Genomic DNA, 72,089 nt, shown 5'->3' on the forward strand with positions numbered 1-72,089 from the left:
TTGTCGGAATAGTTTGTTTGCCAGCAAAGGGACCGCTGGCAGGTGAGAGGCCTTTGAACGTGAGATACTAGAGTTCAAGGTCTATTTGTTACTGTGGGGGTGAAAGGAAATTTGGCAGGAATCGGGACACCTGAATGACGTGAGATATTTAGACTTTGACCGGAAAAAAAGGCAGCTCAGTTCAAGTGAATCCCTGGAGGTATATAAGGGATACAGGAATTTACTGAAGAAGGAAATCAGTAGGGCAAAAAGGGGACGTGAGGGAACCTTGGCTGAGAAGATTAGGTTGAATCCAAAAAGGTACTTTAAGTATATTATAGGAAAATCAATAAATAGTAAGAAAATAGGACCCCCCAAAGACCAAATTGGACATGTATGTGTGGAACTATAAGAGATTGGTGATGTCCTGAACGAATATTTCTCCTCTGTGCTTAACATGGAGAAAAGAATGAATACTTAGGAACTTGACGAAGTTTGTGGTGATTCCTTAGGGACAGTCAATATCACACTTGACTTACTAGAGTGATTGAGTTTGGATAAATCTCACGTTCCTTACCAGATATATCCAAGAACACTGTCAGAGTCTAGAGAAGAATTTATGGGGAACCTGGCTGACAAGTTTGATCATCATTAACCACAGTTGAGATCCGGGAAGACTGGAGGTTAGCAAATATTGTGACCTTATTTAAGAAGGACTGGGGGAAAAAAGTTTTTGAATTATGGACCAGTAAGGTTAACATTTGTGGTAGGTAGGTTAATTGAGAAAATTCTGAAGGATAAGATGTACATTGATTTCAAAAGACAAGATTTGATTAGAAATATTGAGCATGGCTTTGTGCGTGGGAGATCATGCTTGACAAATTTATTAAAATTATTTGATGACATGACCAGGAAGGATGACTATGTCGGGGCGATAGATGTCAAAAAGTGTGGCGGTGGAAAATCACAGCAGGTCAGGCAGAAACAGAATCGATATTTCAGGCATAAGCCCTTCATCACGAATGTCCAAAACATCGATTATCCAATTCCTCGGATATGGCCTGACCTGTCATGCTTTTGCAGCGCCACACTTGTCGACTGTGATCTTCAGAATTTGCAGTGCTCACTTTCTCCTCGGGTAGTAGATTTAGTCTATATGGATTTCAGTTGCACCAGGACAAAATAAGGCTTTTCAGCCCCTGGAGCCTGACATACAGTTGCAGGAGGAGGCAAATCAACCCCTCGAGCTTATAACACTGGACCCAGAGTAGAGCATGCAGCATTAGTATCCTGTTATGCAGCAACAGGATCAGTTTATTCAGCAATTTCTGGTCAGTAACACAGGAAATGGAACAGACCACAAACTGACTGGACTCTGGGATATACTGGAATAACACGAGGCTATTTAGCTCCTCAAGCTTGCCCTTCTCTTCAGTAAGGTCAGGGAGGATCTGCTGTCTGTGGAAATTTCTTTCATGCAAATTCTTTGGAGCACTCGACTCTCCCAAAATCCATTGACTCGCTCCTCACCCCCTCCCAAACATTTTAGTGATGCAGCTGTCTGGGATAGAGAGGCCCCAACAGTCACTATCCTCTCAGAGAAGGAAATACTCCCCATACATATACCTTGGCCTATTGACATGAACAAAAGATATTAACACAGCGTCAGAGTGACTGGCCCTGACATTACTGAAAGATTTGACTGAGGAATTTGTCAAAGTGTTTGAACAAGATTAGTACTTAATGGAAATCTGTAGTAATCTCTCCACTGGTTGGGTCATTCAGAACACAATGTGACTGTTGGACATCAATCCTCTCAGTCCCTGGATATCTCTGTGGGCGATCAACAGGGTGGCTTCCTCGGCATGACATTTTCAGCTGATTCATGAATGTCTTACCTTCTGTCATTCGACAAGAAGTGAAGATGTTCAGTGAAGATCACATAAAGCATCAAAACCTCGACAATATTCAAGCTCATGCTGTTAACGTGCAGGTAACATTCGTGTGATCGCATTGCTGGACACTGCACATTTCCACAGTATAGAAGATGAAGTCATTCAGCATCTCAAGCTGGAATGTGAGAAAGCCATTCAGCCGGTTCACTCTCTGTTGCTTCTTACACAAGAGGAGATTTTTTTTTTAAATCTGCAAATATTGGAATTCAAAGTAGACAGGCAGGAAGCTGGAACAACAGAACAAGAGAGGCAGCTTCAGGAGGTGAGAAGTCCGGAATGAGGATGAGGGGTAAGGAGGTCTACATTTAAAGAAGCGGGGTGGGGGAGGATGAGCCAGGGTGGTGAGGTGAGGATAGGCGAACACAGGTAGAGGGCATGACCGGGTTAGTCGATAGGACGAATGAATCTAGTTGGTAGTTGGCAGAAGGGCTGATAAGAGGAATGGAAGGGAGGAGGAGGGGCTGGGAATATATTTGGAGGATTGGAAGGGCAGTTATTTGAGATTGGAGAAATTAATGTTGAGTCCCCCGGGCTATAGGCTGCCCAGGCGAAAGATGAAGTGTTGTTCGTCCATTTTGCGGTTTGTTTCATTATGGCAATGGAGGAACTCAAGGATGGCCACGTTGGAAACGGCCTGGGAGGGGGAATTGAAACAGGCAGTGACTGGTAGGTCATGTCAGGCCTTACAGGTCCAACTGAGATGCTCAGCAAAACATCCGCTTAGTTTACATTTGGTCTCCCTGATGTGGGGAAGACCACATCGGGAGCACCAGATACAGTAAACTGGGTTGGATCCCACCATCTGGCACATCTTCCACAAGGACCATTCCCTTCACTAATCTTTGGTTCGTGCCACACTCTTCACCAATTCCTCCAATCCCCACTGGCACTGCCGCTTCAAACAGAACAGGTGCATTACCCACTTGCACACCACCTCCCTCACATCCATTCAGCGCCCTAAATAGTCCTTCTGAGTGAAACAGAGGTCCACCTGCCTTTCCTCCAACCTAGTTAACTGCATCAGGTATTCCCAATGTGGTCTTCTCTACATTAAGGAGACCGAACTTAAACTTAGGGAACATTTCTCTGAACATCACAGCTGGGCACAAAGGGGCCGACCTGACATCCCAGTCACCATCCATTTCAATTCCCCTTCTCAATCCCTTTCCAATAAGATTATCCTTGGCCTCCTCTGTTGAGTCAGACCGAAAATTGGAGGGACAACACCTTATCTTCTGCCTGGGCAGCCTACTGCCTGGAGGCCTCAACATTGAGTTCTCCAATTTTTAATAAATTCCCCAGCATGCCCCTGCTCCATTTCCAGCGCCTGCCCCTCTCTTCCATTTCACCTAACGACCCTGCCTTTCAGCTACCAACCGGATTCATCCCTCCCATTCACCAAGCCGGTTGCATTCACTACTTGTGCCCACCAATCCCTATCTCATCATCCCGCTGCTCTCCCCAGCCTAACCTCCCCGTCCCTCTTTATATACAGCTCCCCCTACCCCCACCCACAGTCCTGAAGATCGGTTATACCTGAAATGTTGACTTCACAACCTTCTGATGCTGCCTGGTTTGCCGTGTTCTTCCAGCCTCCTGTTTGTTTATTATTACACAGTCAGCACAACACGCAGGTAAGCAGGAAACATTGGTTGCCCAATAATGACCCTCTTCCCTGGGACCAGAAGGAGGACATTCAGCCCCTCGAAACACTGACACATGGACAGAAGAAGCTATTCAGCCATTCCAAACTGTTATACTGCAATAGGAGGATGTCATTCATGCTGCAACACGAAAAAACAATGAAGCAGAGACTGCACAGTCAGACTACTCCATGTTGTCCCTAATAGCTCCATTGCTAATGGTACATAAGTGTTACATTAACCTGGTTTGCTGATGGTAAGGAGGCACAGCGGATGGTTTGTAACAAGTCTCAAGAAGATATGTTTCATCTCCAAGAAGACAGGCTAGTGTTCTGCATGGAGATCAAAAACTTTTGGGAATGGCTAATTCTATCAGAGTGTGGCTCATGGCAGGTTTGAAAACAATGTGATGTTCAGTTCAGGGTCGCACTCCAACTGTACATTGAGATGGTGAGAGTTTATTCAGAACCTGGAGCTCTCTCTCAACCAATTTGGGGGCTCCACAGAGATATGTAAACTATCATAGATTCATAGAATCCTTCAGCATGGAGACAGGCCCTTCAGCCTAACTGGTCTATGTCGGCCAATATGTCCATACATGCTAAAACCATTTCCTTATCCTTCTCAACGTTTCTTATCCATGTCTTTGCCCAAATATGAAAACATGCATTGCCGGAAAACACGTTATATTTCATGCCATCAATATTTTGTTTTGGTCCGTCACATAAGGTTTTATCGCAATCACTTTTTATTCTTTAGTAGCATTACAGATTAAATACTCATTTTCTTCACACCCTCCTCATGGTCCCATCACTGCAGGGATTAGGCTAGTGAAACTCCTTTACACTGTCTCATTATGACAAGGAGATCATTCCTTATAAAGGAGAGGAAATCTGTTCACAGAGCCCCAAGTACTGTCTCAATATCACTCTACAACTGCAGGAAGGTGTCAACGCTTTAATCAGTTTGCAATGAAGGACAGCACATATTTACTGTGCTGATTACTTACTGCTCCGTATGAATTTGGTTAGTGACTCATGACCGAGGACATCCAGGTCCATTTCATCAAGAGCACTTCCCATCTTCTTGCCTTCTCATAAATACAAAATTAGAAGGATGCTATGTTTTGCTAAATAATTTCTTTGCTTTGCAAACCGCGATGCTTCAAGCACAGCCACGCCAACAGCAACACCACTATTACGATTGGAGATAGTTGGAGATGTTGAGGATGTGATGGCCTAGCTGTATTATCTCTGGAAGATTAATCCAGGGACCCAGGTAATGACCGAGGGCCTAGATTTGAATTCCACCACAGCAAATGTTCGAATTTGAATTCCACAAAATATCAGGAATTAAGGGTCCAATGAAACCATTGCCAATTGGCAGAAAAAAAACTCTACCTGGTACCCTAATGCACCTCATGGAAGGTAATCTATCATCTTCATCGGGTTTACATGTAACTTGAGATCCATTGCAATGTTTTTAAATCTTAGGTGCCGTTTGAAATGGTCAAGCCATCCGCTCATTGGATCAAAGACTGTAATGTCTCAAAGAATTTACACCAGACAGAACTGAGCACTGACTACTTACAGCCCACCGACTGAAGTGGTCAGGAAGACAGCTCACCAATGCCTTCTCAAGTGCAATGAGGAAAGGAAATTTAATGTTGTCCCAGCATCCCATTAATGAAAGAAAGAAGATGATCATACTCAGGGAAGTGACAAAGGGATATTACTCACTGTACACCTTAGATGGCATGATTTTCGTTAATATGGGGACAGGAGAAAAATAAACACGATTAATCTTGATTTTTACTTCCGTCTCGGTTGATCATCAACGATCCCCTTGTTTGCCTTTTTACACTCTCTCTTTCTCGATCTATTCATCTCAGTCCTTCTTCCCTTCACAACACACATCCCTGTCACCAGCATCAAGTGCACTATTCCCCAGTCATGTTCAGTTCTGATGTATTGTCAGTGGACTCGAAATACCAATTCTGTTTTTTCTCTCTGTCCGAGGCTGACAAATCTGCTCAGTTTGTCTGGCACTTTCACGTTCTATTTCATTCTGATCTCTTGCATCATTATTTGTTGTATTTAACCTTTCGTGTTGTTATTAAATGGGATGTCGGCATCGCTGACAGGGGCAGCATTTGTTAACCTCACCAAATACCCTTTCCTGTGAGGTCATTCTTTCATGCAGTATAGAGACAAGCACATTGCTGTGAGTTTGACTTCAGTCTTAAGCCCGACCAGACAATAATGTTAAATTTCTTTACCAAATGGAATAGATAAACCTAGCGACAAGGTTTATGGTTTACATTGTTTATATTGGTTTATATTGAGGAAATTCACTTTTATTATTAATTCCTGTTATTTGAATTTCTATTCTGACATCCTCTGAGGTAGGATTTAAGCAGTGTCTTTAATATAGTAACTTGAGCCACTGAATTACATGTCCAGCAACATTACTTCTCTGACACACTGACCCTGTCATGAATTTACTTTAGAGACAATAACGAGGTTGTGATGGAAACATTTGTAACAGAAAGACTGATTAGGAGAGAGCTGGAACCATGGAGTCTGAATTTTACCGAGGCACAGATAATGGTTTATTGAGCAACCAAACTAATGTCAAGCTGGGGACTGGGGATATGATGGAGCTGGTAGTGGGTAGGTTTGGTGATGGAGAGAATACCAAGACATAAATCAAGGGTAAATTAGTACTTCGGGATTGTGGTCAGTCCTGTTCTCAGATGTTTGTGAGGGCAGGGATGTAGCCAATCCTGAAATCTGCGGTAATGAATGGATTTGCATTTGAAACTGAAGACAATATTTTTCATTGTCAGATAACAGAAATAAAATGAAGTTCACCAGGAAATAAAATGAAGGCTTATGGGATTAATATATAGATAGAGATGGAGAAACTTACCGGGAACACCAACAATAGCGAGCATGGGATAGTAGCCCACCTGAATAATCAGCAGTATGCCTAATATCCGATATGATAATATGTGCCCAAACCAGGTAAGATAGTAATGACCCCAGAATAAACTCCTGTCCATTGGTACCGCATTCCAGTCTACTGTTCTCAGATTCTGATCCATTGGTGGAACATTCCAGTCTATTGTTCTCAGATTCTGATACATTGCTGGAACTTGCCGCCTATTCTCAGATTCTGATCTCTCGTCTTCCTGTCTCTGCAGCTGCCGATCCCTGTTAATGTTGGAGAAGATGCATCTGCTGCTATAATGGGATAATGCATTGCAAGAAGCCCCTTACTAATAGAAGAGGGAAACCGTCTAGTGACACAATTAGGATCCATGGAGACTGACATCAGTCACAGTCAGTAAACTAACAGATCCAGTTAACTCCTTTCAGCATGGTACTTTCAGCTCACAATAACAACTGGATTGAATTGAATGTTGACATCGCTGGCTATTGGTCATATCTCCCATCGCCAATTTATCTCCTGAAGTTGTTATGAGGGAGAATGATGGATTTTCTTCTTACAGCAGGCTAGATGATTCAGGAGTGTTGTCCGTTTGCAGTGCTATATCCGCCTGAACCCCCCACCATGACCACCCACAAATAACACAATCTAAATGTTGTTGTTGTGCTGATATCTCCTCGACTAGGACAAGTACCAACCAACAAATTCTGAGTGGGCATATTTGCACTCCAATACGCAGGAAGTGTGGATCTGCCTGGACATTCCTCTGCTTGCACTAATGAGACAGTTTGGTATTTTCAACACAATTCAAGTCAGCTCAGTTTTATGTAATCTGACAAACACCTGAGTACATTTTATTGACTTCAAATCAGTCGGACTTAATTTCTTTGACTGCAGTCCAAAACCAAACGTGGCATGTAGTCACAAAGTCGGTCCTTTTACAACGTTACGTTGTACTTGATTGTTTCCTTAAAGAGAGCCTAAACAACCCAAAATTCCAACGTGCCAGAATTTTGAAAGATTCATTGCGTCCTTTTGTTTATACATAACAAATAATACCTCAGCCACAAGGCTTTTAAGTTTTTAAACAGAAACTTGTATAATCAAGAGGACGTGGCCAGCTCTCTAGCTGGACAGGTCGGAGCAGTTCTGGGGTGAGTTGAGTCAGGGTCACCGTTGGAATTGGATGCACTTCCACTTCTTCTGCCCTTCTGACATTATAACCTGTTAGCCTTTTTGTCAGTTTTCTTCTTTGTGCAAAGTTATTCGTTTACTGGGATTGTTGCAAGTATTTTGGAACAGCATCCTGAAGACGGGGTAACCTGTCAGCTTTCGATAGGAAAACATATTCAGGTATTCTATTTTCTGTTCCTTGTGTTTCATTCTATAATTTGTTAAATAAAGTATGTTTGTTCCCAACTCAGCATTCTGACTAGTTAATACATTCTGGGAATATCCACGATATAATAACCTTCAACAGATTGCAAAGTTATGGTAAATGTTTTGAGAAGTCGGGCCTGCTCCGTTACAGATTTGGTGCCCTGTGTGGGATTTCGGCGGTGAGTGGAAAGTATTAGTCTGTTTAATTTCGTGTGTTGATTTGGTGTGGAAATAGGACTTGAATAGCAATGGCTCTTGATGTCACCAAGGATGTTTTGGAGGTGGAAGAATTGACCTTGGGAGGTTTTACAAAATGCACATAAGTTCAAGCTGTGGGAATTAATAGACGAGCTGGAGTTGAAGCTACCTCCTAATATGAGGAAAGATGAGATGATTGCAGCAGTAGCCCAGCATTCAAATTTGCTGGAAACTCCATCAGGATCTCTGGAGATGACTAAACTTCAATCGCAAATGAAGCAGTTTGAGTTAGAAGCAGAAATAAAGCAGTTTGAGTTACGACTAGAATCAGAAGAGGAAGAATGAGAACGAATAGGTTTAGCAGAGGAAAGAGAAAAAAAATAACAAATAGCTTTCGCGGAAAGAAAGAAAAGGAGAGAGCGTTTGAGCTTCAGAGATGGGCAGTTAGAATGGAAAGTCATCTTAAAAGGATGGAGATGAAGGCTGAAGGTGAGCTTAGTAAGGATCAGAATGAGGATGAGCAAACGCATGGTAGTCAAAAGCCTGGTGAGAAACATTTTAAGTATATTCACGCCTTGCATAAAGTGATGAAAAGAATGTGGACATCGTTTTCATTTAATTTCAAAAAATGGCTAAAAAAGTTGGAGTGGCCAGTGGCCATGTGGGTATTGTTGATCCAAACCAAACTTTGTAGGTAGAGCTCGTGAGGTATTCACAACACTATCAGAGGAGAGATCTGGGGAGTATGAGGAGGTAAAGAAAGGAGGCATATGACGTTGTGCCAGAATCCTACAGACAACGTTTCAGAAATCTATTGAGTTTGAAAGGATGAAACAAAGTAATTTTGTTGGATGGATAAGAGCTTTAAAAAGTGAGCAAACCTACGACGTTCTTCGAGAGACAATTAATTTGGATGAGTTCAAATATTTGTAGCTCAGCTAAATTAATTGAGTTAGAGCAGAAAGATAAAAGCTTAAAGCAATTATATCAAAAAACATATACGTTAGGAATTTTGAATGGATCCCTGAGTGTTATTATCCTTAAAATGATGTCCAATTGAGGAAATGGAGACTATCACATATTCAAGTAGATGATAATTGGGCAGAAGTTCATCAAATCGTATTGCCCATGGGATACAGAAAGGATATGATGCGAATGGTGCATAAGCTATCACCTAGAAGGCATTTAGTAGTGAGGAAAACACAGGCTTAAATATAGAGACATTTTTATTGGCCTGGACTGCAACAGGATGTAATTGAATTTTGGTGGATGTGTCATACATGTCAGACATTTGGAAAAACACAAGCGATAATAAAACCTGCACATTTCTTAACAATGCCTGCATTTGAGGTGCCGTTTACAAAGTCTTAATTGATTGGCCAGCTCCCCAAACTCAAATCAAAAAATTGGCAACAGCATTTGATAACAATACTGGATGTATCGACTAGATTTCCAGAGGGTATTCCAAGATGCAATTTCACAGCTAAAAGAATTGCAGAGGAATTACTCTTTTTTAAAAAAAATAGATAAGGACTACCAATAGAGATGCAGTGAGATCAAGGTTCAAACTTCACATGCACATTATTCACTATAATGTCTTTGGAATGAAGGAATTCAAATCTAATCCGTACCATGCAAAATTGCAGTGAGCGCCAAAAAGGTGACATTAAATGTTAACGACCATGTTGAGGGCTTATGCTCAGGAATATCCAGATGATTAGCGCAAGGGAATTCCATTTGTGCTTTTTGCAATCAGGGGATGCATTAAATTAACAGAGCAAATTCAATCCATTTGTATTAGTTTTTGGGCATTAAGTGGGAGGACCATTAAAATCGATTAAGTAGAAAATAGTAAATCAGCATTTAAAGGTCACACTTTAAGGAATGATTAATAGCGCTGGGGAATTGGCTAGACAGCATTTAAAAGTATTGCAGCATGTAATAAAGCAGAAAGTGGCAGGAAATCAAACATATGCAATGTTGCTATCGGGGATAAGGCATTACTGTTACTTCCAGCGATAGGTGAATCTTGAAAAGCAAGGTTTAGTGGATCTTATGAAATGCAAAGGATATTGAGTGAGGGTAATTACTTCATAAGAACTCCAGACAGAAAAAAATCTCAAAGCGTTTGTCATGTGAATACGCTCAAAAGGTATTTTGATAGGGAACAAAGCAAGAGGAGAAGCTTTTACTGATTGTGTCACAGAAGGAAGAACCAAGTTCAGAGGCTTCTCAATCGGACATTCCTCAAATTAAAGTGGACAATGAGATAGTTGTCTAAAATTGAGATACATTATTGAGTTACCTTACTGACAAAAACTGAAATGACCAGAAAGAGTTATTATTATCACATGGGGAGATATGCAGTAATTAACTTGGAAGTACTAACCCAACTGTGCATAATGTAGCTATAGGAGTTGCTGTTATGATTAAGCTACATCCTTGCAGGCATAATCCTCTAAAGTTGGCACAGACGTAGAAAGAGATTGAATGCATGTTCTGAGATGACATAATCAACATGCGTTACAGTTACTGGAACTCACCCATAGTCATGGTACCAAAACCAAATGGCACCCAACGGTTATGTGGACTACCATAAAGTCACAGTGTTGAAAATTTGGGACAAGCAACTTACATTTGGTGTGAAACATGTGCCAGCCACGTTTCAGGGACTTACCAATAAGTTGCCAGATATCCAACGTGTGATGTACATTGATGACTTAGTAGTTTTTAGTCATTCATGGAAAGAACACTTACAGCATTTATCAGACTTTCTCTATCGACTTCAGAAAGCAGGCTTGGTGGTGAACCTAGCGAAAAGTGAAGTTGCCAAAGCAAAAGTCACCTTCCTGGGCCATGCTATTAGAAATAGATAAAGGGTGACATGGGATGTAAAAGTGAAGGTAATTGGGAAATTTCCCATACCGTTGACAAAATGAGCAGCATTATGCTTCCTGGAATTGTATGGATTTTATCGAAGGGTTGTGCCTCATTTTCGCATGATAACAGTTCCACTTGTTAAAGAAAGGCAAGAAAACTGAGTGGACAGAGGACGGTCAGAAGGCAGTGGTCAGAAGGCATTTGACAACATGAAATATGTGTTACACATTGCCCCACTATCAGTCACATCTGATTAGTCAAAACCATTCAAGGTGGCTTTAAATGTGAGTGATCTGCGTATCGGTGCTGGACTACTGCAGCAAGACGGCAAGAAGACAGAAAGGCCTATTGGATATTTCGCCAACAAGTTGAACGTTCATTATTCAACAGTTGAGAAAGAGACTGTGAGCTTTGTGTTGGCACTACAACATTTCAGTGTTTATTTTACCAACAACACATCTGAGGTAACCATGTACACTGACCATAAACCATTGAAGATTTTGGAATAACTTATGAACAAAAATGCGAGACTGTTTAGCTGGAGCCTGTAATTACAGTTCTTCAATTTGAAAATTGTGCACGTGGCAGGACTTGAAAACATGATTGCCAATGAATTTTCCAGACTTGAATGACAGACGAAGACATTCAGTGATGGAAGTACCACACACTGAGTCCGGATGTTGTTGTGCATATTTACATGTTCATAGTAAATGAATGTACATGCGTATTTTAGTGTACTAACCACTACTTTTGGGGGGTTAGAAAACTGAAGCCATCTTTGGATATTGATGATTCAGTTTTATATCAAGGGCGTTGTCACAAAGCTGGTCCCTTAAAAGGTTATGTTGTCCTTGAATTGTTTTCAGAGATTTTCTAAACGATCCAAGGTTCCAACTTGTCCAAATTTTGAATGATTCAGTGTAGTCCTTTGGTTTTTACCTGACAGATAATGCATCGGGATGAAGGCTTTCAGGTCTTTTTAAAAAACTGGTATAATCAAGGGGACCTGGCCAGCTCTCCAGCTGCACAGGTCAGTTCAGTTCGTGGATTAGTTGAGTCAGGGTTATTGTTGAAACTGGACGCCCTCCCCCTCCTTCAGCCCTCTGATTTCGTAACCTGTAAGTTTATTGTGTGTAAGTTTTACTCTTTCTGCTCAGGGTTTTGTTTATTGAGATTGTTGCAAGTAATTTGGAACAACATCATTAAGTTGTGATAGTCTGTCCGGTCGGGATAGGATGAATTATTCAGGTATTGGATTTTCGATTCGTTGTGTATCATTCCTTACCTTTGTATATAAATTCTGTTTGTTTAAAAGTTGGCAGTCGGCCCAGCTGATTCACTCTGGGAATATCCACTATACACTTAACTTCAACTAATAGCAACATTACGGTCTGGGCTGCATGCTTAAAAATGTTTTGAGGAGTCGGGCCTGGTCCATAACAATGTACAATAACATTGTTCATTCAAAGTTGTGAATTGAGATTCAAAATGGCGGCGACTCAGCAAGTGTGAGTCTGTAGTACTCTGCCCAACATGCAGGCAAACTTGGGTACCCGCCTCCACCACGTCCTTTAAACCTTAAAATCACTTTTACCCAGCATATTTAGTCATTTTCCACCAAGCTTGAACAGTTTTTTGCTGTGCTTAAAATGACTAAAGGAAAAAATGCCCCTCCCACACCCTCTTTCGCAGCAGGGGAGACGTCCGCGGCCGCCTCGAGGGCCGTTCCTGCAGAGACGAGCCTGGTCGACGTGATGAACAATCTGCAAGAGAGGATCAATACCTTCATCGAAGAATCCAGGAGCAGGTGGGAGTCTTTCTCAGCACAACGGAGAAATTGAAAAGCTGGAACATCGTGTTGGAGGGGCGGAGCTAAAGGCCGTGACCTCGGAGACTGCGGCTGAATCGGCCGTGGGCCGGGTCCGCGTTCTCGAACAGCGAATTTGGACCTTGGAGGAGCACATCGACAGCTCGACAATCGGGGACATCGAAAATATATCCGGTTGCTGGGCCTTCCTGAACAGAAAGAGGAAGGCCAAAAGGCAGTTTTTGAGCAATGAATCCCTGAAATATTACAGCTGGAGTCTGGACCAGGCCAGGCGAGGATAGAGTAGGCCCACCGGATTGCTATACGCAGGCCCGGGTCGGACCAGCACCCCCGCCCGGTCCTGTTCCGCCTCCAATGCTAGAGAGAGAAGCAGATGCTCCTGGAAACCTCTAGAATCTTGGGGAAGGATCCCCAGGCCATGGTGTACAAGGGCTCTAGGATTATTCTATTTCAGGATTTTTCTCCGGCTGTCGTCCGTAACAGCAGGGCAATTGATGAGGTGAAGAAACGTCTGAGAGACTTAAACATCCAATATTCCTTGTGTTACACAGCAAAACAGTGCCGTGAAGGATCCGTTTATAACTTTGGATCACCGGAGAAAGGTAAAGAACGGGTTGACTCTCTTAACTAGACTGTAGAAATTAAATTGTATAGCTGATGATGCTATTTTCCGTCACCGCCCCCCTCCACCCCGGTTTATCTTTTCTTTCCCTTTTCATCCCCTTTATTGTTTAATATCGCCTCCAGGGGGTAGGGCGTGGGGCGTATTTATTATCCCCTATGTGATTTTCTTATTTTTTACAGGCCGGGCCGGGGGTGGGTTAGTTGATTCATGGGGGGGGGGGGGGGGGGTTGCTCTGTCCTTCCTCATTTCTTTTTAGAGCAGGATTTTTTTCTCCTTCTATAATTGTACTTAATCATTTATTACTTGCTGGGATTGTAACTATATAGTTTTATATGTTTATACTTTGTATCATCTTTACTAAACGTATTCCAGTGTTGGTGGGCGTGGGGGTGGGGAACTCATTTTTAACTTTGGTTTTATGGTACAGGTGAATTTATTTATGCTATTATGTGGTGACTGGGTGGAGGGCGGGGCGCTAGTTAGGAGAGGATACGATGGGTTTATTGACAGGTAGTGATGTCCCCTGGGACAAGGGGGAAAATCTCCTTTTAAAGGTGTTTTTTGTTTTTCTTATTTAGAAATAGTTTTTAACGAAATTGTCGATAATGTGTTAAACATTTTCTACTTGTGTAAATTTTCTAGGGTCTGAGCTCGGGGTGTTTTGGGTGGGGTTCTTCCTCCCGGGGTCTCGGTCTTCCCTGGACGATCATGGTTAGTCCTTCGATTAGCTGTTGCACCTGGAACGTCAAGGGGAGTAATTGACCAATCAAATGGTAGAAAATGCTATCAAACGTCAAAAATGAAAGGGCTGATATAGCTCTCTTACAGGAGACACACTTACTGGATAAAAAAACACTTAAAATTACAACAAGGAGGATTTGATCAGGCCTTCTTTTTATCTTTTAGTTCCAAAAGTAGGGGAGTAGTCATTCTCATTCGGGAGTACCTTCCTTTCAAAATCATAAGTCAGATAAAAGATGTTTCTGGACGGTATATCGGGATAAAAGCCCACATAAATGTAGAGGAGTGTGGAATTTTGAATCGTTTTTGTTCCCTGGCACACCCGTTCAAATTTATAATGGAAGCATTCTCCAAACTGATGGCTTTTGGGGCTCATCACACAATTATAGGAGGAGATTATAATTGTACTATGGACCCAGAGATAGACAGAATGCCCAGGAGTACTGTGGGTATATCTCTTAGATCCAGACAATTGGCAGATTTGAAGAAGGAGCTAGGGTTAGTAGATGTGTGTTGGTGATTTCATCCGCAGGGCAGAGATTTTACTTTCTACTCTAACCCACATAAGTGTCATACTAGAATTGATATGTTTTTTGCTCCCTCGACCTTTTTGAACTCCATATTTTCCTGCAAAATAGGTAATATAATAATCTCTGATCATGCTGCAGTATATATGGAAGTAACACTAGGGACGATGAGACAAGGCCCCGACATTGGCATATGGATTCCTTCTTAATGAAGAATAGTAAATGCGTAAAATATTCTCTCAAGAATTCAAAACCTTTTCGCAAATTAACTCAGGCAAGGCCAGTAACCCGTCTATGATGTGGGAGACCACTAAATCTTATGCGCGAGGTCTCATCATACTCGGTGACCCAGAAAAAAAATGGGTGATCAACAGTGTGTACTGGAGGCTCGTATGAAGGCAGCTGAGACAGCATAGCTGATAGGCCCTCTGTTGCTAAATTACAAAGAATTACAGCCCTTAGAGCAGCTCTGAATACTGCAAAGTGGCAAACATTATTTGCAAAACAAAGACTTTATGAATACAGTGATAAGCCTGGTAGATAACTAGCATACCTTGCAAGGATAAAAAAGGCACCGCAAGCTATCATGTCCATTAGGGAAAGTTCCGGTAGTTTGCCTCATGACCGGAAAAGGATCACTACAGCCTTCAGAAGGTTTTATTCTAATCTGTATACATCACAGGGTTGTGAAGACAGTGCTAAGAAGATGGAGTTCTTTCTTAAAAGCCTGGCCTTTCCAGACTTAATCCCAAAAGAGGTGTCGGTCCTGAATGCACCCCTGACAACCGAGGAAGTACTTAATGAAATCAGGCAGCTTTTGAGCGGTAAAGCACTTGGCCCAGATGGATTCCAGGCTGAATTCTACAAAGCGTTTGTAGGGGTACTTGCTGGTCCACTTATAGACATATATAATTATTCATATAGTCAGGGCTGCCTCCCACATTCGATGAGAGAAGCAAATATTTCTCTCATCCTTAAAAAAGGAAAGGCCCCAGAAGATTGCACATCATACAGACCAATATCTTTGCTAAATGTAGATTTTAAAATTCTTTCTAAAACATTAGCATTAAGGCTGGAGAGGGTTTTCCCACACATCATAAAAGAGGATCAGACGGGATTCATTAAGGGCCATAGATCATTTAATAATATTAGAAGGGTTTTAAATGTAATCCAAATCTGTCATCAGGAAAGAAAACCAGGAATAGTAGTCACTTTAGATGCGGAGAAGGCATTCGATTGGGTTGAACGGTCATACCTGATTTACACACTGGAAAAGTTCGGTGTCAGAGAGGTATTCACCAAATTGGTCTCAATATTGTACAACGACCCCAAAGCAGCAGTGATTACTAATGGATTATGCTCAGATAACTTCAGTGTGGGTAGCAGCTCTCGTCAGGGATGTCCTCTCCCACCGTTATTATTCACGGTAATAATTGAACCACTAGCAGAAGCTATACGGGCTGATTTTAATATAATGGCTCTGAGGGTTGTTTCCGGTAAAGATAAAATTACCATTAACGCAGACGATGTTCTTCTTTTTCTTAGTAATCCGTTCATATCCTTGCCCCACCTGATCCAAGTAATTAATCTATTCAGTGTGTTCTCAGGTTACACAATCAATTTCGTAAAATTGGAGGCCATGCCAATGGATGGTTTTGCTATTATGTGCAATTTATCGGACGGATCTTGCTTTCCCTTTCGGTGGTCTCTGGAGAGTTTTTTTATATTTAGGGATTTTTATCATCCCAGTATTTGGTTAGCTGTGCAAAGCCAACTTTGTGCACCTATTAGTGAGGATAAGGCAGGACCTTCAACTTTCGGGGATGTCCCGATATTTTGGTTTGGCAGAATAGCTCTAATTAAAATGAATAATTTGACTCTATACCCTATGTGAATGATCCCTGTGATGTTGCCCAGGCATTGTGTCAACTATACGGTTGGATTGGTTCTTCCATTTGGAATCATAGACGGCCCCTTATTATAATAAAGAAGCTGCAGCTTCCACAAGCAAGAGGAGGACTGGATTTTCCAGACTTTAAGAAATATCAGCTGAGTTCTCTGTTAAGCTACATAGCCGAGTGGGTCTGGCTGGACAATCTGGCTGGACATTGCGGCTTCTCAAGCAAAGTATCCCCTCATTAATCTCTTATTTTTAGATAAGATGAAAGTCATCATGGACCATTTATAAAAACCCTAAATATAATTAACGCTTGGAAAATAATGTGGCATGACGAAGGTAATTCACAAAAAAAACCTCACCATATAATCCTATAGTGGGAGCATGGGATTTTCAACCGGGGTACAGAGACGCTTCATTTAAAATCTGGAGGTCCAGGGGTATTTCTTGTTTAGGGGATCTGTTCGATGGGGAGGTTATGATGTCACTTGAACAGCTGCAGTAGAAATTTGGACTGCCTTGGAAGATATTTTTCGATATTTCCAAATTCGAGATTATACACAGAAGAAGACCACATTATTGGATAGGTCTTATAAATCGGATAGGGAAAGAAGAGTGGCCAATGGGTCCACCCTCGGTCAGCACTCTTTATCACTCATTACAGAACGAAGTATCAAAAGACGTGGAAAAATTGTTTAAAACATGGAATCAGGAATTTGTATTGGAAATCCCTTTAGAAATATGGGATCGACATCTGAAAAAATGTCAGAAAGCTCTCCATTTGTAATAGAACCCAAGTTATTCAACTAAAGGTACGCCATAGGACTCATATAGCACCGGAACGACTGATAGAATTTAGGGCAGGAACATCTCCAATGTGTCCTCAATGTAAAATAGAAGTGGGCACTCTCACACAATGCTTATGGTCATATCATTGGTTACGTAAATACTGGACCAGAGTAGCAAATGCGCTGACAGAAATCTTGGGAGCGGAAATTGAAGTAGATCTAGTATCGCCTTTCCTGGGCTTTTCGAACCTGCCCTCCCTGGATGTGCACGGGAGAAAATTATTTTCCATTCTCTCCTTTTGTGCAAGGAAAGAATTCTTAGTAAATTGGGTAGCTGAATGCCCTCCAGGACCTTCTATTTAGCACAGGTTCAACATGGAATGCATTCCCCTTGACTTACTTATGAATATGGTGCACCAAAAAAAATAAATTATTCTATAAAATATGGCAACCCTTCCTGACCAAACAGATACAGATATTTCGTCAATATTATCAGGGGCATTTATCTACGTGAGGTAGTGGTTCTGGATGGTCCTGGGGGGCCCGGGAGAGGAATACCGTCTGAATACCGGTTTTATTATGACTTGATGTTAATTCCTTCTGAGCATGTACTTCATTATTAAATTACTATGTTGTCTTTTCTTGGGGTAATCTAAGATATTCTATTATATGCTTTGGTTATTTGTAGGTTAGATTAGTTCTTAGTTGAGTGTTTTTTTCTGCTTTTTTATGTGTTTGTTCTGTTTTGGTAATTATGTATTTAATATTTAATGGTATATTAGTATTTATATTTGTTTGTGTTTTTTTGTAAGTTTGTAAAAATGTTTTAAAAATGTCTTTTTCTTCAATAAAAATATCTATAAAAAAGTCATGGATTTATGATTCAGTGACGGAATGAAAAAGATAATGGCTATGAAACAGAAAGGACTTGGGCCAGTGACTGAGGAGATCTGAGGGAAGTACAGTAATATCTCACAGTCCCGAGTATTCAACCATCACTCCTTCTGACAAATGGAATGAAATGTAATTCAGAGCAAGAGAACAGATGACGTTTTGTACATGGAATGCTGAACGACAATGTGAATAGATCAGGATAATTTTAAATGTGATAAGCAGAATTATATTTTTTATATAAACTGTTTAATCACATTTAATACAGATTTTAATATTGTTTATAACTGGACGGGATATTCAGAAATGAAAAAAAGACACAAATAACAGTGTGTGGGGTAATAGGGAGTTACAACAGAGTAAGAGTTAGAATACAGCTCATACTGTGCTGATACAGAGATGATGGGTTGCATGGCAACCATATTGGCTGAAATTATTCAGAGAAACATATTGAAAATGTTCAGAAACTGAGGAAACAATTTTGGTCATAAAACGCACAGACACTGTCATAATTAATAAACTTTTCCTATTTTTTCTTCAAGTGTAGCTGTATTTCAAAGGCCTTTTATATCAAAATAACTTTGATGAGATCCACGCATTTTTTTTCAGAACTTAAAAAAGGAACCAAATCCAGTGTAATACAAGTGTCACTGGCACAAGCAATGGGAACAGGAATGGAGCATATTTTGCAAATATAACCGGGTTCAACATCTAGACCAATCAAACAATAAAGCAAAATATAGAGGTAGTGGAAATCTGAAATGCAAATGCAAAATGATGGAGAAATGCAACAGATGACGCAGGATCTGGGCAGAGGCACAGATTTAACATATCGAATCTGATAGGAACCTGTTCTGAACAAGTCATATTAGACTCAAAAAAGGTTAATTCCATTTTTCTCTGCCCCGATACTGCCAGAACTGTGGGTTTCTCTCCAGAACTTTCAATTGGTGCAATGTCAGGAAACAGAGTAATAGTGGGCGGTAGCGTTTTGGACTGGAGGCTTGTGTCCAGCAGTATTCCGCAAAGGTTGATTCTAGGTTTTCATTGTTTGTCATTTATGTAAATGTTTTGCATGAGAATATGGAAGGCGTTGTTAGTAAGTTTGCGGATGACACCATAACCGGTGGCACAGTGGACAGTGAAGAAGGTTTTCTACAATTACAAAACGATCTTGATCAAATGGGGCAATAGGCTGACAAACACGAGATAGAGTTCAATCTGGATGAATGCGAGGTGCAGACAATAGTGTGTGTTTGCTGCTGTCTGATGCACCAAGAATGGGATGCTTTTATTCCCCATCTCCTGGGTTCAACACATCGATATCATTCATGATATTTGAGCGGCCTTACCGCACACAATTTCTTTGGATTATCCTTAAACTTTTTGGCTCATGTTATCTCATATCTCCTTTTTGCTTTCCTGATTTCTCTCGAAGTAATGCCCCACACTCTTTATATTGATTAACTTTATTCAATTGAATGAAGTATTTATATCTAAAGTAACATTTTCTTTGATTCTTCAATGAAACCTCAATAACTGTAGTTTTCCATTGTTCCTTAACGTTACTTAACCTTTCCATTGTTCCTTAACTCTAACAGGAACATAATGCCTCTCAACTCTCGTCGTCACACTGTTGAACGCCTCACAATTGTCAGACCTCGTTTTACTTGTCAATAGTCTACTCCAATCAAACTTGGAAAGTCATTGTCCCATGCCATTAAAATTTATGATTCACCAATTTAAAAAAAAATCATGAAAAGCTTATTCTTTTCCGTAACCATTATGGAACTAATAGAGTTGTGTCTGAAATACCCAAAATATTCGCTCACATTTACTTCAGTCACTTGCCCTGCCTATTGCACAAAAGTTGGTCTGGTTTTGCTCCTTCTCTATTAGGATCATCTACATATTGATGAAGAAAGTTTTCGTGAACACATTGGACAAATTATTCACCATCCAACCCTTTAACACTGTGGTAGTCTCAGTCAGTTTTTCAAAAATTAAAATCCCCGTTATTATAACCTTATTAAGCTTGCATATATACGAAATTTCCCTGCATGTTTGTTTCTCATTTTCTTTCTTACTGTTGGAGACCGTACAGTACAATATCATCAACGTGCTCTTTCCTTTCTTACTTTTAATTTCTACGAATATATTTTCGCTGGACAATTTGTCACATATGAGAATGTTGTGCAATCTCTTCAAAGTGATATTTAATTTCTTATCGAAAATACTACCCACTTATTTTAACTGGATGATTTTTCAGAAATATCTTCCCCAGTTACAGCAATAATTTACTATTTAATCAAAAATGGCAGGCCTCCTCCTCCCCGCCTTCTGCATGACTTTTTCCATCTTTTGTATGATAATTAACACCTGAAACGTTGAATTGCCAGTCTTGATCAACTCTCAGGCGAAAGTGAGGACGGTAGATGCTGGAGATTAGAGTCGAGAGTGCAGTGTTGGAAAAGCAACGCAGGTCAAGCAGCATCCGAGCAGCAAGAAAATCGACGTTTTTGGCAAAAGTCCTTCATCAGCCCATTCCTGATGAGGGGCTTTTGCTCGAAACGTCAATTTTCCTGCTCCTCACATGCTGTCTGACCTGCCGTGCTTTCCCAGCACTACACTCTCGACTTGAACATCTCTCAACCAACTTTCCGTAATAAATATGATGTCCCAGTCCCATATTCTTAAATATGCCCTGAGTTCATCAGCCTTCCCTGTGAGACCCCTTACATTGGAATAAATGAAATTTAATGCTTCAGAATTACGATTTACTTTTGACTCTCTCGTCTTTCTTTTATAATTGACATGCTCTCCTCACATTCATAAAAATCCCCATCCATCCTACCATTTCTAATGCTGCTTGGAATATCTCCCTTGCCGTCTCTATCAATATAAATTCTCCACACATCGAACGAGCAAATCGCCCTGCTAAGATATTGGTTGCTTTCCAGTTTAGATTAGACCAATCCTTTCTGATTAGGTCTTTTCTATTATAAAATAGATTCCAATCTCCCAAAAGTCTAAATCCTTCAACGGCACAGTAGCTCTTCAGCCGTCGATTTTTCTCCTTCAACCTTTTGCACCCTCTCGGTTCAGCTTGGCATTGGGAATAAACCAGAAATTACTACTTCTAAGGTTTTAATTCTAACCTTCGACCTCACCTCTTAAATTTACTCTGTACTGCTTTAATCTTTCCCTAAAAATATAATCCCTACAAATATGTACAATAACTTTTGACTGCTCAATCTCCCCTTTAACAATGTTCTTGAAATGGTTCGAGGCGTTCTTAATCCTAGCACAGGGAAAGCAACAACCCATCCTAAATCTATGGTCACTGCCACAGAATCTCCTGTTGATGCCCCTGACAGAAGAGTCCACTGTAGCAATAATACTACTAAATCTTCTCAAACGCTGCCGAACATGAGAATCATTCCAAGTGTCCAATTTTGATTGCTCTGCCATTTTCCTCAGAGAGACAATCCCCCTCAGCAGTTCTAAAAACTGAAATTCATTTTGATAGAGTAATAGCTACCGGAGAGGTTGCAGAGAAGGTGCACGTGGATGTTGCCCGGTATGGAAGGTGTTATTTGTGAAGAGAGGTTGAGTAGGTTAGATTTGTTTTCAGTAGAAAAAAGGAGATTGAGGGGGGTCCTGATTGAGTTTTACAAAATCATGAAGGATATCGACAGGATAGATGGAGATAAGCATTTTTCTCTGGTGAAGGCTTCAATAACGAGAGGTCACGCTTTCAAGATGAGAGGAGAAAAGTTTAAGAGGGATAACACACGGCAGTTGCTTCACACAGAGGGTGGTGGGTGTCTGGAACCCGTTGCCAACAGAGGTGGTCGGGGCAAGCTCGGTAGATAATTTTAAGATGCATCTGGACAGATGCATGAGTAGGTCGGGAGCAGAGAGATACAGATGCTTAGTAATTGGTTTAGACAGTACGCTTGGATCGGTTCAGGCTTGGAGGGCCGAAGGCCCTGTTCCTGATCTGTAAAATTTCTTTGTTCTTTGTTCTTTCTAAATATTGGTCTTTGGATCATAGTTGGGAAAATGTATCTGTGTTTCAGCACCTTGGCGAGTTGAATGGGATAGCAGTTTATTATTTCAATGAAAGACTGCGAATCTGAAGCATGAGAAACTGGTAAACCTGGATAACAAAACAACTTCTGCACCAGCATCACATTTTGGGGAAGCAATATAAATCCTGAAATGTTTAAAAACCAAATGCATTTTGAAACAGGAAAGTTTTTCTACAGTTTACAGATTGATGATGAGACCACTTTCAGAGTTTTTAAATTGTCATGATTCCTTCCCTCAGCATGGTCATTAAACTGGCTCTACCTGTTTATTCGACTAACCTTTACTTTCTGCTCAATTTCTGACCGGCTGCATTGGTTCCCAGCCTCCCATATCATCAGTTTAATTCTGCACGATCATACCTCCCTTGCAGGATGTTGGGGCCCCTCCAGTTAAAGTGCACACTTTCCTTTTTCTACAGTTGCCACGTGGACTGGACGCGATTCGAATCATTAAAAACTCAGAAACAATCCTCCCAAACTAGCTCTTTGCCACATATTCAACTGCACTATCTTCCTCTTCTTTGCCTCACTTTCAGGTGGCACAGGGAGTAAACCCAAGATGACAACCCTGGAGATCCTGCTTTTAAACTTACTCCAAACTCCCTGAACTTTCTTTGCAGGACCTTTCAACCTTTCACTCTTCTTACCGATATCATTGATATCAATGTGAACCACGACAGCTGGCTGTTTACCCTCCCACTTCAATATACCCTGAGCATGCTCAGAGACATTCTTGATCCAGGCACCGACTGCCCTTTTTACGAAGAAATCATACAATTGTAGAATCCCTACAGTGGGGAAACAGGCCATTTCACACAGCACGTCCACGCTGACCTACCAAGAAGTAATCCACCCTGACCCATTCCCCTACTCTATTACTCTGCATTTAACCCTGAATAATGCATCTAACCGACAACTATGAGCAAAAAAATAATCAACCCCGACCCATTCCGCTACACTTTGTTGAATCCGCTTTCTCACAACAGATATACCAGATGTAACCCCCTTTACAAGTTGATTAGGGGGTTAGATAGGGTTGACAGTGTGAACCTTTTCCCGCGTATGGAGTCGGGTATTACAAGGGGGCATAGCTTTAAATTAAGGGGGGGTAGATATAGGACTGAAGTTAGGGGTCGGTTCTTCACTCAGCGAGTCGTAAGTTCATGGAATGCCTTGCCAGTGGTGGACTCTCCCTCTTTATGGGCATTTAAGCGGGCATTGGATAGGTATATGGAGGATAGTGGGTTAGTATAGGTTAGGTGGACTTGGATCGGCGCAACATCGAGGGCCAAAGGGCCTGTACTGCGCTGTATTCTTCTATGTTCTATGTTCTAACTACAGAACATTCCAAGCAACGTCTGGTTTTATCGCCGATGATAAGGGCATATTGATAAAAACGAATTGAAAAAAAAACAGCTGAATTTCAACTTTAGGGAGAAAATTTAATATTTGGTCGTTCAATAATGCCAGTAAATTTTCATTAAAGTAATGCTGTTCAGTCCAAGAACATCACTTGGTCACTTTCCCAATTCATGAATAAAGGAGATTTTTACATCACTTTTGATGTCAGAAAGCTTGAAAATGTTGCACGTTTACTCCATCATATGGGAATGTGATTGCATCACATTCTTTCATCTCACTCACAATGCATTACTTTGTTGAAGAATACCAGTAACATTTTAAGTAATTGGAATGATAACTGGAAAGATATATTTACGTAAAGGAAGAATGAGAGGAAATGGGTCTTTTTTTGGAACTAAGACTATTATGTGAACTTACTAAGTTGATCAAATTTATGGAAAGCTATGCAGGGCAGATAAAGGATATTGTTATGAACGTGTAGACGTCTATGTTACCTTTAAGAGAGACTGGAAGCTGGCACAAAGTGTTCTGAAAGAAGTTAAAATGTAACATTTGACCGTGAAATCAACAGTGAGGCTGAGTTGTCACGGAAAAAAACCCAATTCAAATTCGACCAGTCCGTTTAACATATGCCCCAACATACTGAAATCAAATTGTTTGAAGTATAATGTATTTGATGACATCAAAATCAATGAAATGATCCGAAGTTTTGAGGTATAAAACCGGACATTTGAATATTTAGTGGGACAACTGCCAAGGACATCCACAAAAATTGACTGGAGCTGAAGAGCTTCCTGAAGGAACCTGTCTATAAGAAGTTTGCACAGCAGAACATCGAAGCTGAAAGAGCGTAACATCTACAGAGCAAAATCTACAAAGGAGAATGGACAAAGCTGACTGGTTTTGAAACACGATTATATTTTTTGTAAACCTTAATCGGAGTTTTTTGTTTCACCAGACCAGTATTGTAGAATGGGAGGTAAAAGATACGTTTAATCGAAGGGATTTCTAAATAGTTGTTTGTTTTATTATTCTCTGTCGTTCTTAAATAACAAAGTTGTTAATTTTACTTTAAACAGTGACTCTGTAAATGGATCTTTGCCACTCGAAACTTATGAGGTTACAGCATGAGGTGAACTTGTGCTGTGTGGCTGTTTTAAATCAGGAGAGGTGTTAACCCTGTGTTGTTACAGTTTGGGGCTATCGTTCGCGATTTGAATAGGGTGAGACAAATCCAAACTGAGATCTTGGTAGATTTGAATAGATTTGAGGTATGAAAAAAGCACAGCATAATTAAACATTTGCACGATAGTTTCTGAGATCTTTAAATAAAATATCATGGAAACAAATAGTTTAATTTCGATAACTTGTGATTGGTTAAATTAAAGGTGAGAGAAATAGCTCTAAAAATTTTGAGAGGTTTGAAGATGATCCTCAAATTTGCCAAGAAAGTTTAGAAAGAAAGATAAAGGCCAAACTTGTAGATTTAGCGAAGAGCATAGTTTTGTGTTTAACCAAAAAAAAAGTAAAGCTGAAATTGTCAGGGAATTACTCAAACACGAAGGTGTATCAGAGAAACCGACAAGTGCAGTACAGTGAAAATATACTTAAATTACAATTGAGGAAAATTGAGTTTAAAGATAAACAAAGGGAGAGAGAAAGAGAGAGAGAAGACACAGAAAGCAAGACAGAAGAGAGAGAGAGAAAAAAGGGAAAGAGAAGGTTCGCAGCTGAGCAAAAAGAGAGAGAATTTGAAATTGAGATGTTGCGATTTAGTCAGCGAAGTCACGTTAACAGGGAAGATTAAAAGGGAAGATAGTGATACATACAACTATGTTAGAACTCTGGCACATTTTGATGAGAAAAATGTTGAAGCAGTAGAGCTGAAAGGCGGCACGGTCGCACAGTGGTTAGCAATGCTTCCTCACAGCGCCAGAGACCTGCGTTCAATTCCTGCCTCCGGCGACTGACTGTGTCGAGTTTGGACATTCTTCCCCGTGTCTGCGTGGGTTTCCTCCGGGTGCTCCGGTTTCTTCCCGCAGTTCAAAGATGAACAATCCCGGTGAATTTCACATGCTAAATTGCCCGTAGTGTTAGGTGAAGGGATAAATGTAGGGGAATGGGTCTGGGTGGGTTGTGCATCGGTGTGGTCTTGTTGTGCCGAAGGGCCCGTTTCCGCACTGTAAGTAATTTAATGTATTCCTATTTCATTGAAAACTTGGCTAGGCAGATAGAATGGTCCAAGGATTTATGGAGAATGCTAGCGCGGAATAAACTGGTAGGTAGGGTGATTGAAGTATATTCACCACTGTCAGATGAGGAGTTTGAGATTCTGAAGATGTCAAAAAAGCTATTTGACGTGCTCACAAATTGGTACCAGAAATATATAGACAGCAGTACAGAAACATAAAGGATGAACCAGGTCAGGCTTATGTTGTGTTTGAAATAACTAAACATAGGCATTTTGATAGATGGATTGTTGCTTTAAAGATAGATACCACATATGAGGCTCTAATGGAGATTATTCTGCTGAAGGACTTGAAGAACTCACTTCCAGAGATGATAAGAATTCATGTGGAGGAACAGAAAGTGCAGGAATTGAGAAGGGCAGGAGAATTAGCAGATGAATACATATTGCTGCATAAGACAAGCTTCCAGCCAGAATTTCGTCCTGTGAGGGATATAATTTTGCGAGAAGGAAAGATGCTACAGCATAAAAGAAAGAGTAGAGAATAAGAGTTTACTGCAGAAGATGCCCAAGAGAACTGAAAGGAGGAAGGGCCTCAGGTATTTTTACTGTCATAGAATGGGACACAGAACATTTCAGTGGCGGTGGTTTCAAAAGGGCACTGGTAAAAGGTATTTTCACTGCCATAAACTGGGATACGTAAGGTCACAGTGCTGGTCATTAAGAAAGGCATTGTGGGCGAAGATATGGTAAAATAAGTTAATCCAGTGGCATTCGTGAAAGTATTAAAGGAAACCTCAACAAGAACCGAAGAGCTGCAGGAAAGTGCACAGCCTCGGCAGGGGCTGGGTATGGAGTTAGTATCTGATCTCTATAAAGAATTCGCCGCTGTGAGTAAAGTTTACTCAGAAACAACAAGGGGAGGGAGAAGAAGTTATCATTTTGAGAGATACAGGATCTAACCAGCTTCTAATAGTAAGAGATGAGCATATTTGCAGTCTTTCTGAAAGGTTACCCGAGAGTGTCGTAATTTGTGAGATAGTTAGACAGAAATTTAGCCTTCCTCTACATTAGATCAGATTGGAGTGCCTACTCAGGTCTGGGGAAGTAACCGTGGGACTGACTAACAGAGCGTCAGTTCCATGAATCCAGTTTGTTCTTGAGAATGGTTTAGCAGGGTCCAAGTTGGGAGCAATACCCCTAGTTGTGGAGAGTCCCAAATAAGACCAAGAAACGGAGGAGTTAAAACAGAAAAATATTGGTATTTTACCAGACTGTACAGTAACCAGATCCTACGATCATAAGTCACAGCAGGAAGTACAAACTAAAGATAACGATGAAGGAGTTCAGGTTCAGTGAGCTGACATCCTGTTTGACGTAATGGTGCAGGGAAATCATGAACAAAGAGAGGGTCAGACTATTTAGTCCTGAAAGGCATAAGGATCTGCAACAGACAGGCAAGATGATAAAAGATATATATGTGGATGCGTAATCCGAGAGTGAAGCAGAGATGTTCCTGAGGGTTATTACCAGAAATATAGCATCTTAAGACGGAAGTGGAATCTACGGCAGGTGAGTGCAGAGGAGTAATGTGCTGAAGTGCACCAGATTATGTTGTCGGTGGCATAGTGACAGAAAGTGTTACGGGTAGCACGTGAACTCTCAGTGGGAGGTCACTGAGTAGTATGAAAGATTCAAGATAAGGGGCAAATACATGTTTATTGACCTGAAATGCACACAGATGTGGTTAACTTTTGGCATACGTGTCATACATGCCAAATAGTAGGTAGGCCACAGGCAGTAATGAAACTAGCACCTTTGTTGCCAATTCCCACATTCGAAGATCCCCCTTTTGGGTTATAACTGAGTGTGTACGTCTCCTTCTGAAAAGTAGAGGAGAGAAAGAATTGGAAAAACATGTGTTAGTTACTGCCCCACAGAGTGAGGAATCAAATACAAACGTTGTGAATTTTGACGTGCCTCAAAATGTTAAAAAAGTAGAAGTCCTTGAGCAGTGGGATAGGTTAGTAAATTACCTGTCTCAGGAGCACTGAACGCTGTTGAAATGTTTGTTATTGCAGTATGAGTGCATATGTAAGAACAATATGGGGGGGACTAATGCTATTTACATGAAGTAGACTTGGGAATAATGTCCCGATAAAACAACATCCATATCGTCTTAATCCTCTCAAAGCCAGACCGGCCCAGAAGGAGGTGGAGGTCATGCTCAATGAGGTCATCATCAAACCAAGCCAGAATGAGTGGAGCTCGCCGATCATCTTAGTTCCCAAACCGGATGGGACTCAATGATTTTGGCTGGATTATTGGAAGGTCAACACTATTACAAAATCAGACTTATATCCAATACTGACTTTGGATGACTGTATCGAGAAAGTTGGACAAGTCAGTTACATCACCAAGTTGGAGTTAATGCGTAGTTTCTGGCAGGTACCTTTATCAGAGATGGTGAAAGGCATTTCTGAATTTTAACGCCAAATGGACCGTATCCAACCCATTCCTAAGGCTCATGGTCAGAATTGTGGACTGATTAATAAACTCTGCAGTCTGTTTGGATGATGTAGTGATCTTCTGGAAAGATCATTGGTAAAGTTGGAAGAGCCTTTTGAACGAATACAAGAAACAAACCTGAAGATAAAATTAAGCAAAACTAAATTCGCGAAAGCAGACGTAATGTCCTTGGACAAAATATTAGTCATGGAAGGTTGACCCCATGGAACGCAAAGTCAAAAGGTTCCGAGGAATTTCCACGACCAGCCTCGAAGAGAAAGGTGCTTCGCTCCTTCGGAGTCAGAGTATCCTATCAGAAGTTTGTTCCAAACGTCAGCAGTGTAGTGGCACCATTAATCGACTTCCTGAAGAAGAACACAAAGTTTTGTTTGACAGAACAATGCCAGGAGGCATTCGACCATTAAAAATAAATATTGGCCACCAAACCAGTTTCAGCTACACCAAACGCTTCAACACCTTTCAAAGTTGCCGTCGACGCGAGTGACATAGGAGTTGGAGCTGTACTGCAACAGGACAATGAGATGGGATCGTAGTTTTCAAAGAAACTCAACATCCACCAGAGAAAATAGTCCACGATTGAGAAAGAACTATTGCGTTTGGAACGAGAGTTATAACATTTTACTCATAGACAGTGTTTTGGAGACGGTTGTGAATCCGGATCTCAATCTGCTTACATTCTTTGAAATCTTTAACGACTATTTCATTGGAGTCTTTTGTTGCAGACTTTTAATTAAAAAATCGTACATGTAGCGTGTCATAAGAATGTAATCGCAAATGCGTTCTCACAGATTCAACTGATACAATTTCGACGAGATTTGTATTTATCCAATGTTAAATATAGGTAAATGGGAGGAAGTTAAAGTGAACTTAGATTTAACTTACCTGTATGTTATGGTGATGTGTTTAAAAATAGAAAATCAAATAATGAGACCGTGTTTTCATTATGATGATTCTTTTTTGAGAGAGAAGGTGTTATGGATGTGTAAAGCATACTGTACGTTTAAGAGAGTTGAAGGATTTACAAGAACAGCGAGTTCTAGAAAATTTACGAAGTAACATTTGGTCCAGAAGCTGGCAGTACCTGGGTTGCCATGAGACAAAAAATAAAATCAAATTTGATCAATCCGTTTAAATTATGTCCCAAGAAGCTAAACTACAATCGATTTTACATTTGGCAATATTATTTTAAAAAATGAAATTACCGATGCTTTGGGGTAGAAAGCTGAAAACAAAATGACCAGCTGGCGGAGAACTGCCACGCCACCAACATCTGCAGACTGCCCGGAGAATAGCTCTCCTAAATATACCTTTAATTATCATTGACCTGTGAAACAGAAACTCTATGGAGAAGAAACGAAGACAGAGAAAGTTACAAATGGAAGATTCGACAACTGGCTGGTTCTGGTGTATCTTAATTGTGGGGTGTATCGGGCCAGTATTGTAGAAGAGAAAGTAAAAGATAGGTCAGAGAAAGGGAGAATAATTAATTGTTAGTTAATTATTCTCTGTTAGACTTTTTTAAAAAGTTGTTAATTTTTACCTTAAATAGTGACCTTTAGCATGGTTATTGGCCGTCCGAATTTTTACAGATTACAGCACTGGTTCAATCTTTTCTGTGTTGCAAAGTTTAAATTAGCGCGGGGTGGGGGGGAGAGGTGGTTTCCCCCGTGTTGTAACACATTAACTCGGACGTATCTGCACAGATGCTGTCAGACCTGCAGAGCTTTTCCAGCACATTTCTGTCTAAGTTTCTGGTTTACGAAATCTGCAGTTTTCTTGACTTTCTTATGTGTATCATTGACAGCCACGGTTGAGGTCCTGGAGGACAGGAAGACAACTAATGTTGCTACATTATTTGCAATTTGGCTGCAAGAAAAACCCAGGGAACTACAGACCAGTGAGCTTGATGTCAAGGGTGGATAAGTGTTTGTAGTAGCTTCTGAGAGGCAGGATTTACATGCATTTGGAAAGGCAAGGACTGATTAGGGATATTCAGCATGGCTTTATGTCTGGGAATCCATGTCTCACAAACTAGATTGCAATTTTTGAAGAGGTGATTGGGAAGATAGATGAAGGTAAAGAAGTATACGTTATCTACGTGGACAACGTGGCCTTAGTGAGGCCCAACAAGTTTCCACATGGTAGCCTGGTTAATAAGGTTAGATCACAGGAGATCAGGGAGAGCGATCCAATTAGATACAAAACTGGCTTGACCGTAGAAGACAGAGGGTGCTCAGAGAGATTTTCTGTTCCAATTGGAGGCCTTTGTCCAGCGTTGTGCCACAAGGACCAGGCTGCTGTTGTTCATTGTTTTTGTAAATGGTTTGGATGAGAACATTGGAACCGTGGATAGTAATTTGGAGATGAAACCCCCAAAATTGGAGTTTTGCTGGACAGTGAAGAAGGCTATCTTAGAGAACAAAGATATCTTAATCTACTTTACAAATGGGCTGAGGGTTGGCTGATGAATCTTCATGCAGATAAATGCGAGATGTTGCATTTTGTTAGGCAAACGAGGGTAAGATTTATTCAGAAAATGGTAGCGCACTGGGGAGTGTTGCCAAAGAGAGAGATCCAGGGTCCAGGTACATAGTTCTGTGAAAGTGGAGTCGCAGATTGACAGGGCAATAAATAAGGCGTAAGGCAATCTGTCTTCCATCGGTCAGAGCATTGATTGTAGGAATTGGCACATCATTTTGTGGCTCGACAAGAGAATGTTAAGGCCACATTTGAAGCAATTCTTCTCACCTTGCTGTAGGAAGGATATTATAAACTATGAAGGGGACAAAAGTATTTAAAATGATGTGACGGAGGTGGGAGATTTTGAGATGTAAGGATAGGCTGGGATTTTGTTCCTTTTGCGTTGGAGGCTGAGCGTTGACCTTTATTACATCATGAGAGGCATGGATAGGATGAATAGCCAACATCATTTCCTCCGGGTGGGTGTATCTAGAACCTGAAAGGATTGGTTTAAGGTGAGAGAGAAGACATTTAAAATAGATCTAAGGGACAGTTGTTTCTCACAGAGGGTGGTGTGTATATGTAGCGATCTGTCAGAGGAAGTGGCATGGGGAATACAATTACAACATTTGAAAGACAATTGGATGTGTACATGAATAGGAAAGGTTTGGAGTGGTGTGTGCCAAAAGAAGAAAAAATAGTAATCATTCAGTTTAGGAGACCAGGCGAGCATGGACGAGTTGGGCAAAAAGGTCTGTTTGCATATTATATGATTCTAAGAGTCTATGACTCTTTCACCCCCCTTTCATCACTTGTCCTCAATTGCATTCAATTCATTTCCATGTCAAAACACATCTGCAAATACTTGAAATGATCTAACTCTCCAAACTTTCTTAAATAGAGATTTCATGACATTGATGTGGTTCTGCAGACCACAGTAGCAGCAGAAGCAGAATTGAATTCAAACTCAATCTGTAACGTTTTTCCTGGGATAATCCCTCAGTCTACTATTCCAATCAAGTTGATCTGTGGTTCAGTGATGTATAGGTGAACGTGCCAGTGTCCCAATTGTGTGTACCTAAACCTGATGACAATCTGTTAAAGCTACCATGATTGACTGCTTGCATTTCAAACAGCAGAACTAACATCTGATAGAGAGGAAGTAATGATCCCAACACCAACAAAAAAACAGTACTGTCACTTCCAGCCATAAATGGTGATAGACGGTTAAACAATTTCATGGAGGAGAGGGCTCCACTATTATCCCAATCCTAAATAATGGAACAGTCCTGTACATCAGTGTAAAAGATAAGGATGTAGTTTTGGCAAGATACTCCGCCAGACATGTTGAGTGGATGATCCACCTCACCCTCGCCATGATGCCCATAGAATAACAGATGCCCACCTTCAATCAAATTGAGTTGCTGCAAGTGACATGAAGAAACAAGTAAAGACAATAGATACGACAAAGGCAATGGGCCCTGACACCATCCCTGCAGCAGTGCTGAAGACTTGTGCTGCACAACAAGCCGTGTCTCTGGGGAAGCTGTTCATTCCAGCTCCAACTCTGACATCTTCTTGGCAATGTGGAAAATTGCTCAGCTATGTCCAGTCCCCTAAGAGGAGAATAATTACAATCTGACCATTCACCACCCCCTCATTCCCATCACGATTGTTAAACTGATAGAAGTTATTTTTGACAGATCTGTCAAACAGCACAGAAATAACCAGCTCAGTGTGGTTTCCAATAGGTCCCTACGTGGAGTTGATGCTGTTGTGGAAATGTCACTGGATTACTCATCCAGACCAGGCTAATACTCTGGCAGTTAATGGAAATTAATAACATTTAATAAAATATCGAGATCGAAAATCCGGTATCAGTAACTGTGATGCTGAAATCAATGTCGATTGCAAACTCCAATTTGCTTCATCAATGTACTTTCAGGAAGTGAATTCTGGCCTGGTGAATTCCATGCATTCCTGGTCGCACCGAAAAGATACTCTAGACAAACAAGCATGTGATAAACCTTTCAATGGTCTCTAAAACGGTAAAGCAAGACACGAAATTGCATCAAATTACTCCGAGGTTTGGAAGGATAAAACTGTCAGAACTTCCCGCACCAGACTCAGTATCAGAAAAGGGAACGGGAACAGTCCTGTTGACCTTGCAGAGGCCTCCTTCCTCACATCTGAGAGATTGTGACAGCTGCACTCCTTTACTATACTGGTGTGTCGTCCATATGGTGCAGGTGATTTATCCAAATGCAGGCCAATTCGTTTTCTAACAAGTTCTTCTTGGTGATGACCACCATACTTAGCTCTGCCCTCTCACTCTCTTCAATTTTTGGGAAATTACTCGTGTCTTCCACCATTAACATTGATGCAAAGTTACTCATTCATTTCTTTGTTTTCCACTACTGTCTCTCCAGCATCATTTTCCACTGGTCCATATGTACCTATGCCTCTCTTTTGCATTTTATATATCTAAGGAACCTCTTACAGTCTCCATTCTATTACTGGTTAGCTTACATCCGTATTTAATCTTCTCTGTCCTTTTTGTTTGCTATCTGTTAGTCTTTGTAAGTTTCCCAATTCTCCAGTTTCACATTGCCCCTCACCACATTATACGCTTGCTGATTTGCTTGTATGCAATCCCTGACTTGCCCCGTCAGCCCTGGCTATCTCATCCTCCCTGTACCATGCCTCTATTCCTCGGCCAGAATCTCTGCTGTGTCTCCTGAACTAATCTTGGAATCTGCTGCCATTGCTGATCCCCGTCTTTCATGCTTGACCCTCTCCCAGTCAATTCTACCCAGCTTCTCACTTATGCCTCTGTAGTTGCCTTTATTCAGCTGAAATACTGTTATCTCTGATTCTATCTTCTCTCTCAAATTGCAGAATAAATTCAATCATGTTCTGATCATTGCTTCCGAAGTTTACCTTCCCCCTAAGCTCCCTTATCTAGCCTGCGTCATTAAATCCAATATCATCTGTTCGCGAGTGGGCTCCACCAGAAGTTGCTCCAAAAAGCTATCTCATAAACATTCTTAAAATTCCTTTTCTTGCGAACATCTACCAATCTGATGTTCCCAGTTCCCCTGCATACTGAAATCATTCATGATTACTGTACTTTGCCTTTCCTACACATCTGTTCTATCTCCTGGTGTATCTTGTGCCTCAGCTCCTGGCTTCTCTTTGGAGCCCTGTACAAGACTTCACCTGTGGTTGTCTTACCTTTGTGGTTCCTCAAGTCTGCCCACGCAGATTCTACGCCATCTGACCTTGCTTCTTTTCTTACTATTCATTTAATTTCATTTCTTACTAATAATGCAAATCCACTCCCTCTGCCCACCTGCCTATCTTTTCGATAGGATAAAAATCATTAAATATTCAGATCCCCTTGCAGCCATATCTCCGTGATGCCAATCGCCTCATACCTGCCAATTTCATTCTGCGCCACAAGATCATTTACCTTATTCCTTATACAGCATGCATTCAGTTATCACCCCTTCAGTCCTGCATTAACCGTCCCTCTTCTCATTGTCATTCATTTGTGCAGTGCGCTTGAAGTTTGATATGTTAAACATTTCCAGATGCTCTATCCTATTTATGCCTGGAGATTTTAATAATCTCTCCTGAGTTCTGTACTCTTACCTCCTCTTTTAATTCGGCTTTTCTAATTAAACCCTATAACTGCACCCCCACCCCGCGCGCACACACACACACACACACACACACACACACACACACACACACACACACACACACACACACACACACACACACACACACACACACACACACACACACACACACACACACACACACACACACACACACACACACACACACACACACACACACACACACACACACACTCCTAATCAGTTTAAAGCTCTGTCTCCAGCCCTGGTTCGGATTCACTCGGATTCTGGTCCCAGCGCGGTTCAGATAAAGACTGTCCCATCGGAGCAGGTCCTCTCCCTCCATCTACTCCCTCCATCTGTGCCTTCCCCTACCATACTTACCCTTATGACCCTTTTACTTGGGGTTTGTTCCTGTGTTTCTGTAAAAGTGGGAAACGGATGTTTATACCTACTGTTCGTACAGGCGTATCTAGCTTAACTTTCTCCCCTCACAGCATCTTATCTATTCGCCTGTAATATCTACCATTGCTTTGCAGTCACGTTTCATTCTTGCATACAAGTTTAGCTAATACAAAAACAATTATGTATTTCCTCCACATTGTTTCCATTCTTGTTGACTCAGCTCTTCGCTGAAACAATTAAACTCTGGTGTGAGTTCATTTACTATGTATGTGTAATTATAATTGCAGAAGTAACACTACTTTACCTATATCCCACAAAAGCTGGTCAGAAACGTTTTAGGTATATTCACGAAAAAGCACCACTGGAGACAGAGCAGGATACACAAAATATAGGATATAAATGGTATATTCATGGAAAACTTTTTCATTTCACTTGAAAAACTAGCTAAACAATTGCAGTAGCAAGTGAGTATGTGGCTTGTGGTGATCCAAACAGAACTTGTGGGGAGAGCAAGTGAGGTATTCGCAACACTATTCGAGGAGAGAACTGGGGAGTATGACCAGGGGAAAAAGTGCATATGAGCTTGTGCCAGAAGCCTACAGAAACGTTTCAGAAATCCAAGGCCGAATCTGGTCAAACCCATATTGAGTTTGATAGGATCAAAAAAGTAATTTTGATAGATTGATAAGAGCTTTAAAAAGAGAGCAAAGTTATGATGCACTTCGAGAGACAATTAATTTGAAGGAGTTCAAAACTTCACTGCCTGATATTTTGCAAACTCATTTGGAAGAGCAGAGAGTTAAAATGGCAAGGCTTATGAATGTGAGTATATCTAGTGATTAATCTTTCTAAAACTTGGTTTAGCTTCCAGAATCAATTTCAGTCCTTGAGAAATAGAAATTGGGGCAAAGAGAAATCTTCACGTGGAAAGGGAAAGGTAGATCTCGGTGAAGGTCATAATGATAACTTATCACAGGGAAAAAAGGAAATACTTGAAGGAGACAAAGATATTTCAAAGCTGTGATATTTTCACTGCAACAAATTAGATCATATGAAATCACTGTGTTGGTAGATTCAGGAAAAAAAACACAGATGCAGGAAAAGAGGATAAGCCTAGGAGTTTTGTTGGATTGGTAAGAGAATGCACAGTGGAAGCTAGAAAGCTGCATCAGAGTGTACAAGCTGATTGGAGGTTTGTTAAGTTGGAAATGCCGGATCTGCTTTGAAAATATACCTGCAAAGGGAAAGTTTATTCACATAGGGCAGGTAAAGAGGATGTAATATTAAGAGACACAGTATCCTCTCAGACTGTGATGATGAAGGAGATATGTACACCTGAAGAACTATTTCAAGAAAAAGGTACTACTAAAGGGAATTTACCGTGAGACAAAAAATGCAAAATTATGTAAAGCGAAGATAGAGTGCCCAGAAAGGTGTGGACAAATTGTGGTAGGAAAATTGGACAATCTCTCAGTTCCAGGAATACAATTTGTTCTTGCGAAAAATATAGCTGATTCACTCGTACGAATGCTGCCTACTCTGGTTGAAAAACCAATGGAGACGCAGGCAACTGAATCAATGCAGGAGTCTTATCGTGGAAGCTTTCCTGATTGTCGGATAACAAGGGCCCAATGACACCAGGTCAAACAGGAGAAATCAAAAATGTAAAGATAAGGAAGCTTAAGTGGCATTAACAGAGATTTATTCCATCAGAGAGTTGAGAAAAAACAGGAGCAAATAGATGATCATGCAAATGTTTTTAGTTTAGCTAAGCTAATTAATTAAAGTGGAAAGATAAAATCTTCAAGCAGTTGTATCATACGTTAGGAATTTTTTGCATGTATCCTCGATTGTTATTACATTAAAAATGATGTGTGAATGAGGAAATGGAGACGATCACATATTCAAGGAGATGATAATTGGGCAAAGTTTCATCAAATCGTATTGCCCATGGGGTACAGAAAGGAGGTGATGTGGATGGGATATGAGCTACCATCTAGAGGTCACTCAGGAGTGAGGAAAACACAGGCTGAAATACAGAAACATTTTTTCTGGCCTGGACTGCAACAGAATGTAATTGAATTTTGCCAGACGTGTCATACATGTCAGGTAATTGTAAAACACAAGCGATAATTAAACCTGCACCTTTCTTAACTATTCCAGCATTTGAGGAACCTTTTACAAGAATCTTAATAGATGACTAGGTCCCCGACCTCAAACAAAAAAGAAGTGGGCACCAGTATTTGTTAACAATAATGGATGCATCAACTAGATTTCCAGAAGCCATCCCGAGATGCAATATCACAGCTGTAAGAATTGCAGAAGAATTAATCTTTTCAAAGAAATACAGACTACCAATAGAGATACAGTGAGATCAAGGTTCAAACTTCACATCCAAATTACTCACTATATTGTCATAGGAATAAAGCAATTCAAATCGACTGCGTACCATCCAAAACTGCAGGGATCGCTAGAAAGGTGACATTAAACATTAAAGACCATGTTGAGGGTTTATGGTCAGGGTTATCCTGATGATTAGGGTAATAGAATCCCATTTGTGCTTTATGTGATCACGGATGCACCAAATTAACCCAGAGCAAATTCAATCCATTTCGAGTTAGTTTCTGGGCATTAACTGAGAGGACCGTTATAATTGAATAATGAGAAAATAGTAAATCAGAATGCAAAGGCCACACATTTGGACTAGGTCTGAAATTTTAGAGAACGATTAATAGCGCTGGGGAGTTGGCTGGACAGCATTTAAAAGTAACGCAGCTTGCAATAAAACAGGGAGCAGACAGGAAATCAAAATTTTGCAATTTTGAAATCGGGTTAAGGTTTTACTGTTACTTCCAGGGATAGGTGAACCTTGAAAAGTAAGGTTTAGTGGAGCTTACCAAATACAAAGAATATTGAGTGAGAGCAACTACTTGATAAGGACTCCAGACAGAAAGAAATCTCACAGTGTATGTCATGTGAATAAGCTCAAAATGTACTTTGACGGGGAAGGATTGCAAGAGGACAAGGTGTTAATGATTATGGCAAAGAAGGAAGAACCAAGTTCAGAGGATTATGAATCGGATATTCCTCAAATTAAAGTGGACAATGAGGTTCTTGTCTAAAATTGGGATAAATTATTGAGTTAACTTCCTGAGAAAAATTGAAATGACCAAAAAGAGATATTACTATCACATGGGGATATATGCAGATATTAACTTAGAATACTAACCTAATTGTGCACAATGTAGCTACAGTGGATGCAGTGACGTTTAAGTAAAATTCTTAGAGGGATAATTCTCTAAAGTAGGCACAGGTTCAGAAGGCGATTACCGCAATTTATCTGAAAATTGTTTGGAGACATTTAAGGACAGAAATGCTGAACTGTTAACCTGGAGCCTGTTGTAACAGCCATTCAATTAGAAAATTGTGACGGGAAAGGTCTTGAAAACATGATGGCCAATGCATTGTTGAGACTTGAGTGACAAATGCAAGCACAAAATAATGGGAGTACCACACACTGAATCCGGATGTTGCTGTGCACATTCGCATGTTTGTAGTAAACGAATGAACAAGCGCATTTTAAAGTACAAACCACTACTTTTGGGAGTTTTAAAAACAGAAGCCATCCTTCGATATTGATGATTCAATTATATATCTGAGGAGCTGTCACACAGACGGTCTCTTTACAATATTATGTTGTCTTTGAATTGTTTTCAGAGAGGTTATAAACGATCAAAGGTTCCAAAATGTCTCAATTTTGAATACTTCATTGGGGTCCTTTGTTTTTCACCTACCAGGTAATGCCTCGGAAAGAAGGTTTTCAAGTTTTTTTAAAAAAATTGGTGTAATCAAGAGGATGTGGCCAGCTCTCCGGTTGCACGGGTCAGTTCAGTTCGAGAGTTAGTTGAGTCAGGGTCACTGTTGAAACTGGACGCTCACCCCCTCTTTCAGCCCTCTGACTTCGTATACTATAAGCTTCTTTTGTGTGTATTGTTTACTCTTTGTGGTCAGAGGTTTGTTTATTGGGATTGTTGTAAGTAATTTGGATCAGCATCATTAATTGGAGATTGCCTGTCGGTTTTGGATAGGATGAATTATTCAGGTACAATATTTTCAGTTCGTTGCGTTCCATTCCTTGTTTTTGTAAATAAATTCTATTTATTTAAAAGTCGGCAGTCGGACCAGCTAACTCACTCTGGGAATATCCACTATACACTTAACTTCAACAAATGGCAACATTATGGTCTGAGCAACGTGCTTAAGAATGTTTTGAGGGGTCGGGCCTGGTGCTTAACAATGTACAATAACCTTGATAATTAACAGTCATCAATGAATGAGTCAGTGACAGAATGAACATGATAATGGCTATTAGACAGAAAGGGCTGCGGCCAGTGACTGAGGAGACCTGAGGGGAGTACCGTAATATCTCCCAGTCACGAGTATTCAGCAATCACTGTTTCTGACAAATGGAATGAAATGCAATGCGGAGCAAGATAACAGATGAACTTTGTTACATGAAATGCTGAACAACAATGTGAATAGAACAGGATAATTTTAAATGTGATGTACAAAATTATATCTTACATACAGACTGTTTAATCAAAGGTTATACGGATTGTTAAGATTGTTAATATCTGTACGGGATATTCAGAAATAAAAACAGACACTGATAACAAAATGTGTTGGGTTACTGTGAGTTACAACAGAGTATCAATGAGGATATCGAGCTGGTACAGAGATGATGGGCTGCATGGCATCCATCTTTGCTGAAATTATTCAGAGAAATGTATTCAAAATGTTCAGAGACTGAGGAGACAAGTTTAGACATAAAACGCACAGACAATGTCATAATTAATAAACTATTCCTATTTTTACATCATGTGTAGCTGTCTCTAAAAGGACCTTTACATCAAAATTACTTTGATGAGATTTATTTTCAGAACTTAAAAAAGAAACAGACTATAGTGTAATACATGTGTCACTGGCACAAGTGATGGGAACAGGATTGGAGAATATTGTCCAAATATAACCGGGGTCATCAGCCACACCAACCAAGATAAAGAAAAATATCAGAGATAGTGGAATCTGAAATACAAATGCAAAATGATGGAGAAATGCAACAGATGACGCAGGATCTGGGCAGAGAAACAGAGTTAACATATCAAGTCTTTGATGAACCTGTTCTGAACAAGTTATGTTGGACTCAAAAAGAGTTAATTCCATTTTTTCTCTGCTCCGATACTGCCTGAACTGCTGGGTTTCTCTCCAGCACTTTCAATTGTTGCAATGGCAGGAGATAGAGAGTAATGGTGGTCACTTGCTTTTTGGACTGGCTACTTGTGCCCAGCAGTGTTCCACAGAAGTTGGTTCTTGGTTTTCATTGTTTATCATTTATGTAAATAATTTGCGTGAGAATATCGAAGGCATGGTTCGTACGTTTGCGGATGACACCAAAACTGGTGATATAGTGGACAGTGAAGAAGGGTTTCTACGAAGACAAAAAGATTTTGATGAAATGGGTCAATAGACTGACAAATAGCTGATAGAGCTCCAGCTGGATGAATGTGAAGTGCAGTCAAGAGTGTGTGTTTGCTGCTGTCTGATGCACCAAGAATGGGATGATTTTAATCCCCATTTCCTGGGTTCAAAACATCGATATCCTTCATGATCTTTGAGAGGCCTTACCGTCTTGCTGTTAATGTAGTTGCACAATGTCTTTAGATTATCCTTAACCTTATCTGCACAAGCTATCTCATATCTCTTTCTTGCTTTCCTGATTTCTCTCGAAATAATGTCCCACACTCTTTATATTCACGAAGAGATTAAATTGAATAAAGTTGTCCATATCTAAAGCAAAGTTTTCTTTGATTCTTGAATAAAAGCTCAATAACTGTACTTGATCGTTGCTCCTTATAATTACGAGCCTTGCCCTTCACTTTTAACTGGAACATAACGCCTCTCAACTGCCGTCGTCAGACTATTGAACGCTTCCTTCTTGTCATACAGCGTTTTACCTGCTAACAGTCTACTCCAATCAAACTTGATAGGTCCTGTCTCATGCCATTAACATTTATGGTACTCCAATTAAAAAAAATACAATGAAAGCCTTATTCGTTTCCATAATCATTATGAAACGAATAGAGTTATGATTACAATACCCAAAATATTCCCTCGTTTACTTCAGTCACTTGCCCTGTGTCTTGCACAAAAGAAGGCATGGTTTTGCTCCTTCTCCTCATCTGCATATTGATGAAGTATGTCTTCTTGAAAATGTTTGACAAATTCTTCACCATCCAACCCTTCTTTACATTGAAATAAATGCAATTTCATGCTTCAGAATTACAATATACTCTTGACTCTCTCGTTTTTTTTTTTCTAATTAACATGCTCTCCGCATATTCATAAACTTTTCCAAACATCCTACCATTTGTACTGCTACTTGGAATATCCCCCTTGCCGTCTCTATCAATATAACGTCTCCCGACATAGAATGAGCAAATCTCCCTGCAAAGATATCCGTCGCTTTACAGTTTAGATTAGACCAATTCATTCTGAACAGGTCATTTCTTTCTAAAATAGACTCAAATTTCCCCAAAATCTAAATCCCTCAACAACACAGTAGCTTTTCAGCCGTTAAGTTTTATCCTTTAACCTTTTGTTCCTTCCCAGCTGAGTTTGGCATTGAGAGTAAAGCAGGAAGTATTGCTTTAAAGGTTTTTTTGAATACTCACACTCACCTCTTGAGTATACCCTGTACTGCTTTAACCTTTGCCTAAAAAATGTCATTCCTGCCAATATCTTCAATAACGTTTGGCTACTCAATCTCACCTTTAACAACGTGCTTGAAATGTTTCGAGACGTTCTTAATCCTAGCGCAGGGAAAGCAACAAACCCTCCTCAATTAACGGTCACTGCCACAGAATCTCCTGTTGATGCCCCAGTAGAAAAGTCTACTGAAGCAACAATTCTACTAAATCTTCTCAAACGCTGATAAACATAAGAATTATTCCAAGTGTACAACAATTCCATTTTCCTCAGAAAGACAAGCCCCTTCTTCTGTTCGAAAAGCTGAAAATCATTTTGATGGAGGAATTGCCACTGGAGAATTTTGAACTCCTTTCTTATCTTTCCGGACAGCCACACATCTAAATGACGGATCTGCTGTATATATTTTTTTCTAAATCTTCCAGCCATCCTCTCTGTCCCTTATATGTCACCTTAATAATGTTATGCCGAAAAGCTGGACTTTTTTATGACACCTTCTGTTAACTTTCAATACCTACAGACAATAATATTAAAATTGATAAATATATGCATATACGTATCAAACATAAAAAAGTTAAACAAAATCAAACATTTAGTTAATTAAATGAATAAAAATATTCCTCTTCAATAAATTCCGAGTAGAAAATAGTCTTCTCTGGAGCTGGAAATATGTAGGAATTTCCGGAAGGAAGGCATAACTCCTTATTTTTTTAAAAAAAGAAACAGATTTATTTTAGAATACAAAAAAAAGTTCACAGTGTAAGGTCCTGTAAGAACATTTTTTGAAACTGTTTTTACAATATGAAGAAAACTGGGCGTATGTTTTAATAAAGTGTTTCCAATTCAAGGAGGACTTGCCGATATGATTTGAACTCATGCTGTGAGTGTATATGTAGAATTTGTTTGAATCTCATCACTCCAGCTCTTTCAAACAAAATAATGAATTTGTGTCTGTCGTAGACGGAAAGTTTCTTCAGCTCTGCCTATTGCAGGGAATGAAGATTATCCAGGACCACGTAGAACACAAATGATGCAGTGAAAGCCACCAAAAACCTAATTCCATGCTAATTACATACAAGCTGAAGTAATAAAACATACAGAGGCGCATAGTATAAAAGGAGAATTCAGCTCCATGTCCAAAATAAAAGTTGTGGCTCTCTCGTAAAATAAAACCCAACTGCATCATGCTACAAATTCACCAATATAGGAAAAGCAAGAGAATGGAATTCTCAATGTTTTCCCTGTGAACAACATCAGCAGAACAGGATAAAATCAAGGCTTAGTTGTGAACTTCATAAACGATGATGATGAGAATGGGAGGGATAGATTTTGTGGGAATGATAAATAACGTTGTGAATGAAACAAAGAAGAGCTGGGGGTTTACAGTGATCAAAAAGGGTTCAGAGGTGCTCCTGATGGAGGTGTTTAACAGCATGGGGGTGGGTGGGGGGTATGCACAGGGTGAACTGTTATTCCCCTTACTCCAAGGTTCAATAATAAAGTGAAAGTGGTCTTACAATTAATCTGTAAACTGTACAAAAACTTTCCTATTTCTAAATGTATTTGGTTTTAAAATTTTCACGATTTATATTGGCTCCTGAAAAATGTGATGCTGAAGCAGAGGTTTTGTTTTGTGATCCAGGTTCCCTGTTCATCGTGCCTCAGTTTCGCAATCTGTTCATTGAAATAATACACTGTTTTATCATTCAACTTGCCAATGTGGTCAAACACAGACACATTTTCCCAACTATGATCCATAAATCAATATTCGCCCGTTCCCTTGACATGCCTAGACCTTTTTAAAGACGTATCGCCGCTTCACATTTACCTTTTCTAATCTTTTCATATTTGCATTCTCCCACAAAACATTCAAAACATTTCCCATAACATATAGATTGTGGACACTTTCGAACAGAATTGATAATGTAATATTTTTACTCAATATTTAAACTATAAAGATGCAACAATGCTGACGTGTTTTGTTGTCCCCTCACCCAGTTCCAGCCTGCAGTTGCAGCAAATATTCATTACATCTCAAAAGAATTGCCAAGTCTTTACTTTTGATCTAAATGGTAATTCGTCCCTTTATTATGAAATGGGCATATTAATTACGGACTGTCTGTCTGACTGCAACATTTTGATGTGGTTTACTCCAGGCAGTTAAACACCAGGAGGTAAGAACAGGGATAGGCCAGCTGGTTGCCAGGCCTGCTGTCATAATCAACAAGGCCTGACTGCGGTATTTTCTCCACATTGATGTCATGTTCCCGACACAACGTGCATCTCCCTCAACAAAACCCCTCAACCCCTGTTACCCCAGCCACCAACGGTGAATAAAATCCAAAGAACTGTAGGTAGACCAATAGAAATAGGAGTGGAAGTAGGAAATTCAAAGGTGCAGTTATCCACATTAAACACCGTCTGCCAGCTATAGCAATCTGCCCCATTTTCTCAGCCGATCAATATTTAGCTGTAAAATCTTTAGCTCCTCATTACAGCCTGTTTGAAAACCTAGTAGAATAAAATCAGTGAATTTAGTTACTACACTCTGTGTCTCCTTCCGGGTCATTCGGGCAGATTGTAAACAATTGAAGTTTCAAAACTGAACCCTCACTAGCTTCTGTTCGCCAGAGAAAGACAATTTGTCCAGATGCTCTGCTTTCTGTTAGTCAACCAATCCTCCATCCAATTCAATACTCTACCCTTCACCCCTCGGATCGAACCTGCCAGATCAGTCCTTTACGCAGCACCTTGAGAAATGCCTTCCCATTAACCAGCTTGTTGGTTGCATTTTCAAAGAACCCCAGCAGGTATGTCAAGCACAACCTGCACACCATGAAACCGTGCTGACATGGTGAATTCATTTTTGTTTTTCCAAGTGTTATTTGCAACTTTATGTTTGACTGAATAAATTTCCCCACTACAGAAGTTAAACTCACTGGTCTATAGTTTGTGAAGTTTTGCCTATCTCCTGTTTTGAGTACGTGTACCACATCATTACTTTATACCGTTCCAGAATCCATGGATTTTTTGAATATCCTAACTAACGCATCCACTATCTCTGCTGTTAACTCCTATAATACGATAGACTGCAGGCCGAGGTTCTGACCTGCCTATAATCCCATCAATGTATTTAATATCTTCTTCATCGTCATCGTACTTCCATCGTGATCCTTTGCAGTTGCTTTAAATTTTGGGAAGAAATTATCTTGCACTGTGAAAATAGGAAGTTGTTGGTTTTACCTCTGCCAATTCTGAGTGTCCCATTATTACCTCGCCATTTTCATCCTCTCAAAGGTCAACATTTACTTTCAGCATTTTTTTTACTTTTTGTCTACTCGGAGAAGTGTTCTTTATTATTTCTTAAGTTTTCTACTCATTTTCCTTCGTAGCCATTTTGATTTTGTTTTTATTAACCGTTTGCTGACAAGTAAATTATTTTTCTTTAATTCATTAAAGGAGGAGGATGTCGCTGGTTAGACAGCACTCATTGTCTGTCCCTAATTGCCAAGAGGGAAATTAAGCGTCAACCACATTTGTATGGGTTTGAAGTCACATATAGGTCAGACCAGGTAAGGATGGTGGTTTCCATCCCTAAAGAACATTCTTGAAACATAAGAGTGTTTCCAACAACGAGCAATGGATTCATGATCATCAATAGACTCTTAATTGCAGATTCATACTGGATTTAAATTCCATCATCTGCCATGAAGGCATTTGAACCCAAGACCTCAGAGCATTATCTGGATTAGCAGTCAGCGAAAATACCACCAGGCAAGAACCTTCATTTATTGTTGACTTCCTTGTTAAGACATGGATCGCATTTACAATTCCTCTTTATACTTAAGATTACATTTTATTTGAGCGGTTTTAACTACCTCCCTAAGTAGTTGCCACTGTTCTTCAAATGTCCTGCACTTTAATATTTTTGACATGTCCAACCAGGCAAAGCCCTTCCTCAGGCAATATAATTATCATTGTCCAACACTAAACCTCTCCTTTTTGGCTCTGTCTTCACTGTTACAGTCTGAATGTGGAACTCCAACATGTTGTGGTCACTCTTTCTAAGATGATACTGTAGTACAATATGATTGATCACTCCTTCCTCATTACATAATACTAAAGCCAGTTCTCTGTTTAGTTCCATTTCATGCTAATCAAAGAAATAATCCGTCATATATTCGACGAATCGTTCTTTGAGGCTCCCCTTATCAAATCGATTAATCCAGTCAATTTGCATGCTCAAATTCTCATAATCACTCTTGTGCCTTTGTCTCAAGCCATCTTTATTTCCTGGGTCATGCTATTCCCTACTTTGAAAGTAAGTTGTCGGGGTGGGCGGTGGGGTGGGGGGGGGGTAGTTTGTGAGCTGGAAATAGTCCTTCAATGTGTTTTATTTCAAACCAGACGGATTCATCAGTTTTGTCCCACGTGCTAATATCATTTCTTAATACCGCATTGACATAATCCTTAACCAATACAGGCAATCCACCTGATGTTCCTTCTTGTCTGAATACTGAGCACTCTTGGACATTTAACACTTCAGTCCTGACTTCCCTGTAACTACGTTTCAGTCATGCCCACAATGCCATACCTAATTAACCCTGGTTGTGCTGTCAGCTCATTCATTTTATTCCAACTATTGCACACATTTAGTTAAAAAAGCTTTTACATAAGTTCTATTGACTTCTCTTTCTCTTTTAAAACTTGTTGCACAGGCTCTCCATCCTTATTTATTGATCCCCGATAATAGTGAGCCTATCATATACTCCAACTTTCAAATAACATTTTAAAATTGTTGTGATTAGTTCCCTCAGCTTGGTCATTAAAATGGCTCTGCATGTTTATTTGAGAAACCTTTACTTCCTGCTCATTTCCTGACCTGCTGCTGTGGTTCCCGTACTCCTGTATCATGAGCTTAAATCTGCACGATCACACTTCCTTTCCCGGATGTTAGGGATCCTCCAGTTAAAGTGCACACTTTCCTTTTTGTGCAGTTCCCACCTGCCCTGAACACGATCCGAATCATTCAAAAATCAGAAAACCTCCTACCAAACTAGCTCTTTGCCACATATTCAACTCGACTACCTTCCTCTTCCTTGTTCTCACTTCCAGATGCCTGGGGTGTAATCCCAAGAATACAACTCAGGAAATCTTGTTTTTAAAGTCACCCCTTACTCCCTGACCTTTCTTAGTAGGGCCTTTCAACCCTACACTCTTCTTACTAATGCCATTGGTATCAATGTGAACCGCGACCGCTGGTTGTTTACCCACTCACTTCAATATGTCCTGCGCATGCTCGGAGACATTCATGATCCGGGCACTGACCTGCCTTTTTATGAAGAAAATCATAGAAGCATCGAATCCCTACGGTGGGGAAACAGGCCATTTCAAACAGCACGTTCACGCTGACCCTTTGAAGAGTAACCCATTCCGACCCGTTCCCCTACTCTGTTACTCTACATTTACTCCTGACTAATGCACCTAAGCGGCACAGCGCTGAACACTATTGGCAAAACACAAACAACCCAGACCATTCCCTTACATTATGTTGAATTTGCATTCTCACAAAAGATAATGACAGAACTACTGAGCATTTCCAGCATCTTCTCGTTTTGACACCGATGTTGATTGCATATTGATAAAAACGTATGCATCACACAATTGAAAAAAAAAGCGGAATTTGCACTCTCAAGAGAAAACTAAATATTTGGTCTTTCAATGATCCCAGTAAAGGTTCATTTCATTTCTGCTTTTCGGTCCATGAACATCATTTGTTCACTTTCCCAATCCATGAATAAAGGAGGTTTTTACATCTTGTTTGATATCAGAAAGCTTGCAAACTTTCACATTTACTCTTTCATATGGGAATGTGATAACATCTCATTCTTTCATCTCAGTCTAATTACAGCGATTTATTCACAAAACGCACACACACGTACACATATATACACACATATATATACACACACACACGCACATGCATACACACATAGACGCACAGATACACACACATGCAAGCACACACACCTACACACGCACATACACACAATGTAATTCTTTGTCGAAGAATACCAGTAACATTGTAAGTAATTGGAATGGTAACTAGAAAGAAGGATTTAGGTAAATGAAGGATGCGAAAAAATGGGTCTTTTGAACAGAATAGACTATTATGTGAACTTTCTAAGTTTCCAAAATTTATGGAAAGCAATGCAGGGCAGATAAAAGTTATTGTTATGAAGGTGTAGAGATATATGTGACACTTAAGAAAGACTGAAGCTCGCACATAGTGTTCTGAAAGAAGTAGAAGTTAAATGTAACATTTTACTGTGAAATCAATAGCTGAGATGCCACGAAACGAAAACTAATTCCAATTCGGCCAGTTTAAAATTTTCCCCAACACACTGAAATCAAATTGAGTTTGAAATACTTGATAGCATCAAAATCAATGAAATAGTCCGATATTTAGAGGTATAAAACTGGACATTTTGAACATTTGGGGGAGAACTACCAAGGACATCCAGAAAGATAGACTGCGAGCTGAAGGACTTTCTGAAAGGTGCCTGTCTATAAGAGGTTTGCACAGCAGAACATCGAAGCCACCCGAGAGAAAACTCTACAGAGGAATGTCTACAAAGGAGAATCGACAAATCTGACTGGTTTTGAAACGTGTTAATTTTGTGTATAACTTAATCTTTTTTTTTGTTTTATCAGATCAGTATTGTAGACTGGAGGTCAAAGATACGTTTAACCTAAGGGAGTTCTAAATAGTTGTTTGTTTTATTATTCTCTGTTGGACTTAAATAACAAAATTGTTAATTTTACTTTAAATTTTGACCTCTGTAAATGGCTCTTTGCCTCTCGAAATTTAACAGATTATGGCATGCGGTGAACTATTTCTGTGTGGCTGGATTAAATTAGGAGAGGGGTTAACCCTGTGTCGTAACAGCTTGGGGGCTTTCATCCAAGAAATGAACAGGTTTAGACAGATCCAGTCGGAGATTTGGGCAGATTTGAATAGATTTGAGGGATGAAAAGAAAACAAAATATATTCAAACATTTGTACGTTCGTGTCCGAGATCTTCAAATAAAACATCAGTGAGACAACTTGTTTAATTTCGATGACTTGTGTTTATTTAAATTAAAAGTGAGAGAAATGGCTGCTAAAATGTTAAGAGGGGTTTGAAGATGAGTCTCAAATTTGCCACGAAATCTTAGAAGGAAAGATAAAGTGCAAACGTTTAGAATTAGTGAAGAAGTTGGATTTGGATTTAACCAAGGACAAAAGTAATGCTGAAATTGTCCGGGAATTTCTCAAACATTAAGGTGTGTCAGAAACACAGACAAATGCAGTAGAGTGAGAAAACAATTTAAATTCCAATTGAGGAAAATGCAATTTAAATAGAAACAAAGGGAGAGAAAAACAGAGACATCGAAGAAACAGAAAGCAAGACAGAAGAGAGAGAGAGAAAAAAGAGGGAAGGAGAAGATTCTTAGCGGACCAAAAGAGAGAGAATTTGGAACGTGAGAAGTAGGGATTTAGTCAGCATAAGTCACATTACAAAGATGGAGATTAAAAGAAAATGTTGTGTTATATGCAACTGTGTAAATACTGTGCAATATTTTAATGAGAAAGATGTTGAAGCCTTCTTTATCTCATTTGAAAAATTGGCTACGCATTTGGAGTCGTCTAAGGATTTAACCCTCCAACCACAAGGGATGAACTCGGATTTCACCAGTTTCCTCATTTCCCCTCCCCCCACCCTGTCTCAGTCAAATCCATCAAATTCAGCACCGCCTTCCTAACCTGAGATCTTCTTCCCGACCTCTCCGCCCCCACCCCAGTCTGACCTATCACCCTCACCTTGACCTCTTTCCACCTATCACATTTCCTATCACGCCCCTCTCCCAAGTCCCTCCTCCCTACCTTTTATCTTAGCCTGATGGGCAAACTTTCCCCATTCCTGAAGAAGGGCTTATGCCCGAAACGTCGATTCTCCTGTTCCCTAAATGCTGCCTGACCTGCTGCGCTTTTCCAGCAACACATTTCCAGCTCTGATCGCCAGCATCTGCAGACCTCACTTTCTCCTTAAGGATTTATGGGTCATACTAGTTCGGACTAAACAGGTAGGGCGAGTAAGGTATTTTCTCCGCTGTCAGATGAGTGGTCAAGAGATTCTCAAGACGTCAAACTAGCTATTTTAAGTGTTCACGAATTGGTACCAGAATCATATAGACAGCAGGACATAAACATAAAGAAGTAATCAGGTCAGACTTATGTGGAGTTTGAAATAATTAAACATAGGCATTTTAATAGATGGATTTTTGCTTTAAAAATAGATATGACCTATGAGGCTCTAATGGATATTATTCTGCTGAAGTAATTGAAAAACCCATTTCCAGAGATGTTAAGAATTCACATGGAGGAACAGAAAGTTCAGAAATTTAGAAGGGCAGGAGAAATAGCAGATGAATACATGTTGCTGCATAAGTCAAGCTCAACCAGAATTTCGTCCTGTGAAGAATCGAATTTGGGAGATATGGAGATGCTACACTGTAAAAGAAACAGTAGAGAATAAGAGTTTACCACAGGTTAAAGAAGATGCAAAAGAGGATATAAAGGCGATGAAAGGCCTCAGGTGCCTTCACTATAATAGAGTGGGACACAGAAAACTACAGTGCCCGTGGTTTCAGAAGGGCATTGGAAAAATATGTTTTCACTGCCATAAGGAGGGATATGTATGGTCAGAGTGCTGATCGTTAAGAAAGGGACTGTGTGAAAATATGTGGTAAAAGAATGTAAGCCAGTGGCATTAGTGAAAGTCTCATAGGAAACCCCAACAAGAACTGAAGAGCTGCAGGAAAGTGCACAGCCTCGGCAGTGGCTGGGTTTGTAGTTAGTACCTGATCTCTATAAAGAATTCGCCTCTGTGAGTAAAGTTAACTCAGAAACAACAGGGCGAGAAGGAGAATAAGTTATAATTTTGAGCGATACAGGATATAAACTGTTTCTAATAGTAAGAGATGAGCAAATTTGCAGTAGTTCTGATCTGTTACCCGGGAGTGTCATAACTTGTGAGATAGTTGGACAGAAATTTAGCTTTCCTCTCCATAAGATCAGGTTGGAGTGCCTACTCAAGTCTGGGAAAGTGACCGTGGGAGTGATTGACAGAGTGTGAGTTCCAGGAATCCAATTTGTTCTCGAGAATGATTTCGCAGGGTCCAAGTTGGGAGCGATACCCCTAGTTGTGGTGAAGCCGAAGAAGACCAAGAAACTGAGGAGTTAAAGCATAAATATACTGGTATTTTCCCAAACTGTACAGTAACCAAATCCCACTATCATAAGTCACAGCACGAAGCACAAACTAAAGACAAGATGAAGGAGTTAACCTTCTTTTAGCTGACATCCTGTTTGACGTAATGGTGCAGGGAACTCATGAACAAACGAGGGTCAGACAAAGTTGTTTAGTCTTGAGAGGCCAAGGGATTTGAAACAGACAGGCAAGATAATAAAAGATATATATGTGGATGAGTACTCTGAACGTGAGGAAGAGATGTTCCTGAGGATTATTATCAGTAAAATAGAATCCTGAGACGGAAATGGAGACTACAGCAGGTTAGTGCAGTGGAGTAGTGTGCTGAAATGCACCAAAATATGTTGCCGGACACATAGAGATAGGAAGTGTTATGGGTAACACGTGAACGACATGTGGGAGGTCACCGAAGGGTATGAAAGACTCAGACTAAGGGACAAAAACATTTTTATTGACCTGGAATGCACGAAGATATGTTTAACTTCTGGCATACGTGTCATACATGCCAAATAGTAGGTAGGCCACAGGCAGTAATGAAACTAGCGCCTCTGCCGCCAATTCCCACATTCAGAATTCCCTTCATGCTTATAAATGAGTGTTCCCTTCGGAAAAGTAGAGTAGAGAAAGAAATGGAGAAACAGGTGCGAGTTTCTGCCGCACAGAGTGAGGAAACAATTCCAAATGTTGTGGATTTTGATGTGTCATAAGATATGTTAAAAATGTAGAAGACCTTTGAGCAGTGGGATAGGATCGTAAACAATCTGCCTCAGGAGCATAGAACGCAGTTGAAAAGTTTGTTATTGCAATATGAGGGCATATGTAAGTATCATATGGGGAGAACTAATGCTACTGTACTTGAAGTAGACGTATGGAATACTATTCCGATAAATCAACACTCCTATCGGCTTAATCCTCTCAAAGCCAGACAGGTCCAGAAGGAGGTGGAGGCCATAGTCAATGAGGACATTATTGAACCAAGCCAAAACGGGTGGAGCTCGCCGATCACCTTCGTTCCCAAACCGGATGGGACTCAATGATGTTGGTTGGATTATTGGAAGGTCAACACTATTACAAAATCAGACTTACATCCAATACCGACATTGGAGGACTGTATCGAGAAAGTTGGAGAAGTCAGTTACATCACAAAGTTGGACTTAATGCGTGGTATCTGGCAGGTCCCTTTATCAGAGACGGTAAACTAAATTTGTGAATTGTAACGTCAAATGGACTGTATCAATTCAAAGTGATGCCCTTTGGAATGAAGAACACACCCAACACATTCCAAAGACCCATGAACAGAGTGGCACCATTAACCGTCTTGCTGAAGAAGAACGCAAAGTTTTAGTTGACAAAACAATGCCAGGAGGCATTCGGCTATTAAAAGAAATATTGACAACCAAACCAGTTTTAGATACACCAAACGTTTCAAAACTCTTCAAAGTTGCCATCGACGCTAGTGACATAGGTGTTGGAGCTGTATTGCTACAGGACGATAAGATGGGATTGTACTCTTCAAAGAAACTCAACATAAACCAGAGAAAATATTCCACGACTGAGAAAGAACTATTGAGTTTGGTACTAGCCTTATAACATTTTAATGTGTACTCACAAACAGCGTGTTGGAGACGGTTGTGTACACGGATCCCAATCTCCTTACATTCTTTTTAACGCTTTAAAGACTATTTCATTGGAGGCTTATGTTACAGACTTTTAATTTTAAAATTGGACATGTAGCATGCCCGTAAGAATGCAATCGCAGATACGTTCTCACAGACTGAACTGATAAAGTTTAGATGAGATTTGTATTTATCCAATGTTAAATATAGGTATATGGGAAGAAGTTAAGGTGAACTTAAATTTAAGTTATCTGTATGTTATTGTAATGTGTTTAAATAATAGAAAAACAAATGAGACCGTCTTTTAATTATGATGGTTCTTTTTTGAGAGAGAAGGTGTTATGAACGTGTAAAGAGTACTATACCTTTAAGAGAGTTGAAGGATTTACAAACACAGTGAGTTCTGGAAAATTTAAAATGTAACATGTAGTCCAGCAGCTGGAAGAACCTGGGTTGCTATGAGACAAAAAATCAAATCAAATGTGATCAATCCGTTTACGTTATGTCGCAAGAAACTAAACTACAATCGAGTTTAAATTTGGCATTTGACCATATTATTAAAAAATGAAATGACCCGATGATTTGGGTTATAAAGCTGAAAATACAATCAGTTGGGGGAGAACTGCCCCGCCACCAATATCTGCAGACTGCCCGGAGAATAGCTCTCCTAAATATATCTTTATTTATCAATGACCTGTGAAACAGAAACTCTAACGAGAAAAAAAAGAGAGGAAGATACAAAGAGAAGATTTGACAGCTGGCTGGTTCTGAAATTTGAATGTTTTGGTATATCTTATTTGGGGGTGGGGTGTGGGGGGAAGTTTATCGGACCAGTATTGTAGAAGGGAAAGTAAAAGATAGGTCAGAAAAAATGAGTTGCAAATAGTTGTTAGTTAATTATTCTCTGTTAGACTTTCTTTAAAAAGTTGTTAATTTTCCTTTAAATAGTGACCTATAGGATGGTTATTGGTATTCCGAATATTTACAGGTTACAGCACGGGTTAAATCATTTCTGTGTTGCATGTTTACATTAACGCGGTGTGGGGTTGGGTTTTCCTCCGCGTTGTAACACAGTAACTGGGATTTCTCTGCACAGATGCTGCCAGACCTGCAGAGGTTTTCCAGCAAATTACTGTCTTAGTTTCTGGTTTACGAAATCTGCCGTCTCTTGACTTTCTTATGTGTATCAATTGACAGCCACGGTTGAAGTCCTGGAGGACAGGAAGACAGCTGATGTTGTTACATTATTTGTAATTTGGCTGAAAGGAAACCCAGGGAACTACAGACCAGTCAGTTTGATGTCAAGGGTGGATAAGTGTTTGTAGGAGATTCTGAGAGGCAGGATTTACATGCATTTGGAAAGGCAAGGACTGATTAGGGATATTCAGCATAGCTTTATGTCTGGGAATCCATGTCTCACAAACTAGATTGCGGTTTTTGAAGAGGTGATCGGGAAGATAGATGAAGGTAAAGCAAGCATACGTTGTCTACGTGGACCTTAGTGAGGCCCAACAAGGTTCCACATGGTAGTCCGCTTAATAAAGTTAGATCACAGGAGATGAGGGGGACCTATCCAATTAGATGGAAAACTGGCTTGACCGTAGGAGACAGAATGTGCTGGGAGAGATTTGCTGTTCCTATTGGAGCCTGTGTCCAGCGTTATGCCACAAGGACCAGGCTGCTGTTGTTCATTGTTTTTGTAAATGGTTTGCATGTGAAGATTGGAACCATGGATAGTAATTTGGAGATGAAACCCCCAAAATTGGAGTTTTGGTGGACAGTGAAGAAGGCTATCTTAGAGAACAAGGATATCTTGATCTCCTTGACAAGTGGGCTGAGGATTGGCTGATGGAGCTTCATGCATTTTGTTGCATTTTGTTAGACAAACGAGTGTAGGATTTATTCAGAAAATGGTAGCGCGCTGGGGAGTGTTGTCAAACAGAGAGATCCAGGGTCCAGGTACATAGTTCCGTGAAAGTGGAGTCGCAGATTGACAGGGCAGTGAATAAGGCATAAGGCAATCTGTCTTTCATCAGTCAGAGCATTGATTATAGGAATTGGCACATCATGTTGCGGCTCTACAAGAGAATGGTAAGACTACATTTGAAGCGCTGAGTGCAGTTCTAGTCGCCCTTCTATTGGAAGGATGTTATAAACTGGGAAGGGGACAAAAGTATTTAAAATGATGTGACGGAGATGGGAAATTTTGAGATATAAAGATAGGCTGGGATTTTGTTCCTTTTGCGTTGGATACTTGGAGGTGACCTTTATTACATCATGAGAGGCATGTATAGGATAAATAGACAAGATCATTTCCTCCGGGTGGGTGTGTCCAGAACCAGAGAGGATAGGTTTAAGGTGAGAAGGAAGACATTTAAAAGAGATCTAAGGGACAGTTGTTTCTCACAGAGTGTGTATATGAAGCGAGCTGTCAGAGGAAGTGGCATTGGGGAGTACAATTACAACATTTGAAAGACAATTGGATGTGTGAATGAATAGGAAAGGTTTGGAGGGTTCTGTGCCAAAAGAAGAAATGCAGTAATCATTCAGTTTAGGAAACCAGGTGAGCATGGAAGATTTGGGCCAAAAGGTCTGTTTGCATATTTTACGATTCTAAGAGTTAATGACTCTTTCACTCCTTCATCCCAATCCTTCATTGCACTCAATTCATTTCCAAGTCAAAACACATCTGCAAATACGTTAAATGATCTAACTCTCCAAACTTTCTTAAATAGAGAATTCCTGACATTGATGTGGTTCTGTAGACCACAGCAACAGCAGAAGCAGAATTAAATTCAACCACAATCTGTAACATTTTTTACAGGGCTAATCACACAGACTACCATTCCAACCAAGTTGATCTATGGTTCAGTGATGTATAGGTGAACGTGCCAGTGTCCCAATCGTGTGTACCTAAACCTGTTAAAGCTACCATAATTGACTGCTTGCATTTCCAAAAGCAGAACTAACATCTGATAGAGAGGGTGTAATGATCTCAACACTAACAAACCAACAGTACTGTCATTTCCAGCCATAAATGGTGATAGACAGTTTAACAATTTCATGAAGGAGAGGGCTCCACTATTATCCCAATAATAAATAATGGAACAGTCCAGAACATCAGTGTAAAAGATAAGAATGTAGTTTTGGCAAGATACTCCGCCAGACATGTTGAGTGGATGATCTACCTCACCCTCGCCACGATGCCCTTAGAATCACAGATGCCCATCTACAATCAATTTGATTTGCTGCAAGTGACATGAAGAAACAGGTGAACACAGTAGATACGACAAAGGCAATGGACCCTGACACCATTCCTGCAGTAGGGCTGAAGACTTGTGCTGCACAACAAGTCGTGTCCGTGGGAAAGCTGTTTCATTCCAGCTCCAACTCTGACATCCTCTTGGCAATATGGAAAATTACTCAGCTACGTCCAGTCCCCTAAGAGGAGAATAGTTACAATCTGACCATTTACCACCCCCTCAATCCCATTACGATTGTTAAACTGATGGAAGTTCTTTTGGACAGATCTGTCAAACAGCACAGAAATAACCGGCTCAGTGTGGTTTCCAACATGGTCCCTACATGGTCCCTACATGGAGTTGGTGCTGTTGTGGAAATGTCACTGGATTACTCATCCAGACCAGGCTAATACTCTGGCAGCTAATGGAAATTAATATCAATTAATAAAATATCGAGATCTAACATCTAGTATCAGTAACTGTGATGCTGAAATCAATGTCGATTGCAAACTCCAATTTGCTTCATCAATGTACTTTCAAGAAGCGAATTCTGGCCTGGTGAATTCCATGCAATCCTGGTCGGGCCTAAAAGATACTCTAGACACACAAGCATGTGATAAACCTTTCAATGGTCTCTAAAACGGTAAAGCAAGACACGAAATTGTATCAAATTACTCCGAGGTTTGGAAGGATAAAACTGTCAGAACTTCCAGCACCAGCCTCTGTATCGGAAAAGGGAATGGGAAAAACAGTCTTGTTGACCCTGCAGAGGCCTCCTTCCTAACATCTGAGAGCTTGTGACAGCCATACTCCAGATGCCTCTCGATCCCTTTTCTGTTGAGAAATTCTTATTTCTATATTTAGTGCCTTGTGTTCCACAGCTTGTGTGGGAGAGAAATCCCCAGAGTTACCAGTCACTGAGTGCAGACATTTATTCTCATCTCAATGCAGAGTGGACTGTCTGTATCTAATACTGTGGCCCATTGTTTTAGATGTCTGAGCCAGGGGAATTAACATCCCTGCTTCTAATCTGTCTCACCCTGTCAGAGTTGTATATATTTCACTGAGCTCTCCATTCATTTTCCTAAACATCATGGAATACAGGCCCAGTCGCCCCAAACTCTGCTCTCACAACAAAGCTGTCATCCCAGAGGTCAGCCTGGTCATCCTTCACTGCACTCCCTCAATGTCAGGTTTGTCCCTTATAAGGTAAGTAGACCAAAATTACGCACAATACAGCACAATGTTCAAGACCGGCTCTCACCAAGACCCTGTACAGTTGCAGTTAGACACCCTTACTCCTGTCACTCAATCCCCTAGAAATAAGCTCAACACACCATTTATCTTCCTGCCTGCTTTCTGCTCATGCAATATTGCTTTCAGTGACTGGTGTACAAGGAGATACAGATCCTTTTCAATGTTCCTGCTCCCCACTTGCTGTGTCTATGTACACTGGTCAGGATGCCAATGCCATTCCCAGTACTGGCTTCTGGTTTCAAAACTCACTGCCCTGCATGGACACGGAAGGCTGCGCAGCAGGAAAAAAAGAAAGAACATAAATCCCTTTAAAGATTAACATGTTTCATCCAATTCCTTTTCAAATGATAGGTTGCTGTACTATTGTCCCCATCAAAGTGCACACCATCACATCCACCCCCATTGATCTTCATCTGCCACCTATTTGCCCATTCACTCCACTTGTCTCAATCACTTTGGATCTTTTTTTAATCCTCCTCGCCCATTGACAATCCGACATCATTTAGTGCTGTCAGCAGACTGAGAAATATTGCATTTGGTTCCCTCAACTAAATGTTTGACATGCATTGAGAATACCTGGGGCCCAATCACTGATCCCTGCGACATGCCATGATCCTTCCACTTCAAAACATATTGCTTTATGCCTGCTCACTGTTTCCTGTCAGTTCTCCTATTCTAAAATCATGTTCATATTTTAGTCCCAATCCCGTAATATTTGACTTTGCACACTAGGCCATAGTCTTTATCAAGATCTTTCTGAAAATCTAAATGCATTGCATCCATTTCTTCTCTGTATGTATCGACCAGTCAGTTTCTCAAATATGATTCCCATTTCATGTTGACCCATTGCATAAGAACGGACAAACTAGGAGCAGGGGTAGGCCATCTGGCTCTTCAAGCTTGCGCCACCATTCAATAAGATAATGGCTAATCATTTCATAGCCTCGGCTCCACTTACCCCCTCCCCACTCACCATAACTCTTAATTTCTTTACTGGTCAAACATTATCTATCTGAGTTCAAACACCTTCAATGACAAAGCCTCAACTATTTCACTGGGAGAAGTATTCCACAGATTTACAACCTTCTTGGTCAAGAAGTTCCTTCTCGATTCAATCCTAATTCTGCTCCATCTAATTTTGAGGCTTTGCCCTCTTGTCCTCGTTTCATGTACTACTGGAAACGCCCTTTATATTTCTATCTTATCTACTCCCTTCATAATTATATATGTTTCTATCAGTTCCTCCCTCATTCTTTCAATTTCCAATCAATATATAATTCCAGTCTACTCAGTCTCTCCTCATAACCACCCCCCTCACCTCCGGAACCAAACTAGCGAGCATCCTCTGCATCCATTGTAGTGCCAGAATTTCGTTTCTAAATTAGGAAAAACAAAGTCATACGTACTGAAGCTGTGGTCTCCCCAATATGCTGTAGAGCTGCAACATAACCTCCCTGCTTTTACACGCAATTCCTTTCGCAATGAAAGACAAAATTCCATTTGCCTTTTTAATTACCTGTTGCCCCCGCAGACCAACTTCTGTGATTCATGCACAAGGAAAGCCAGGCCCCTCTGCACAAGAGCATGCTGCATTGTTTTGACAATGCAAATAAGAGTCATCTTTACTATTTATCCGAACAAAATGGATGATTTCACATTTATTATAATTGTACTCCATCTGCCAGACCTTGGCCCATTCACTTCAACTCTTTATGTCCCTTTATAAAGTATAATAGTCCTCTGCACACTTATCTCTGCCACTCATTTTAGCATCATCTTCAATCTTTGAGACACTACATGTGGTCCCCTACTCCAAATCATCTATGTAAGCTGTGAATAACTGCGGTCCCAGCACCGATCCGTGAGGCACTCCATTGGTCACTGATCAGCAACCAGAAAAACAATCATGTATTCCCACTCGTTGCTTCATGTTAGTTAACCAATCCTCTGTCCACACAGAGGATTACGTTACCCGTAATGCCACACATTACACAGCAGTCTTTTTGGTGTCACTGTATCTTTTTTTTTACTTACGGTGTGGAAACAGGCCCTTTGGCCCGACAAGTCCACACCATCCCGCGGAAGCGCAACCCACCCAGACCCATTCTCCTACATTTTACCCCTTCATCTAACACTAAGGGCAAATTAGCATGGCCAATTCACCTAACCTGCACGTGTTTGGACTGTGGGAGGAAACCGGAGCACCCGGAGGAAACCCACGCAGACACGGGGAGAATGTTCATAGTCAGTCGCATGAGACGGGAATTGAACCTGGGAATCTGGCACTGTGAGGCAACAATGCTAAAAACTGTGCCACCGTGCCGCCCACAAAATGTCTTTTCGAAATCTCAGTACACCACATCTACTGTGTCCCCGCAGTTGTAATGTCTTCTTAGAATTCCAGGAGATTAGTTATACGTGGCCTGCCTTTCAAGAACCAACACTGTGTCTGCCCAACGGGACAATTTCTATCAAGATGCATTGCCATTTATTCCTTGATTACAGGTTGAAATATTTTCCCCACTACAGATGTTAGACTAACCGCTCTATAATTCCCCAACCTTTGTCTATCTCCCTTTTTAAACAGTGGTGTCTAATCTCCTGTTTTCCAATTTGCTGGAATTGGATCAAAGTCCAGTGAATTTGCTATTTCTCTCATCACCTCTGTTAGTACCTTGGGATACATTCCATCAGGGCCAGGAGACTTATCTACCTTTGCCCAATACTACCTCTCTCTCTTGGAAACGGTTGTTTCCAGGTCCTCACCTTCCTTCCTCGTTTTAACAATTACTGGCATGTGATTAGTGTCCTTCACTGTGTAGACCGACTAAATATCTCTTCATTTCCTCGTCTATTTCCTCATATCCATTACTGGATCCCCCTTCGCACCCTCTAAAGGACCATTGCTTATCTTAGTTTTTTTTTCGTTTTGTATATTTGTATCATATTTTGCTATCTGTCTTTATATTCTGTGGTAGTTTCCTCTCATAAACTATCTTATGTATCTTGATGCCTTTTTTTGTTGCTTTATTTTGCCATTTAAAGTTTTCCCAATCTTCTACTTTCCCACTGGTCTTTGCCATTATTTATGCCATTTATTTTAATTTGATAGCCTCCCTTATTTCCTGAGACGTTCACGGCAGAATACCCTTTTCCTACAGTCCTTCCATTTCACTGTTATATGCTGTTGCTGAGCATGTTGAAAATTGCTTCGAAAGCCATCCACTGTTCTCCATTGGTTCCACCATAAAGTCTTTGCTGCCAGCCTTCTTTAGCCAACTCCTCTCTCATTCCATTGTCATCTTCTTTGTTTAAGCACAGGGTCCTGATATAGGATTTTACGTTCTCACCTTCCATCTGCATTCTAAATTCAGCCATACTTTCAGTCCCAATTATTTCTCCCAAAACATTGTTTTACTAATTTCATTCTTTTTTCTCACGAGAGTTAGGCTTACCAGTCTTGCTGGGAAGATTTCATTTATTTGGTTTGTTCCCTTCTGTGAAGACAGAACTGGCAGTGTGGAGGAACAGCGGAATCTTGGTGTGCAGGTACATAGATCCCTTAAAATTGCCACCCAATTGGACAGGTTTGTATAGAATTCATATGGTGTTTTGACTTTCATTAACAGGGGGATTGAGTTTAAGAGCCGTGAGATCTTGTTGCAGCTCTATAAAACTTTGGTTAGACCGCACTTGGAATACTGTGTCCAGTTCTGGTCGCCCTATTATAGGAAATATATGCTTTGGAGAGGGTTCAGAGTAGATTTACCAGGATGCCGCGTGGAATGGAGGACTTATCCTACGAAGAGAGATTGACTGAGCTCGGACTTCTTTCATTGGAAAAAAGAAGGAAGAGAGGGGCCCTAATTGAGGTGTCCAAGATAATGGGAGGCATAGATAGAGTTGATAGCCAGAGACTTTTTCCCAAGGAAGAAATTGTTAACGTGAGGGGTCATAGGTTTGAGCTGTTTGGCAGAAAGTATAGAGGGGATGTCAGAAGCGAGATTTTTACGCAGAGTTGTGGGAGCATGGAATGCGTTGCCAGCAGCGGTTATGGAAGCGAAGTAATTGGGGATATTTAAGAGACTGCTGGACATGCATATGGTGACAGAAATTTGAGGGTTCGTACATTAGGTTTACCTTACATGAGGATCAATGGTTGGCACAACATCATGTGCTGAAGGGCCTGTTCTGTGCTGTACTGTTCTATGTTCTATGAAGTAGTTGCTTAATAGTTCTGCCATTCTCTATTCTCATTCTCATTCTCTGGATTGAGAGTGTAACGAAGCTGCACTTGTTTTCTCTTATCTTTTCCATTGACATTATAACTCTTATTAATGTTGTCTTCAGAAACCCAGCAATTCATGTCCACACCATGTAATCAGTAGCAGAGACCCCGTCAGAATATACAATACAATCTACATTAGTTCCACTCTCCGACACCAGGCCCGTAACCGGGAATGTTATGACACTTTAAGAGCTCGCCTAAGTAGGTTTTTACCAGTTATTAGGTTACCATGATAACTCCACTCTCAGGAAGTACATTCCAGACCCTAACACCTTCTGGATGAAGAACAATCCGCAAATTCTTCTACATCTCAAAACCTTCGCTTTAAAAGTGTGCTCCCTTGATCTTGGCCCTCTGATTAAAAGGAACAGCTGCTGTCTGTCCACCCGGTCCATGCTCCTCATAATCTTATCCTTCTGAATCACATTCCGCTCAGAATTCTCAGCTCCAAAGTAAACAACCCGAGTTTATCCAGCCTCTCTCCATAGGAGATAAGCTCCATCCCAAGGAACATCCTGGTGAATAACCTCTGCACCCCCTCCAGTGCAATCACATCCTTCCTGTCATGTGACTCCCAGAACTACACACAGCATTCCATCCTGGCCTAACCAAAGTCTTGTATAACTCTTGTAATCTATGTCTCGATGTGTAAAGGTTGTATTTACTATTCCAAACGCCTTGTTTACTCCACTATTACACTGTCCAGTCCCATTCAGTGATGTGTGGAGAAGTACGCTCTGAGCTTCCTAGTGTGCTGACATTCATTGAGTAATCCTCTGTCTAGTTCATTCTTCCAAAGTGCACCACCTCATATTTATCAGGGTTACAGTCCATCTGCCATTGATCTGCTTATCTGACCATTCCAGCTTTATCTTCCAGTAACATAAGACCTACCCACTCACTGCCAACCACCGGGCCAATCTTTGTGATAAACACAACCTCACATACCACACTCCCCACATCCTCTACTTTCATATCTGCATTATTTATGTGTATCACAAATAATAAGGGTCACACCATTGACCCGTATACTCCAACACTGGACACTGATATCGATTCACACTGTTTCCAGAACCGCCCTCTTTCATAAAGAAAATGTGAATATCACTTACCAAGTTACCCTTGATACCATGAGATTTTACTTTATTTATCAGCCTCCCATCTGGGGCTTTGTTAAAGGCCTTGCTGAAAATAAAAACACATGAACAACCTCCTCAAAAAAATATCAATAAAATTCATTCGGCATGACGCCCTCTCTAAATGAAGATCCATTTTCTCCCACCCTATTTTCCCCAACAGTTTTACCGACACTGATCTGATACTCACTGATCAATAGTTCCCTTGTCTACCTGCACCAACTCTTCCTGTAAAAGGTGTTCTGCATTCCTCATGGCCCCTCCCCTGTGACCAGAACTTACTTCAACATTTGGGTCAGGACCTTGCTCCGACAGCAGCTTGTGATATAACACAACCAGACCTGTGGACTTGCCCAATTTTACACCAGCCAAAACTAGCAATCCTTGCTCTAATTTCATATCAATCTGCTCACGAGTTTCCCAGTCCATCTTCTTGAACCATGTCTCCTCCTTTTCCTGAGTAAAACAGATGTGAATCTCTCATGTCACAATCTATTAATGTCTTCCAGCTTCACACATTGATTATCCTTTTGGTTTCTAATAGGCCCTAATTATTCCCTGGTTATTCTGTTCTACTTGATGCCCTTGTGGACTATCTTAGGGTGCTCACTAATTCTGCTCGCACTTTTTAATGTTCTTCATTCCCCTCTGTGTGAATTTTGTAAAGTTTCATTTCGATCACTTCTCAGTCTCTGAAAGTCTACAGAATTCAGGCGGAGGTCCCTCATCGGACAATCTTGCCATCCAAGGGATTAATCTAGACAATGTACATTCAGTATATGTGATCAGTATGTTTTACTTAAATCATAAAATCAAAACTGTACACAATAATCCAGGTACTGTCTCACCAACACGATGTGTCACTGGTGCAGAACTTCACTTCCACTCGGAGCGAATTACGACAGAAGCTGAGATCTGTACTGAACCAATGTTAGAGGTCACAGCGAGTTAGACAGCATCCGTGGAGAGAAAGCACAGAGCTCTTCATTATCTATATTCTGATTCCCTTCAAACAAAATGAAACTTAACTTTTAATTTCCCCATTTGCATATGTTCTTACCAATAAATTTGCTTTATTGTTTTAGGGCTAACTTACCGTATGATTTTTAAAAAATCCTCCTGATATCCAACTATGCTAAATCCACTTATTCTCTATAGTTTATATCGACAAGGGACATCTTCAGGCAAAATTTTTGTAAATGTTGCCTTCCCTTTAAGAAATCTAGCATCATTCTCTAGACGTTTTCTATAACATTCCAAGTGTCCAATCTCACATTCTTTACAATAAAATCCGACAGATTCCCCACTCTGAACAATACATTAACTGGTCTGTAGTTCACCAATCCCCCACTTCTTCACTTTGTAAATCGTTGGAATGCAGTTATAACCTTCCAAGCTGAATACAGAAAAAATACAATGATTTGCAATGCAACTATTAAGTCCCTTTCTGCTTTCTCTGAAATTCTGGTATAATGTACGTTTGGTCTATGAGACTTATCAATACAGTTATGTTTTCAAATGCTACCTCGTTACTGATATGAATAGAACATAGAACATAGAAGAATACAGCGCAGTACAGGCCCTTGGGCCCTCGATGTTGCGCCGATCCAAGCCCACCTAAACTACACTAACCCACTATCCTCCATATGCCTATCCAATGCCCGCTTAAATGCCCATAATGAGGGAGAGTCCACCACTGTTACTGGCAGGGCATTCCATGAACTAACAACTCGCTGAGTGAAGAACCTACCCCTAACATCAGTCCTATATCTACCCCCCCTTAATTTAAAGCTATGCCCCCTTGTAATACCCGACTCAATACGCGGGAAAAGGTTCATACTGTCGACCCTATCTAACCCCCTAATCATCTTGTACACCTCAATCAAGTCACCCCTAAACCTTCTTTTCTCTAGTGAAAACAGCCCCAAGTGCCTCAGTCTTTCCTCATACGATTTTCCTTCCATACCAGGCAACATCCTGGTAAACCTCCTCTGCACCCGTTCCAATGCCTCCACATCCTTCCTATAGTATGGCGACCAAAACTGCACACAATATTCCAGATGCGGCCGTACCAGAGTCTTATACAACTGCATCATGACCTCAGGACTCCGGAACTCAATTCCTCTACCAATAAAAGCCAGTACGCCATATGCCTTCCTCACCGCACTATTTACCTGGGTGGCAACTTTCAGAGATCTGTGTACATGGACACCAAGATCCCTCTGCTCATCCACACTACCAAGTATCCGACCATTAGCCCAGTACCCCATCTTTTTGTTATTCTTCCCAAAGTGAATCACCTCGCACTTAGCGACATTGAATTCCATCTGCCACCTTTCTGCCCAGCTCTGCAGCTTCTCTATATCCTGCTGTAACCTGCCACATGCTTCCTCACTGTCAACAACTCCTCCGACTTTCGTATCATCCGCAAACTTGCTCACCCAACCTTCTAACCCCTCTTCCAGGTCATTTATAAAAATGACAAACAGCAATGGTCCCAAAACAGATCCTTGTGGAACACCGCTAGTGACGGCACTCCATGAAGAAACTTTGCCATCAACTACTACCCTCTGTCTTCTTCCATCCAGCCAATTTCTAATCCAAACCTCCAACTCACCCTCAATGCCATATCTCCGTATTTTCTGCAGTAGCCTACCATGGGGAACCTTATCAAACGCCTTACTAAAATCCATATATACCACATCTACCGCTTTCCCCTCATCAACCTCCTTCGTCACCTTTTCAAAGAATTCAATAAGGTTTGTGAGGCACGACTTGCCCTTCACAAAACCATGCTGACTATCCTTGATCACATTATTCCTATCCAGATGTGCATAAATCCTATCCCTTACAATTCTCTCTAAGACTTTGCCCACAACAGAAGTGAGACTCACCGGCCTATAGTTACTAGGGCTATCCCTACTCCCCTTTTTGAACAAGGGAACCACATTTGCTATCCTCCAGTCTTCTGGGACTACTCCTGTAGACAAAGAGGACATGAAAATCAAGGCCAATGGCTCTGCAATTTTAGTCTTCAGTTACACAAGTCCCATGGTCACTTCGTATTTCTGGAAGATTTTCTGGCCCTTCCTCGATGAAGACAGACAAAAAGTAACTGTTTAGTTTCCCTGTCATTGTTTTCTGTTCTCCACAATAAATTATCCTGTCCACACATTCACTGTGCCACATTTGGCCTTGCTTTTAATTTCCTCTCAAATATTCATGGCAGTTTTTCATCGGTCTTTTTGTTTCTGGTTGGTTTGCATTCTTGTTCTCTTTCTAATTTACTTATCGGTTTATCAGTCTTCCTTCGTTGCGTCCAAAATTTCAATGAATACAACATATACGACTCTTTTCTAAGGCATTTTCATCGATCTGATGCAATTCTTAACTTCTTTTGTTCACCATCATTGAGTCACCTTTCGCTTTTGCGATTTATGCCTTGGAGGGATACATGTATAAAGTAGACCTTACAGTGTTTCTGTAAAAAGCAGATATTGCCTGCCTTTCATTAATTCATTCAATGTACTTTTCAAATTCACGAAAGCCAACTTTATTCTCCTATCGTAATGGTTTGCATAACTAAGATACATACCCGAAATATAAGAAAAAAAAACATTTTATTGTATTCAGATGTCATATAAAATTCAATATATTAAGATCACTATTCCCAAAAGCTACTTTACAGCAAAGTCTTCGATTTGCTCTTCTGATCACACAGCGCCAACTCCAAAATTATCTGATCAACAGCTCGGTGCTCAACATACTACTAAAGCAATCAATCTCAGACACACTCAACATTAACATTCACTTGGGTAAACACTGGTTAGATATGCCTTCAAGCTGTCCATTATTACTGCAGTACCCACTGTATGTCTAATTTCCTGTTTCATGACATATTTACATTTGTATTGCAGCTTTCACTTTGATAAATATCTCCCATGAACGTTGCTTCCCCTTGCTGTTCCTAACATCCACCTCACCAGATTCTGTGGAATCTACGTGACGTGGGCTCTGGGGAGGTTAATGATAGATTCAGGCGAGATGTTTGGCGAGGCATATCTGATCATTTTCCATAACTGATACACATAGCCTCCACATCCCCGGACATTATGGGTAATTTCGCGTGGCCAATTCACTTAACATGCACATCTTGGGACTGTGGAAAGAAACTGGAGACTGACATTGAATCTGAATCTCTGGTGCTGTGAGGCAGCAATGCTGCTGTGGTTCTGTTCGCCGAGCTGAAAGTTTTTGTTGCAAACGTTTCGTCCCCTGTCTAGGTGACATCCTCAGTGCTTGGGAGCCTCCTGTGAAGCGCTTCTGTGGTGTTTCCTCTGGCATTTATAGTGGCCTGTCCCTGCCGCTTCCAGTTGTCAGTTTCAGCTGTCCGCTGTAGTGGCCGGTATATTGGGTCCAGGTCGATGTGTTTGTTGATGGAGTTTGTGGATGAGTGCCATGCTTCTAGGAATTCCTTGACTGTTCTTTGTTTGGCTTGCCTTATAATGGTAGTGTTGTCCCAGTCGAATTCATGTTGCTCGTCGTCTGTGTGTGTGGCTACTAGGGATAGCTGGTCGTGTCGTTTCGTGGCTAGTTGATGTTCGTGGATGCGGATCGTTAGCTGTCTTCCTGTTTGTCGTATAAAGTATTTTGTGCAGTCGTTGCATGGGATTGTGTACACTACATTAGTTTTGCTCATGCTGGGTATCGGGTCCTTCGTTTTGGTGAGTTGTTGTCTAAGAGTGGTGCTAACCACTTTGCTACCTAGTGTGGGCAACACAACTTGCCTGCACAGTTCAGTCCTTGAAAAGTGACATTTGAGCAGGGAGATTTCATAACTCCCCAAACCTGTCATTGAGCAACAGGAGGAGGACATTGAGGTCTTGAGCGGCTTGATCAGAAACAGGAGCAGGACATTCTGGCCGTCAGGACTAATGTCAGAACACCAGGAGGACTTCCAGCCCATCGTGTGTGTAAAGCCGGAACATAATGAGTCCATTTCGTCACTCATGCCTCTTATACAGCAACTGGAGCAGATCTTATACAGCCTTGTGCCTATTACACAGGAATTGTGAAAGGGAATGCAGAGGTTATAGAAAGGGAAGGACTTCGAAGAACCAGCTTCACTGGGGAATGAGAAGTAGTGAAAAACTATTGGGATTCAAGACAAAATGTGAGAAAACGTTATGAAGGAATTAATAATGGGAGATTTCCAAAGCCAATCCACAATCCAGCACAGTCAACATTGTTTTATGAAGGATAAATCATGTTTGAATGATTTGACTAATTTTCTTTAAAAAAAACGTAACAAGCGGCACAGTGGTTAGCACTGCTGCCTCACAGCGCCAGAGACCCGGGTTCAATTCCCGCCTCAGGCGACTGACTGTGTGGAGTTTGCACGTTCTCCCCGTGTCTGCGTGGGTTTCCTCCGGGTGCTCCGGTTTCCTCCCACAGTCCAAAAGATGTGCAGGGTCAGGTGAATTGGCCATACTGAATTGCCCATAGTGTTAGGTAAGGGGTAAATGTAGGGGTATGGGTGGGTTTCGCTTCGGCGGGTCGGTGTGGACTTGTTGGGCCAAAGGGCCTGTTTCCACACTGTAATCTAATCTAATTTAAGCAAGGTGGATAATGGGGATCCTATAGATGCATTATATCTGGGCTTCCAGACATCAGTGCATAACGTGCATCGCAAAAGATTAATATGCAAGACAAGAACATATGGGATTAGGAACTTGCTAGGGGAGACGAGTAGCTCACCAGTAAAAGACATGATATGGATCCGCTGGTTTTGGACTGGGTTGGACAAGGTCAAAAATCAAATGACACCAGGTTAGAGTCCAATGGGCTTATTTGTAAACACAAGGTTTCATTGTGCTGCTCCTTCATCAGGTGTCAGAGAGAGAAAGACCTTAAACACAGTAGCTGTAAGAGATACATCAAAGGGTTGTACAACTCATGCACATGAATTGTCCAAACATCTAAGATGGCTCTTAAGTACTTAATCATTTAGAATGGAGGTGCAAGTTTGAATGATTAATATGCAAATCGCAGAATTTATTTCAAGTCACAGCCTGGAGATACCTTCAGGTATTATCGATGTAAATGAAGCAACACTTGCGGTCAGACAATGTATTCTAAGCGTGAGGCTTTGTTTGGACACTGTCTGTGTCTTGACCTGGAGTCAGACTGGTTTTATTTACAAAGTAGGAGTAGCGCGTGTGCGTATGCGTGAGAGAGGGACGTGTCTGTGTGAAGGGGAGAGAGAGAGAGACACTGCGTGTACGTGAGAGAGAGTGAGGTGGAGTGTGCTTGTGAGTGCGGGAGGGAGAGGCTGTGTGTGCATGTGTGTGTGACAGAGTGGAGTGCGTGTGTGGAACGTGAGAGGGGGAGTGTCAATGTGTGAGGGGCGGATAGAGAGAGTGTGCATCAGTGTATGTAACGGGGAGTGTGAGAGTGTGTACTTGTCCAGGCTAAGATACAGACAAATACGGCTGATCACTTTCCCCACACACATTCACTCCGTGGTTTCAGAGCTTCCCCTCTCTGCAGCCTCTGCTCCATTTGTTGTTCATGTTACAGATCCAGATGCTGTATCTACAGTCCCCATGCTCCATCCAGAGTCTGGTCACCAAATCCTCAGGTCTCCCTCACAACCTCCAGCAAACCATACCCATCCCCTCCACTAACCGTTCAATAACAGGAGTCAGTTACAAGCCCCTCAGCTACAAGTTAGATGCCTGGTCTTTTACAATCATACTCAAGGGTCTTCCTCTTGTTACTGACCGCACAATCAACTCAGACAGACAAACAGAGGCGTTCCGAAGGCAGGCGCATACCAAGCTTCAAACAGTCGAAACAAATCTCCTGGAACACCTATATCCATGGAGCACCACATGGGACACATTGAGAAGTGAACAACAGCCTGACACTCACCATTTCACTGTTTCTGAGCTCCACCATGCCAGCACTCGAACACGCGGCGTGACATCGAACAATTCTTCCGCCGCCTTCGCCTCCGTGCCTACTTCTTTAACCAAGACTCTCGCCCACCCTCTGACGACCCCTTCTCCCGCCTCCAACACACCCCATCCACCTGGACACCCCGTGCTGGCCTCCTACCTGCCCTCGACCTCTTCATAGCCAACTGCCACCGCGATATTAACCGCCACCTGAACTCCCCCACCCCTCTCACCCACTCGAAGCTCTCACCCTCGGAACGCGCAGCCCTCCACTCACTCCGTTGCAACCCAAACCTCACTATCAAACCAGCAGACAAGGGAGGCGCGGTAGTAGTTTGGCGCACCGACCTCTACACTGCTGAGGCCAAACGCCAGCTCGCAGATACCTCCTTCTACTGCCCCCTTGACCATGACCCCGCCCCTCACCACCAAACCATCACCTCGGGGGATCTCCCATCCACCGCCTCCAACCTCATAGTCCCACAACCCCGCACCTCCCGCTTCTACCTCCTGCCCTAAATCCACAAACCTGACTGCCCCGGCCGACCCATTGTCTCCGCCTGTCCCTGCTCCACCGAACTTATCTCCGCATACCTTGACACCGTCCTGTCCCCCTTAGTCCAAGAACTCCCCACCTACGTTCGGGACACCACCCATGCCCTCCACCTGCTCCATGATTTTCGCTTCCCCGGTCCCCAACGCCTTATTTTCACCATGGACATCCAGTCCCTGTACACCTCCATCCCCCATCACGAAGGGCTCAAAGCCCTCCGCTTCTTCCTTTCCCGCCGTACCGACCAGTACCCTTCCACTGACACCCTCCTTCGACTGACTGAACTGGTCCTCACCCTGAACAACTTCTCTTTCCAATCCTCCCACTTCCTCCAAATGAAAAGAGTAGCCATGGGCACCCCCATGGGCCCCAGCTATGCCTGCCTCTTCGTAGGATATGTGGAACAATCCATCTTCCGCAACTACACTGGCCCCACCCCCCACCTTTTCCTCCGCTACATCGATGACTGTATCGGTGCCGCTTCGTGCTCCCACGAGGAGGTTGAACAGTTCATCCACTTCACCAACACCTTCCACCCCGACCTCAAATTCACCTGGACAGTCTCAGATTCCTCCCTTCCCTTCCTCGACCTTTCTATTTCTATCTCAGGCGACCGAATCAACACGGACATCTACTACAAACCGACCGACTCCCACAGCTACCTGGACTACACCTCCTCCCATCCGGCCCCCTGTAAAAACGCCATCCCATTCTCCCAATTCCTTCGACTCCGCCGCATCTGCTCCCAGGAGGACCAGTTCCAAAAACACACAACCCAGATGGCCTCCTTCTTCAAGGACCGCAATTTCCCCCCCGACGTGGTCGACGATGCCCTCCACGGCATGTCTTCCACTTCCCGCTCCTCCGCCCTTGAGCCTCGCCCCTCCAACCGCCACCAGGACAGAACCCCACTGGTCCTCACCTACCACCCCACCAATCTCCATGTACAGCGCATCATCCGCCGTCATTTCTGCTACCTCCAAACGGACCCCACCACCAAGGATATATTTCCCTCCCCTCCCCTATCAGCATTCCGTAAAGACCACTCCCTCCGTGACTTCCTCGTCAGATCCACACACCCCACCAACCCAACTTCCACTCCCGGCACCTTCCCCTGAAACCGCAGGAGGTGCAAGACTTGCGCCCACACCTCCCCCTCACCTCCCTCCAAGGCCCCAAAGAAAACTTCCATATCCGCCACAGATTCACCTGCACCTCCACACACATCATCTATTGCATCCTCTGCACCCGATGTGGCCTCCTCTATATTGGGGAGACAGGCCGGCTACTTGCGGAGCGTTTCAGAGAACACCTCTGGGACACCCGGACCAACCAACCCAACCACCCTGTAGCTCAACATTTCAATTCCCCCTCCCACTCCACCAAGGATATGCAGGTCGTTGGACTCCTCCATCGTCAGACCACAACAAAATGACGGTTGGAGGAAGAACGCCTCATCTTCCGCCTAGGAACCCTCCAACCACAAGGGATGAACTCGGATTTCACCAGTTTCCTCATTTCCCCTCCCCCACCCTGTCTCAGTCAAATCCATCGAATTCAGCACCGCCTTCCTAACCTGCAATCTTCTTCCCGACCTCTCTGCCCCCACCCCAGTCTGACCTATCACCCTCACCTTGACCTCTTTCCACCTATCACATTTCCGACGCCCCTCCCACAAGTCCCTCCTCCCTATCTTTTATCTTAGCCTGCTGGACAAACTTTCCTCATTCCTGAAGAAGGGCTAATGCCCGAAACGTCGATTCTCCTGTTCCCTGGATGCTGCCTGACCTGCTGCGCTTTTCCAGCAACACATTTCCAGCTCTGATCTCCAGCATCTGCAGACCTCACTTTCTCCTCCAGTCAAAAGCCAAGGCCAGAGAAAGATACAGAAAAAAAGACAAATAATTAATTATCTGATAATTTGGTGAAAATGTGGATAAGGAGATGGGGGGATTGGAATAACTGAATAAGTGAGACAACAGTGGGCACAATC

Source organism: Chiloscyllium plagiosum, unplaced genomic scaffold (assembly GCF_037043375.1).
Source record: "Chiloscyllium plagiosum isolate Xiang-an unplaced genomic scaffold, Cpla_swu_hap1 HiC_scaffold_35, whole genome shotgun sequence".
Classification (NCBI taxonomy): Eukaryota; Metazoa; Chordata; class Chondrichthyes; order Orectolobiformes; family Hemiscylliidae; genus Chiloscyllium; species Chiloscyllium plagiosum.